The sequence below is a fragment of the Lactuca serriola genome, chromosome 4 (assembly GCF_051521515.1).
Source record: "Lactuca serriola cultivar US96UC23 chromosome 4, Lser_US96UC23_V15, whole genome shotgun sequence".
NCBI classification, from domain to species: Eukaryota; Viridiplantae; Streptophyta; class Magnoliopsida; order Asterales; family Asteraceae; genus Lactuca; species Lactuca serriola.
In genome coordinates, this window is record NC_136411.1 from 99,188,929 (window position 1) to 99,261,017 (window position 72,089).

The window sequence follows — 72,089 nt, forward strand, 5'->3', positions numbered from 1 at the left end:
TAGATCGGAGTTGTATAGTGTTAGAAATGGGTTGGTTAGACCCCTAGTTATGGTAAGCTTGAGTTCCTCAGCAGATCGATTATGGAATGGTAGCAAGGATTTCTTTTGAGTATTGAGCAACAAGGGGTAAGCAGGATCGAAGTGGGGGAGAATCCTTCGAGTGTGAAAAGGTAGGAGCACGCAGACCCAGAATGAGTGCGCGACCTCCGAGAAGGAAAAGAAGTGGTTCAACGTTTGTTGGATTGAGGATTTCAGGGCTGGGAGTTTGAGAAACTCCCCATCAGCTAGTGCGTGTGATGGTAATGGTTGGTACGTGGTTGGGAATTCAGGTTGTGGATCGCCCGTAGGACTCGAGGGAGTCAGAATGAGGATCTTGAGAGCTAATGGCACATGGGTGCCTTCGTATTAGCAGTCAATGGTAGGAAGTGATGTAAGACTACGGGGCAGCCGTAGCATTCACTAGTAGTCAGTGGTAGAAAGTGATGTAAGACTACAGGGCAGCCGTAGCATTCACTAGTAGTTAGTGGTGGAAGTGTTGTAAGACTACGGGGCAGCCGTAGCATTCACTAGCAGTCAACAATGGATGGCGATGTAAGACTATGGGTAAGCCGTAGCATTCCTTAGTAGCTTCGTTGGCGGAGTTGGGGCGAGGCCCTTACCTCCTAGTGATCAGATATGGATCAGGAATGGGTAGTGGATGAGAATGATAGGGAGTTTGCCTATATAGCCCTTGAGAGGTGATACCTTGGGAGAGGCCGCTCCAGGATATAGTTGGGAGAGACCTGTGGGTGAGGCCCGTGAGTTTAGCAGCACAGGTGGGACCTGGTAGGGACCTTAGTGTCAAGTTAGGGGATCGGGGATCCCAGGTTTGTGGTGCCTGAATGGCGGAATAGATTGAGCAGTTATAGGTGGTCGAAGTTTCTTCGGAAGTCGCTGGGAGCGACTAGTGGTGGTGTTGGGACTAGCTACCGGTGGGAGCCGGTAATCCAGACATTGATAGGTTGGTAGAGACCAGGGTGGTCTCAGTTCATCCGGAAGGCAGACAAGGAATAGCATAATTTTCAGTCAGTAGTACTGCGGGTAAGCAGTGTATGGTGGGATTCAGTTAGTTGAATCGAGGGGTGCTCGGCACCAAGTTTTGGCAGAGAGGAGTGTCAGTGGTTACTGACGGTGATGACCCGTACTGGGATTAGCGGGGGTGATGGAGTTGGTGAAGGATAGGGCCTTCACAGTGACAAAAGAAATAGTTGGTTATGGAGCTTTGCCTTGGGAAGGCAAGGAATTGTGCAAGGAAAGAAGGGGTGAACCCCTATAGGTTCAATGCAGTACTCGGTGAGCACCAGAAGGATTGTCGGTAAGTAAGTTGTGTTTCCAGGATGTTCAGGGTCAGGGTGACCCGGGTCTATTATTTGCAAGGATTTGTGTTAGCCGGAATGACCGAGCGGGAGGCCAGCGAAGGTAGGCAGCTGGTGTTGGATTAATTGGTGAGTTATTGGAGGCAGATCGCAGGCGGTGAGCCATAGCAAACTTCGAAGACGAAGTTTAGTTTAAGTGGGGGAGAGTTGTAACACCCAAAGTTTTGAAGGCCAAGAAAGGAAAGAAAACCCTAATTTTTAGGGGCGACTTGGCGAGTCCGAGCGGGATCCGGGTCGAGGTGTAAGTGACCAACTCAGCGAGTCGGCCAAGTGGACTCGGCGAGTCTGGTCTGTGCGAGGAAAGCCCTAAATTCGGTACTTGGAGCCTATTTAAGCATCTCATTCTCTCCCCTAGGGTTCCTTTGCTGCCTCTCTCACCCATAATACAGACTCTAAGCCTCCATTGTTGTGCATTCAAGTTTCCAAGCCATTTTGGGGGTGGTTTGAAGGAAGAATAAGAAGGGGAAACATTGAAGCTTCAAGGATTGGCCTTGGACCTGAAGTTTGGGGAAACTTTCTGAGTCATTGAAGGTAATAAGTCGTTTCTTTCCTTTAGATCTTCTTTGGTTGTGAGATTTGGGGCTTTTAAGCCATGGATAGTTATCCATTGGAGTTAGAAGCTGGATCTGGAGTTGCTACTTCAGATCTAAGTGTATTTTCGTCTTGGAAAGCATAAAGTTTCAGTCCTTGAGTTGATTATGGAGCCTCTTTGCTTTAAACCCTAGTTTGTGGTGTATTTTGCCTAGATCTCCTTCTCTACACGTAAAGTTTGCAACTTTACGTGAGGAATAGGCTTGGGAAGGGTAGATCTACAGTTTGGAGTCCATGCATGACTCAAAAGTCCTCTGCATGTATAGAGATATGAATGGACTCGGCGAGTCCTTTGAGTGGACACAGCGAGTAGCATGAAGACGAGGAGGAACTCGACGAATGGGATGAACAGCTCGTCGAGTCAGATGAAGTTGGGCAGGAACTTGGCGAGTTGGACGAACAACTCGGTGAGTCTGTTGAAGGTTGTCTTGGACTCGACGAGTCTGTTCTTGGACTCGGCGAGTCAGGTCGCGAAACCACAAACCCTTCGAGTTTAGACTCGAATCAGTGAGTCGATTAGAGACTCAGTGAGTTGGACAGGTCAGGACTCGGAAATCGGTAGACTCGGCGAGTCATGGACTGACTCGGCGAGTAGACTCTGAACTTATGAACTCGGCGAGTCAGTAAGGTGACTCGGCGAGTAGGGTTGACCTGGAAGGTTGGCTTTGACCATGACTTTGACTTTGACCATAGTTGACTTGGTAGTCTTTCGGGGGTCAGTTAGACTCAGTGTTGCATTGTTATTGGTAGCTCGGGGAGCGGGTGGAGCAGGAGTTCAGAGAGTTGCCGGGCAGCGGCTAGTGGGATCATCAGCAGTTCAGCAGTATCATGTGAGTTTCCCTTTGTATGAATGGTTCTACGGCCACAATGCCGGCCCATGTAGTTATGAGTAGAAGACCCGGGGGTTAGCCCTAGGCACCGTATGCTAGTATGATATTCGGGACGAGGTCCAATGATAGAGGGCGGGTGCCCAAGGAATGGTTTATGTGATAGTTTATACTTGTTGTCTGCGTGATACTTGTATGTGCCTGGTAGGGTGGTGAGTGTGGGCGAGGTCCCGTACCTCACCAATAGCAGAGTGTGGATGGTGTTCCACATCTCATTAGCAGTAGATCAGGGGCGAGGTCCAAGTTAGGGAAAGAGTTAGTGCGGGTTGGGCCCGTATCTCACTATCAGTAGGAGAATGGACGGGGCTCCCTGGCTCATCAGTAGAGCTCGGTTGTTAGGACCGGAGGGTAGTCAGACACCCCAGAAATGTCTGACAGTATGTGATGATATGTTTGCATGCTGGCCTGTTATGTTATATGCGATAGAGGTAGTAGGAGGGGACCAGTCCCCAAGTTCGGTTGTTAGGACCAAAGGGTAGTTCAGACACCCCAGATATGTCTGATAATCTATTACGTTATGATATGTGTATGTGACAGTAGTAGAGTTCGGTTGTTAGGACCGAAGGGTGGTCAGAACCCCAGAATGGCTTGACACGGGTAGTCAGCACCCCAGAATGGCTTGACACGGGTAGTCAGCACCCCAGAATGGCCGCACGGGTAGTCGGCACCCCAGAATGGCCGTACATGGTAGTCAGGCACCCCAGAATAGCCTGGCAGTATGTATGTTGTATGTTTGCATGGTATGTGGTAGGGTGGGGAACTCACTAAGCTTCGTGTTTACGGTTTTCAGTTTTGGTTTCAGGAACCTCCGGTAGCGGATGACGGAGCTCGGGATGATTGCATGGCACACACCATATTTTAGACAGCCTGGGATGTAGCACTCTGATAATGAACATGTGTTTTGAAAACTATTATTTGATTATGCTTTGAATCGACGATTTTACTTTAAGTAATATTTTATTAAAAGAAATTTTTGGACGTGAAAATTGGGTCGTTACAGGTGCGGACTAATTGTATGATGTGGGAGGTGGGCTAGTTGTGGACTGGAGGCTAAAGAGAGCAGACCAAGTGTACTATAGACCTTGTGATGCGGTCCAATCAGACTGAAGGCTCATGTATGTGCATGCATTGTATGTATATTGTGGTGTATGATATTTTAGTAAAACTCACTAATATTTGGCTTATAGTTGTGGATTAAATGTTTTCAGGTACCCTTGAAGATCGTGGGAAGGAAAAGGCGTGATTATACACATTCATCGGTAGCGAAGTCCAGCATATAACTTATATTGTTACGGTTTTCATATAATTTTATTTCGAACAAATGAGTTTTCTTAACCTGGTTTTTATGAACATAGTGTTTTAACTTAATTAAAAATGAAAATTTTGTTTGTGAAAATGGGATGTTACAATACATTACTTAATTTTTGTGAGAAAATTATACAACATATAATGTTCAATCGAGATATATAGTTTGAAATCAGTAATTTTCTAAATAAAGTTTGAAGTTAACACAATAAGGAACAATTTACCAATTTTAATCAGACTAAATGGAACTATAACAAAGAAGCTATAAGCTTCATCATATGGCGATTCATATAGCTTAGTCTATACAAGGTGTAGTGTTGTTAATATCTTAATCGAGAAAGGAAGGATAGTAGGTTCACATGTTGAAAGTTATTATGCATAGTCCTCACAAAAACATGTGTGATCCTCGCAAGAAAATGCAGTAAATACTTGTACACTCGAATTTTTAAACCAAAACACAGCCATTTGTTCCTAAAAACTACTAAAACATGTGTATTTGACCTCTTGGTGTAAAATGTATGTGGGGAAATCTGGTTTTTGGTGGATTCAAGTGCTTCTAAAAATAAACACAACAATATCAAACCCTACAATATGGATCAAAGATAAGTTCATGGATTTCTTGTAATTTAGTAGTCTTCTTGAGGAAGATGCAAGGACCCTAATGTTGGAAATAGATTTGTGAGTATAAATCAAGAATCTTTCTTGATAAACGAAGTTACAATAACAAGTTTTATGGTGATAGTTTATTAGAATGAATCTTGAAATGGTGGATTCATAAGAATAAGGATGAAAGGGTGTGCCAAGCTTCAAAATAAAGGTTGAGGACATTTATATTTTCTTTAATTATGGAAACTAACTGGTTTAGAGTTTTTTATGAACTTTAAAGTGAATTAAAGAATCTAAATTTATTGAATATAAATTCAATTTGTATTGAAGTAATATATCTTAATCATAATCCTTGAATGGGAAAGAACAAGCTTAAACCACTAATTATGTGTGAATTTAGGACAATAAATGTGGAAATTGGAACTATATGAACTATAAACTAAACTTTTATTGGAAGAACATCATGAGAATGGTTTATTTCATTATTTATCATGAGGAGGTTAGATATATGTGCCTATGAGCTCATGAATTATCAAAAAGATTGAAAGTGGACTTTAGGAAGTCAATGTTTGACAAATGAGCAACTTTATGAAATTACTTATGTCCTTATACACAATATTTAAGATAAGTTTTTATCAAATTTTGGTATAATAAAATATCAAGAAAAGTAGGACCACTAAGTTAATTGAATGAAAATGGATATTGACTCTAAAAAGTCAAAATAATGAAGTAATTAAGGTATGGAATGTCATTTATAACAGAAACAGTGCTTCTAATATAATTATTGTGGAAATATACACTAGGATTGATATGAATCGGTAATAGGTCAATCTATTTGACAATTATTAGATAGGCATCTTACTTTGAAAACAAATGTTGACTAGATTAGTACAAATTTGAATGTATCGACTTAGCTTGGATAATTACTTAGGAAAATGGTTTCATTATGTGTATCAATCCATATGGACGTCATATGAGGGAAATTAAATACATCGCTAGAAATATGGCATTAGTTACATCTTAGAGTGCCTAAAATATGGAAAAATCTTATTTGATGAAACAGTTGAACATAGGTTGTGTATGATAGTTCTTCTTGTGGTATGTTAATGATTCATGAGTATATTGTATTTATGATCAGATTTAGGACTCAAAAATATTGCAAGAGAAGCTTTGGAGGTTTTGGGTTATCTATCTTTATACCCATTAAGGTGAGTATATCGTGATGTTTTTCCCAACTAAGGGAACATGTCGCTTTTGTTGATATGTTGTTTACGCTTTTCATATATTGAATTCATAATGTCAAATGTCATGAGTGTTTTGTGAGGCTCACTATTGTTTATATGTTGTATATGTAGCTCAAGTTAAGTGTATTATGTGGCCATGGGTAACGGAACAATCTAGAAATTATGAGGCACTATTGGGATGGTACCTCCGTTTATGGAGTAGTAACCTATCCCAATGTGAGAAATGTTCTAGAACAAGGGGCATACTTTAGGAACAAGCTTTAGACAAGGTAGGTATCTTGGAAGTGAAGTACCTGATTGAGATGGTACCTCCCTTTATGGAGTGGTAACATATCCTAATGTGAAAAATGTTCTAGAAAAAGGGGCATACTTTAGGAACAAGCTTCAGATAAGGTAGGTACCTTGGAAGCGAAGTACCTGACTGAGGGATGAAACGTATTCTACCTCGAGGCGCATTATGGTCCTTCGAGTGGATCATAGAAAGATTTGTGGTTATCGGTTTTCTTGCATTTTAAGGGAATTCTGATTTTGGCTTGCCTTTGTTGTGTACTTGGCATTTGTTTATGTATTTGTTTTCTTGGTAAATTAATATTCACAATTTTGAAACACTAATTTTTATCTTAAAACTCATGTGCTCATGAGACAATGTTGTCTCACATATCACTTTTATTGACATGTGTTTGAGGTTCATGGTTGAAGCATTTGTTGACTTAGATCCTTAGAAGAGAATGTGACAAATGTAAAGACTTGGACATCATGAAACAAACACTAGAATCTTTTGTTTCTAATATGGTAGATTTTGTACTTAGTTCTTGATATAGAATTGGAATTTTGTAAACCTCGAATTGTGCTTTTTCATGCTTTAAAAGTTGAATTACGAGGACTTACCTCCATTAGACATGACATTAGTGCAAGTAACGTGTGTATTATATGTTAATGCCTAGTATTGAAAGTAAGGTGTTACATTCAACATAGTGAAAAGTATAATAAAATAATGGATGCATAAATAAACATATAATATGGATAAAGAGATAAGTCATATAACAATAAAAGTGGTCACATCAAGTAATTATTGAATCTAGATAGTTAATCACACAAGAAAGGTCATGTTAACGCACTCCAATAGGACTTGGAATGGGAAGCATATAAAATCAAGACCTAAAGAAAAAAAATAAAACGGGCAATAAAATAGATGAAAAATATTGTTTTTTGCATGGAATAATCAGTAACAAATGATGTGCATTATACTTAATGGTCTTTCTATCAATGACTCTTGGATTTCATTAGGATGAAATAAAAAGAGTTTATTTTTTGCAACTAAGATTAAAGAGAAGATTCTCATTCGTCCCTTGTTGATAAGGAATTATTTCAAAACTCCCTCCAACGAATATCAATCGTAGCTTGAGTGTACATTATCATATATATGAATAATGAAATGGAGTGTAGAAGTGAAAAAGTGTCCAAGAAACCGACCTAAATGGTTTCACGTTCACATATTTAAAAAATGAGATGTGATTGGGTAGATATGACTCACTTTATCAAAATAACAAAGTAAGCTTAAATAAGGTAGCAATTTATCATTTCTTTCACTTATTCCTAAAATAAGCGTAGCATCTCGATTTCCAAAATCACACTATACAAAAAAAAATATATCATTTTTACTGTCTTAACACATTTGATTAATCGTTTACTTCATTTATATTTATGAAAAAAGTACCTAAACACATGGCATACATGATACATGGCATAAAATACCCTTCCTAACACATTTCGTTTAGTATTATGGTCATAAAGGGACTTGCATAACAACCCCATAAAGGTTTAAAAAAATTCATGATCATGTGTTTGTACAAAATTGATCAAAAGAATTTCATTATAATCAACAATTGATAGAAGCTATGTAAGATCCTTACCTTTTGAACTTTGACTTTTACCTAAAATTTATCAATAATTTAACACAATATAAAGTTGGAAGCTTAATGAGTAATATTTTATGGTAAATTATAATTTTAATATAATTATTTTACACAATCATTTGATCTTTGAAAATCAACACTTATTGGTTAATCAACTTACTTTCCTAGTAGCAATTAACTCTCTCAGTTTGATTCTTTGTATATCCATTTATTTATTCTTTAAACATATAAATATTTGTAATGCTTTCAAATAGAACGCAAATTGCCACATAAGTCTGTACACTTAATTTTGTGCCATAATTATATAAAATCACTTTAGTAGTCATAACTGACATTTTTTCTCACATAATACCATATTTGGATTCTTCTTGAGTGTGTATATATGGGTTAATGTCATAAAACCCCAATAATATTTAACCTGTTATTTTAAAAGGTAAAAAAAACAGTTAAATAAGGCATAAAGCCATGTTTTAACACGTTGCTACTGGTTACTTTGAATTTCCACTGCATGTATAGATAATTAATGTCCATGTAGATACCAAAGTGTCAGGTTAGTCAATAGCTTCATAAATGAACTGATAATCGACCCCCAATTAAATATAACACATTGAACCTTATTCCCATTTTTAACATTTCATTGCTTGCACCGATCACATACATAACCCTTGACCTTTCATGGTATCTTCATCCAATTAACGAGGGTCTGGAGACCATACTCTTGTTCTATAGACTAATCTAGAGTTAGTGTGTGATTGTAAGTCCCCACCGATGAACTCTTAAAATTAATAGATATATTCTTGTACTCCTCATCACAGCTGCTATCATAATGACCACCTCTCTCTCACCCTCTAGTGATCCTCCCATCTCACCAACCCCACCTCATCCTCCTCTCAAAGATCAATCTAGTTTGTTCATTTACGGTTAGGATGTCTATTTTGTTTTGTAAAGTTAATGGTAAGTAACACTTTCTTCAACACGAGCTATTTATGTTCGATTAGATACACCTGATGTACCACTCCTAAGTGTTTCAAACAAATTTAAAGTTATGGTTTAATCTAAAAAAAGGTTTAATAAAAACCCCTTTAACCAAATATCAAAGTTTAAACAAATAGTTTCAAAACAATCTCTTTGGTGTTACTAACATTATATCTGATGGGTTTTATAGGTTATAAATCTATGCATGAGGCGGAAAAGTACTGAAGTCTTAAGTTCACATGCAGCCTATTTGGATCTATGTTTTCTCTATCGATAGCAATAAAATATGAACCTCAAGAACCTTAAAGGAACTTTATAATAGTCGAAAATAAGCATAGAGTTAGGGTTTACATACCTTTTGATTATGATAATAAATAACCAAACTAAATTTGTGACATCCCGATTCCTAGGTATGAGATTTATGGCTTAAAAGGTAAATTTTCCCTTTTGAACTCGTCGAGTTGAGTGCCTCAACTCGACGTGTTAGAAGCTTCCCAACTCGACGAGTTGTTGAGAAAAACTCGACGAGTTGGTGGCTAATTATGAAACCCTAACTTTTTGGGTGTTGCACCCTATTTAAAGGCCTTATGGCCTTTGCATGGCCTCCTCATCCGCCCCCTCTGTCAAGGAAACAATAGTCCATGCATTCTCTCTCATTTTTGTGTGTGTGTGTGTGAGCTTTAGGAGTGTTTCTTGGTGTTCTTTTGGAAGGAGTTTGGAGTTTGAAGAAGCTTGATTGAGAGGAAGGCTGTAAATCTAGGATCTTCTATGTGGTTGAAACCATTTTGAGGTATAAAATCGAAACCTTGACCATTTATTGCTTAGATCTCCTCCTTGGAAGTTTATTGTCATTTTGGGTTCATTTTGGAGTCATTCTTAGGTTTGATCATTTTTGGAAGTTGCCACTTCAGATCTGGGCATTTTGCGGCCTCTTTGGGCTTAAAGTTTCAATCTTTATATAGATTTAGGCTTCCTTCATGTACTAAGTCCTTTGTTAAGTCATTTTTGAGTAGTTTAGCCTCTTAGTGTCATGCATGGATGTAAAGTTAGCAACTTTACATGGTTTTCCAGCTTTTGGGTATCAAATCTACATTCTTGTGCGTTAGAAGGGATGAAAAAGGGTTGAATGAGTTAAACTGGTAAAACTCGACGAGTTGTTCTGACAACTCAGCGAGTTGGATCAGAGTTTTCCCGATTTTCTGGAAAACTGTAGGAACTTGACGATTCGTCCTGAGGACTCGGTGAGTTTGCTTAGACTTTTCCCGTTTCTCTGAGTATTGAGGAAACTCGACGAGTTGGGTCAATATGGACTGTTGAACTTGACTGTTGACTTAACTTTGGCCATGGTTGACCAAGTTTGACTTTGAGGGCATTTTGGGTATTTATAGGTTTTAATAGAATGGTTATATGGTGGTTGTAGGCTGTTGAGTCCAGAGCTGAGTCTTGGAGTTGGATTTTACTGGTTCGACACTACTTGAGAGGTGAGTCTTCCTCACTGTATTTACGGGTCGAAGTCACCAATGTCGGCCATGTTGGATTGTTATCCTGGATTCTCATATGCTTGTTGCGATAGTAATCTGTTAGATTTATATCCTGGTAGACAGGATGATGCTATGTTTATTGATCTGTATGATCTACGCTTTCCTGTTAATTGATTATGTGTGTATGAGTTATGTATATGTCGACATGTGTTGTGTGGTTGGGTTGATGCGGTCCTACTTTGTACTCAAGGCCAACAGGCCCAGGGTGGTCCGGATAGACTAAAGGCCCTATGAGGCGGTCCAATCAGGCCGAAGGCCCGACGAGCGGTCCGGATAGGCTGTAGGCCCTGCGAGGCGGTCCAGTCATGTCGAAGGCTCGGGAGCGGTCCAGATAGGTTGTAGGCCCTGCGAGGCGGAACAGTCAGGCTGAAGGCTCATTTATGCATGCTGTGTTTTTTTGTATTTTATAGTGGTATTTTAGGGGAACTCACTAAGCTTTAGGCTTACAGTTGTTGGATTATGTTTCAGGTACCTCCGAGGATCGCGGGAAGGCGAAGGCATGATCATGCACATCCTCATGTTTTTGTTTCACGATTTTGGGATTTCTCTGATATGGATCTTATTTTGGAAACAGTTGTAAACATGATGATTTTGGAATGTTTTAAAAATTTAAATTTTTCACGAATTTTATGTGTTACAAATTGGTATCAGAGCCTTGGTTTGAGTGAATTGGAGGAACACTCGTGTGAATCCAGTCTCAAACTAAGGAAGAGATTTTCAAAATAGTTTTCAAATGGTTTTCAAAATACTAAAGGAGGATGCGATGTGTACGACCAGCCGGAGCCAGTAAGTAGACCTCAAAATACCATGTTATTACTTGATACTATGATATGTTAGAGCAACATGTTAGTGATAGGCTAGGGATCTTCAGGGATTGCATGATAGATCTGCCTGATTATATGATGCATGATAGCCTAGGACCTTTTCTTTATGAAATTGACATCATTAAGCCTGAGAATGTTTGGTATGGACTTATTTCATGTTCTTGTTTGTTGAAGGGCTTAGGGAAAGATTAGATATTCAAATGTCTATAGGGTACAATGTTATGTATGGCTAGCATACACGAGTGTTGTAAGGTTGGTGGAAGTTTTTTGGTTGACTTGTGTGAGGTCATTCGGCCAGTCGTGAGATGTTTAGTTTCCTCTAGGAGTGAGGACTGCGCGTTCATTTATGCTTATGAGTATTGTTAGGATGTTGTGATGATCCTCGAGACAAACACGGGTAGGTGCGGAAGGTAGTATGGGCTCGTACTACTGAAAGCACAGGACCCGTATGCATAGCAAGGAAGTCACAGCCCCTATGGCTTTGTTGGGAATTGGTTCCCTGTTATGTATGTGGATTATCTGATGTCTTCTTGATATATTTTCAGTATGGTGGTTACGAGGCAATTCGAGACCGGATCCGGGTCGGGACCGGGGGCTGGCAGTCAAGATGGGCCAGCATTGACAGAGGACCGTGTCAGGGAGATCATCCGTGTGGAGGTGGTTGCTATTGTCTGGGGTTAGATTCTGGAGATATTCGGGTCTATCAAGACCGTGATGATGGAGTTCTTTGATGATCGCTACTCAACCATTTATGAGATGGTTGTTGTTGTAGCCTCCGCAACCGTGGCGGCTGCAGGTGTTGGGTCAGGTTGGGCTTTTCAGTATCAGGACTTCGATAATACGGAGCCCCCGACTTTCGATGGATTTCAAGATCCGATTGTGGCCATGAGGTGGTTGTCTGATGCGTAGGGGTGTTTATTCATGTGTTCATGTCCTGTTGACCAGAAGGTCAGGTGTGCTATGAACCTCCTAAGGTTTGGAGTGAAGTATTGGTGGAGACTTGTTACGGGATCGTATTCTGATGGGCAGAGGGTTGTGGTATCATGGGATCAGTTCAGGGAGATGTTTTGCACTCTCTATATTCCTCGGTTCGAGCGGAAAGGTTGGCTCAGGAGTTTTTAGACCTGAGGCAGGGATTGGTGGTGGTTGTCGAGGACAACAAAATTAATAATCCTAAATCTTTTACACTAAAATAGTGTATAGTGGTAAAGGGATTGTATCCACAGAGATTGGTTCAATTTATATCTCTATGAAAATCACTTGTCCAAATACTTGTAAAACAAAAATAAAAAGTAAAATGGGGGTGGGGGGGTTAAATCTTTTTGATTATTTAAGAAAATTAAAACTAAGCTAGAATGTAAATATGACAAGTAAACAAGTAAATGATTTGATTAAATTCAATAAAGTAAAGTTGGTTGATTTTGGGACACACCACAGGGATGACATAGTTGACTTATCATTAGACTAAATGGAACAACACTTGTGAATTAATTTAACTTGGCTATAGCAATTCATAAGCACAAATTACCTCAACTCTTCATTGTTATTAAAATGGTTAGAGGAGCTCTTAACACATTTGCTTAATTAAAGTCACAAAATCAATGAAGCATATAATCTTGTGAAAATCAATTAGCTTTAAGTTCTAAGAGTTACCAAGTCCAAAAGATAATCAAATGCTTACATTATCATTATGGAGGAAACATTTCTATGGTTTAAATGAAATGAAAACAAACATAGAAACCATTTGTTTCTTACTAATTTGATGGTCCATTACTTAACCAAGAAATTAGTCAACAAAAATAAGCATTCATTCATCAAAGCTCATGATCAAGGATAAATAAACACAAGAAGATGTTTGACTAGAAAACATTTCCATAAACTTCAAACACAAGATAACATAAGTCTTCAAAACAACCAATCATCCATGGGCTAAACCCTAATCAACCAAAATATGAGTCTAGCCAAGTATGGCCAAAATAAAAGAAATACAAGATAGTTTAGAGGTACCAAACATGATTCAACTTGCAAAGATGAAAGAAAATTACTCAACTCTTCAAAATCTTCAAATTCTTCCACATCCTCTTGAGAGAAAAAAGGAGTTGTTCTTGAGTGTGTTCTCCCCTCTTTTTCTTCAAAAACTCTAGTAAAAAGTGTGAAAAAAATCGGATCTAAAAGTCCCTCAAAAGTACTCCACCAACTTTCCCCAAATAGAGGTTTAATTGCGATCCATGCGGACCATATGTAAATCCACACTGACCACATGGATTCTGCTGAGTAATCAATTTTGCCCATTTGATTGGCCTTCTAGTTTTGCTCCTTTATTTCTTGGTCCAACCTACATGTAAAGGTTCTTGATAGCCCAACTTTGTCTTCTTGACTCTCCCAAGATGGGTCATTTCTTAATTGATCTTATAAAGCTCAAAATTCCCTTCACATCATCATCATTCTTCATCTAAAATTAATCCTAACTTGCTCCTTTCATTATGTTGACAACAGGTCCAATTGCACCAATTCAAGTCCACAAGCAAACCGCAAGCTTCCAAAGGTCCCGCATCCCTTCCATACCTCCAAGTCGAATAGTCTTCGGTAATTCCTGCAATTAAGCTCAAAAGACTAGAAAGTACCCGATAAAGGTGAAAAATAACAAAAAGGGAAATATGCATAGATATTGACTAAAATGATATGGAATGAACTAAAAATAAACTAGGAAAAAGAAGTAATAAAATGAAGCTATCAATTGGAGTCAGTCACGGAGATCACCTAGATGTTTACTGAGAGGGTGATGTTTTGCCATAAGTTTGCTTCAGAGCATGATCATATGACTCGTTATCTGAGCATACTCAAGACGGACATCAGACAGTTTGTTTCTACTTAGTAGTATGACACTTTGTTGGAGTTGCAGGAGGCCGCCAGGTGGTGTGAGTTGGAGATTGAGTTTCAGTTGAGGGAGCAGAGGCAGGCTCCGGCGCCGAAGCGGTTAAAGGTTGTCGATTCTAGGTCTGGAGGTCAGCATGGTCGCACTTGTGAGAAGTGCGGGAAGGTTCATGTGGGAGCATGTCGAGCTAGTAGTGGGCGCCACAAATGTGGCAAGGGGGGAATTAGGTGAGGGATTGTCGTCATTCCGCCCCAGTTCCAAGTATGAGGATTTGTTATCGTTGTGATCAGGTTGGCCATGTGAAGGTCAACTGTCCGTTGCTCGCCGCCAAGCCGACACAGGCCCCTCCACCAGCTACATTGAGGATCACTGACGGGAGTTAGGGCAATGCGGAGCCCCCGAGGGCTCGGGGTCATGCTTTCCAGCTCATTGCCGAGGAGGCCAGGACAGCACCAGACGTTGTGACTGGTATGTTTCTATCTCTTATCTTTTGATTATGATTGTTTTATGCTTATATTTTTGTAACTCTATTAGGTATGTTCTTAGTGAACTCCTTGTCTGCTTTAGTGTTGTTTGACTCGGGTGCGAGTCGATCTTTTGTTTCTCGGTCCTTTAGTAAGGAGTTTGCTTTTCCCATGGGGGAGTTGGAGTGTCTGTTGCGAGCTTCCATTGTTAACGAACACGGGGTTTCTGTTTCTTTGGTTTATCAAAGTTGCATTCTAGAGATCTTCGGGGTGCCCTATCCGATCGAGGGTCAGAGACAAACTGGCTTAACACATTTACGAAGTATGTAATATTAGGACGTGTAGCTTGCAAATACATCAATCGAACGACCAAGCATCTGTACTTACCAACGTCAACCTTCTGCTCTTATTCACTCTTGTCAAGTTTGAGGTTTTGTTCCATGGGGAAACCACATGGACGACATCCTTGTAAACCACTGTCTTCCAAGATGTCAAGAGTATATTTTTGTTGACTAAGTACTAAACCCTCCTTCGTGCGAGCCACTTCTATACCCAAAAAATACTTCAAAGTACCAAGGTCTTTCATGTTAAATCTATTATGAAGTTGAGACTTGGTGTACTGAATCATGTTCATGTTATTTCCAGCAACAATCACATCATCAACGTAGATCAAGGCTACCACAAAAACTTCATTTTGGTTGTACAGGAACAATGAGTAATCTACCTTGGACTGGGTAAAACCAAGCTCCAACAAAGCATTTGTGTTATGATACCAATTGTACGATGCTTGCTTAAGACCGTATATGGACTTTTTGAGACGGCAAACATGTGTATCGTTATCTTTTGAAAACCCTTGCGGAATCTTCATATACACCTCCTCGTTGATATCACCATGTAAGAACGCATTATTGACGTCCAATTGGTGTATAATCCAGCCCTTCTTCACAACCAAGGTGAAGAGAGTTCGCATTGTTACTAATTTTGCAACGGGGCAAAGGTGTCGTGGTAATCCACACCTTCCATCTGTGTAAAACCCTTTGCCACAAGCCTAGCTTTGTAACGCTCGATTTCACCATTCGGTATATATTTAATTTTTTACACCCATTTAGAATTTATCGCCTTCTTCCCATCAGGTAAAGGTTCTATAGACCACATTTTATTTTCTTCAAGGGCCTTGTGTGACATCCCCAAAATCACGGCCAGAAAAGACCGGTTTAATTTATGCTTTTAAAATAATTTCAGAGTAATCCTTTGATTAAAAGAGTTGCGGAATTTGTTCCCAAAACAAAATATGATAAAATAAGATTTACCAAAGCATTTCTTAAAGAAATGTATTTTTCATTATATTACAATACTCGGGATGTCATGTTCCGATAAACAGACCAAAAGCATAAACATTTCAATACAGACCTTACAACAGTTATTTATAACAACAGGTCTATAATCCAAAAATAACTTGACAAGTCATCCAACTTATGCTCTGGCGCCACTACCTGTAATACAAAGAAACTGAGTGGGTCAGGCTTGGGAGCCTGGTGAGCATATAGGGTTTTCAACCCACAATAAATAATTATATTTAATTCCACCAACCAACAATAACCCAATTACCCATTCCCGTTATTCTCACTTTACATCCCTAAGACAACTAACATAAGGGACCTAGTCTAAGAATATTTCATCGGGGAGACAACACATGCTCCGGGGGTTCCTCAGCAATATAAGTCAAATAAGGCAACCATGAGGGAGATGGAGTACAGCGAATGAACACCCAAGTTCATTAACACCTACAGGTGGCGAATCTGCTAGCGTTCCACAGGACTATCTAGAAAAGTCTGTGATCGTCATCTAAACTCCGCTAGATGACTAAATCAAAAACATCGAGGCCTCTCATCTTTTTATCATAAGACAACTATCTACCCATGTTCTACCCAACATTTTAGTAGATAAAATATACATTTTTATACATAGTTTAAAACATGTATAGTATGTTCATTCAAAACACATTCCAGGTAAAAGATGAGACACATACACATAACACGTATTTCATAAAGAATAAATCATATCCATGAGATAGAAGAAAGTGAATATACATTCACACATATAACAACAAAATATACACATAACACGTATTTTGTATAAAATAATTCATAATTATGCATTAGAAGAAAGTAACTACACACTCACTTGATCAGAAGATGATCGGACAACACTACGACTTGTAGAAGTAGTATTCTTCGGTAGATCTGGAAGATCTTCACAAAAACCGGACTCCTCGTGGGCAGAGCTTCGGCTCAGGAATTGCACTTCTCGGGATCTTCGGGGCTTCGGGACTTGCTTCGGGATATTTCTTGCATGTAAATTGAGGTAAAACGGGAGAGAGAGGAGAGAAAATAGCAACCCTAAATGGCTAGCCCTTCAAATCTATTTATAGGGCAAATTTGGCCATTGTCACGTCGTGGCACCCTTTTTCCACGTCGTGGGCTTGGTCGTCACTGCATATGTCATCGCAAGTTGCGTCTGGGGGACTCCCGGAGGTGTCAGAAGACTTGCCACATCGTGGCACTACTTGCCACGTCGTGGTCTCTAACACAGCTTTGGGGTTCGCGCCCCGAACTTCAAAAATTCATAACTTTCACATACGAACTCCGTTTCCAACGTTCTTTATATCGACGCGAAGGTGAGATTATGCTCTACAACTCTCGTTTAGACTCCATTGGCTAATTTTGAATTGATTTTTAATATATTATAAGTATATTACTTATATAGTATTTTTAGTGGGCCGGGACAGGAAAACTCTGTTCGAAATTCATAACTCCTTCATCTGAACTCCGTTTTCGTCTGTATTTTTATCTTTGGACTAATATCAATGAGATATTAAATTCTCATTTAGAAATTTTTGGCGAAATATCACTCGATCTCTGTTTCGAGTATTCGGGCTGCATACCGCTAAGTCGAAACTTCGAAAAATCATAACTTCCTCATACGAAGTCAGATTTGGGCGTTCTTTTCATGCACGCTCTCGGTTTAACGAACCCTACGAATTTTGTTTAGATCACTAAGGCTAGATATCGCTCTATCTTAAATTCATATTTTATGTCATTCGGCGTCGTGCCGGTTCTGTTGCGAAACTTCGACAAATCATAACTTCTTCGTTATAACTCGGATTTCGGCCTTCCTTATATCTCCGGAATCCTTGTTTCGACCACTAAAACTTTATGTAAAGATATCGGGCTTATCTCACACTTTAATTTTGATGCTTATTTTTTATCTTTTATTAATTATATCTTTATAATTAAGTAATAAGCACACAAATACACATAATTCATATAATACTCAAATATTTCATCATTAATACTTCAAAAAGAGTTACAAGGGTTAACCTAGACCGCTCTCCGAGCCATCAGCACATCTGGACCGACTCTTAGGGCCTTCAGCCTATCCGGACCGCTCGTTGGGCCTGCAGTCTATCCGGTCCGCCCTGGGTATGTTGGCCTTCAGCATAAAGCAGATCCGCCTCAACCCAACCCCCAAATCAAACAATCATGTGCACATAAATATCATATGCTAGCATATAACAGTCAAACCGATCTAACAAATCACTAATCATAGCATCATCCTATATACCAGGATACCGACCTAACCGGTCACTAACATAGCATTATCCTATATACTAGGATACCGACCTACCAGGTCACTAAGCATATCACCATCCTAACTACCAGGATGCAAATCAATAAGCATATCATGCAATAAACCTAGATACAAATCTGAAAAGGGCCAGCATTGGTGCCTTCGACCCTGTTAGTATAGTGAGGACAACTCACCTCACAAGTAGCTCGGGATGATAAATGTCAAACTCCCCAAATACAGCTCCAAACTCAATCACCTACATCCACCAATGATCCATTTTCATAAATTCCCAAATTACTAAAATACCCCCAGAAGTCAAACTGGTCAACCCTTGGTCAAAGTAAAAGTCAATGGTCAAGGTCAACAGCCCATGTTGACCCAACTCGTCGAGGTTCCTTCTTGGTGTGTATTCACATCGCGGTTTACCAACTCGTCCCAACGAACCAAGGTCCAACCAATTCGTTTCAAGGATTATGAAATGAATATCCTACCTTCTGTTATCCTTTTCCCGACATTACAACTGCAGCCATTGTATTCACATCACGGTGTTGGTAAGACGGAGTCTATCTCATCCCATATGCTTCTCAATTTGGTGTAATAGGTGAAATGGAGGTTCCTTCTTGGTGTGTCTGTGTGATATATTGTTTTAGTTCATATCCTCTTGGAGTACTCTCCTTGCCGAATCTATCATGTAAATCGTTCCAGATCTCGAGAGTCGTGTTAGCGTATTTCACGCTCTTCATATTTCCTTATCCATGGCAGGGGTGAGCCATCCTTTGATCATAGCATCACACCGCATCCATGGCATATACTTGCCGTCACTTTTGTTAGGTTTAAGAAGATAGCCATCGACAAAGCCAATTTCATCCGTTGCTAACAGGAAGTTGGTCATCTCTTGGCTCCAATCATTGAAATTGTTTTCAGTAAGATTTTCGTTTACCTGGAGTTGCTTAGGATAGTCGGAAGGATGCAGGTAATATGGAGAATTGGCGTCGATCGATTCGCCATCGGTTTTGGATTTGTTTGAGTCATCGACGGCCATGGTGTTTTTGCTGTTTATGATTTTAATCTTGTCGAAACCTTCTCTAATACCATGAAGAAATTGGTAAACAAAGAGAACAAACATTTTCATTTGTTATCTATTAAAACCAAAGATACGCTTTTTTAATACAAAAGAGGCTAACAAAACAACCCTTAAACAAAGGAAACATAAACAAGATAAAAGAAACAAAAAATAAAGATAATAATAATCAAAGAGATCATTTGCTAAAAATACGATCCAATAAACATACCTTGGATGGCTTTTCTTCAAAGGGAAAAACGTTTTCAGTTGATTTGTGATACATGATTATCATAGGCTTCATGAAATTGAAGCAAGTGTTGAAACGATTGAAGCAATTAGAATGAAATTGAACTCTTATATAGATGGGACGGTTGAGTGCAATGAAGAAGGAAGATCATGGGGGTGGATACGACGGTTTCTTGCATAAAACCGATTAGAGAAGTGGAGTCGATCTTGCTGGATGAGTCTATTTGACAACGAAGGTTTCGTATCATGATGATTGAAGAAGAACATGTATGAAAAGCGATTGAACGTGGGAGAAACAGTCGACTGTGAGGGAACATGGGGAGGAGCTGAAGCCAATTAACCGTAATTCTTGAGTTATTACGGCTGAGATTGAAAGATGGAGAGTTTAAAGGGCTGAGATTTGTTGGACGGTTTTCCACTCACCGTCAACAATAGTATAAATAATTATACATACTATTTCAGAATATGAAAGATAATTAGATAGATTTGTCATGTACATTGCTAATATAACAAATAAAAAAAATATACTATAAAACAAAGTAAAATCAATTTATTAAGCTTGTACATTTGTCCTTTCAACATCCTCTTTACAATATCATACCGCATAAACTCCCTCATTAAATGTTTTTTTCGGTTTCTCGCTTTCCTCTTCTTCACTCATCATTGATCGGTTTAAGCCCACGACTCCACTCTTCTGGCTTTCCTCCTTCAGCAGCCTCTTCCGTCTTCTACTCCTCCCTACGATTCCTCCTTCTTCTCCCCCGCGTTCCTCACAATCAGACACCACTCACAACAATTCCTCCTCCTTCAACCTCCCACTTCTGCATAACCCACGATCTCCTCCCGTTTTTCTTCCCCCATGTTTGTCACATTCGACGGTTGTCTCCTCCGACTATCCCAGCAGAAGAATGAGTCAATTTCACCAAACAATCCAACCCCTCACGATAAGGTAACTGCACAACCCATGATCTTCAATTCCGGCTTATATAATGTTCGGATTCGTCCATAGTTATCAGTAACTCCATCACAGAGAACCCTAAATATCGCCTCTCTCAAACCCCTTCATCACCGCCTCCACAGCGACGACCGTTCATTGAGCACCGGTCTGCACTCTACACCTGTGAGTCGGTGACCTTGACTCGGACACCACTCACAACGATCTCTATCTCCTTTTCTCAACCAACGTTCTCCTGTAAATCCATTTCCACTCTTACATCAATTTTACCTCCATTTTCACGGTCCTAAAATCTAGAATGGCAAGTCTCAAACTCTCGATATCTATTAACTTCACTTACACCTCACTCCCGAGTTCAACTTAGTGAGAGAAAAGAAAGGAAATTGGTTCAACTTAATGAGAGAAAAAAAAGGAAATGGTAGGAAGTTAGAGGAAAGTAAGAGAAATTGGTGTTTCGAGTTTCATTAAAGGAAGGAAGTGGAAGGATCACTTTGTCTCCTAACTTTCCTTTTGATTTGAAAGGATTTGAAAAGAAAGAACAAAATGTTTAACTTTCCTTCTATTTCTCTCCAACTTCGGAGCACAAAAGACAAATTTATTTTCCTTTCTTGTCTATTTTTTTTTCTCTCCTTTCTTTTCTCTTCTCTTATTTTCTTTGCTATAACTCTAGAGCTCGATGTTAGCAAAAGTCATAACCCTAATCCAGGTAATTAGTTTTTACTATTATTAACACAATCTTTCGTTTAATTTCATTAATTTTACTTAACTTTAGTCTTCAATCTTATTCGGTAAAGGTATAGCAGATTTTGATGTGAATTGTTGTTGCTTTGAGGTTTTAAGCAGGAGAAAGCTTTGAATTTCCAAATAAATCATGAGCACTTTCTTATCTAATATGTATATGTTCTTGAATCTCTAAATTGTATGCGCTTTCCATGGGTTTTTATTGTAATTCCACCTTACTTATCACTGATAACAAAGTAGACCAATTAATTAGAAGAGAGCTTTGAATTTCTTTGATATTGAATTCCAGCATGCTTATTCAAATTTGTGCTTACATTCATAACTGATTAGTGATGCGATGTTTCAGAGTCTTTCACTTTGAGTGATTAGTATTTGGTGTTTGTGACCAACGAGTATAAAAGTCAATGGAAGATCAGCTTTCTTTCTTTCTATTGCCATGTACATTACAGATACAAACTGATGATATCCATCCAAACTTCTAAAAGCAACAACAATGTCCATTTAAAAGTGCACATAGTTTATAATTGAAAAAACTGTTAGAATCAAATAATTCAAAATTTAAATTCCTCACACTCCAAAATGAACATAAAACCTCTATCGAGAAGCAACTTTGTTGGTTTCACGTTCCAAAATGACATTCAAAATCTTGCCAGGAACATAAACTCTTTTTTTGACGATTTTGCCCTTGAGATATTTTGATAATTTCTGATCAAGAGAAGCCAGTTTGAAAGCTTCCTCTTCTGTACAGATTACTTCAACTTGTACAGTGCCTCTTGTTTTCCCATTGATCTGAACCGGTAGAGTTATTGTGGTGTCTTTTAAGTAAGCCGGATTAGCCTGGAGAATAAATAAATTCAAAATTGTATCAAATATTAATCACCATAATAATAAAAATAATTAAAGTAGAAAAAAAAAATGAAAAAGAAGAACCTTCGGGAAAGACTCATATGCCAATGAAGTCGAATGCCCTAACCGAAACCATAGCTCCTCAGCTATGTGTGGTGCATATGGTGATAGCAACAATACAAATGGTTCCACTATTGATTTCGGAAGTTTATCCCACTACAAAAAAAAATATTTAAATATTTATTGAAAATTTAAAAATAATTTAAAATTACGAGACCTTATATGCAGTGTTAACGAACTCCATCATTGCAGAGATCCCGGTGTTAAATCGTGTGGCTTCAATTTCATCCGTCACCTACACCATTACAAAATTAAATAAACAACAATTTCTAATTAAAAAATAAATAAATAAATAAAGATTCGTACCTTTTCAATACATCTATGTAACGATTTAAGTTGATCTAGAGAGGGATTTTCATCAACCACCAATGTTTGATTTTTATATGTTCCATCGGATAAAGGTGACCCCACAATTAATCTCCAAGATCTTCCTAAAAATCGATGAACGCCTTCGATCCCACTAGTATTCCATGTTTTCGAGTCCCTGAATAATGGCGTTGACTTAAGTCAACGTGAAGCATAATTTATTTATAAGTATTTATTATGTTTATGATTTGCTACCTTAATGGGCCCATGAACATTTCGTATAGTCTAAGAGAGTCTGCACCATATTCAGACACAACATCATCGGGGTTCACCACGTTTCCCCTACTTTTACTCATCTTGTGGGCCCGAGCAATTAACTTGATGTTAGGGTTGTCTTTTAATACGAATGAAGCACCGGATTTAGTAACCTAGAAACAAAAGTACCGGGGGTAAATATGTAATTTACTTTTTTTTTTTTAAAAACATGGAATAAGATAAGAAGAGCCATACTTTCTCATCGGGTATCCTTTCTTGCTTATGATCTCCTGATGCATGAATGGAATCTGCTGACACAAAATTTCCATCTTTATCTTTGCAAGCCATGTATTGTACCTGAAATGAGGAGGGTATTTACGTCTTTTGGTGTTGGGAAAGTCAAGATGTTGACCAAGTAGGGTTGACTTACTTCTCCAAGGATGATCCCTTGGTTTATGACACATTTAAATGGTTCTTTTGTCGATACAATGCCAATATCATAAAGAACCTGAAAAGCAAATACAAGTCAACAAAGAAACAAATATAATTTGGGGATTAGGGTTTAGATTTTTTGAAATATTAAGAAAAAAGTGTAAAATCAAAATAAATGAAAGTAGATTGCTATTATTGCATGAAACCTTGTGCCAAAATCTGGAGTAAAGCAAGTGAAGAACAGCATGCTCAGCACCACCAACATAAACATCAACTGGACTCCAATACCTGAAAGTTTCCAAAAAACACAAATAAATAAGCAAGAAAAAAACATTTCTATTAATTTTATAATTTGAAGACATTGATCTTACATTTCTTTTTTCTTGTCAACCAACTGGGATGAATTTTTAGGATCCATAAATCTTAAATAGTACCTGTACATGAGTACAAAATCCTACAAAGGTTAATGATGTAATTTGAAGTATATTAGAAATGTAATTTTGCAATGACCAGGGATATTTTTGTCAATAACCATTGTTAAGTTTCAGGTTAATTACCAACAAGAACCAGCCCATTGTGGCATAGTGTTTGTTTCACGCTTAGCTGGCTTTCCAGAAGAAGACTCTATCGTATTAACCTGAAATATATGAAACAAAGCTTTTTCACATCAAAATTCGTTCTCTTCATTGAATTTCAATTATAGATATAATAAACAAATATATAAAAGTACCCAAGACACAGCTTTTGAAAGTGGTGGGTCCCCAGTGCCAGTTGGAGTAAAATCATCAAGCTCAGGAAGGGTAAGTGGAAGTTCAGTTTCCGGAATCGGAATCGGAATCGGAATTGGAAGAGTTTCACTTTCACTATTTTCATCCAAGAACACAACCGGAATCGGTTCTCCCCAATAACGTTGCCTAGCAAAAAGCCAATCTCTCAACTTGTAATTTATCTGAGAAAGAAACAAAATTTTCACATGTGAATTCTACTCAATTACAGCAATATCATCTAAACACAAAGCAATTTTGAAAAGTAAGAAGAAGAAAAAATAAATTGTTATGACCTTTCTATTTCCATTTCCAGTCTTCTCAACCCAATTAATGACTTCAACAGCAGCTTCTTTACTATGTAATCCATTAATGTCAAGCCCAGATGTTGAACTTGATGAATTTATGACATTTCCTTCACCAGAATAAGGTTTTTCAAAATCATCACAACATTTATCTGAAGTTATCACCCAATGAATTGGGAGATTATATTTTAATGCAAACTCATGATCACGTGAATCATGAGCAGGAACAGCCATTATTGCTCCTGTCCCATAGCTGCAAATGTTGAAACAAACAAATAGCTAAATTAGAAAAAGAAATGAAAGTAAGATGATATAATAAAGAAATAAAGAAATAAAGAAATAAAGAAATGGAAACCAACCTCCCTAAAACATAATCAGCAATATATATAGGGATAGCTTCAGCATTGACTGGATTTTTAGCATAACAACCACTAAAGACTCCAGATTTCTCCTTTTGAAGCTCAGTTCTTTCAAGATCACTCTTTCTAGAAGCAACTTCTTTGTACTCATCCACCTGTTAACAAGATAACTTTTCCTCTAAAGAATTTTATAAAAAAATAAAAGCCAAAAATTGTGTGTCATAAAGGGTATACGAGTGTTACAATATTTTGTTGGGACTCAGATACTATGGATGATAACAAGGGATGTTCTGGTGCTAACACCAAATAACTGCATGGAAAGATGAAGAAATGTAAAAAGTTTCATTTGTATTGAATATAATGAAATTGGATAAATGCAAGAAATAGGAAAATAATTTCAATTGCTATTTCTTGCATTTAACACTAATGAGGAAAGAAGGAGGACAAAGATAATACGTTACTCCAAATATGGTATCTGGTCTTGTGGTATAAACAGTAATTTTTGCATCTGTAACTTGACAATCTTTACTCAAAACATGAAAGTCCACTTCTGCCCCTTCTGATCTTCCAATCCAATTCCTCTGCATTTCCTTAATACTCTCGGGCCAATCAAGATCATCCAAATCTTCAAGAAGTCGGTCTGCATATGCAGTGATCTTGAGCATCCATTGCCTCATTGGCTGTTTATTGGTCATAAACAATCAACTGTAAAATTATAAAACATCCAATAAAAATGCATAAGAAAAGTTTCAAAACTTAAAAAAAAAAAACAAAAAAGTAAAAAATAAAAAAGCATACCTTTCTTATAACTGGATGACCACCTCGCTCACTAACACCATCCACCACTTCTTCATTTGCCAACACAGTGCCTAAAGCTGGGCACCAGTTGACTGCTACCTCAGCCTAAAGATTGAAAGAAAGAGGATGAGGTGGCGCTGATGTGGACATATGATTATTGAAACAATTTCTAAATAGTAACCAAGTTTTAGTTTTGTTCCAATGAACTCGCCACATCAGCAAAAAAATATGAAGTTACATAGCAATGGAAGAAAAGAATCCAAGATTTCAAAATAATGGAACAAAATGAAATTTCTTGGGAAAAAGTTTGGTGTGAAAGTTGATCACTATTTAATGACAATGTCCCTATTTTAGATATCTCAAGAAACAATAAAGAAAAAATGAAAAAAAAAAAAAAAAAAAAAAATTTGTGACCTGATATGCCAATCCTCTCTTGAGAAGCTGTAGAAAGATCCATTGTGTCCATTTATAGTAGTCAGGTTCTGTTGTGGAAATTTCTCTCTCCCAGTCAAATGAGAAGCCTAAAGATTTAAGCTGAAAAATAATTTGGAGATCAAATGCATTGACAAAAAATAAAATCTTGAATAAAGGGCAATTTTGTCATTTGCCACTATGTAGATTCCAAATCCTCTAAATAGATTTGTGAAGTAAACAGAACTATACAAAGGAATGGAATTGAATTCCATTACATTTCCAGCCAAACAAATGCATGAAAGATTCCAGTTCCTTCAAATCCCAATTCCTTTGACAAATTCCAATTTCTTCTAAAACAACATGTGAAACAAACACATCCTGACATCCTACAGGTTATGTGTTTGTATGTGTCTGTCTACATATATGAGGTCACAGGTTCAACTCATGGAAAAAGCCTATTCAACAGAGTGAATAATTACCTGTGTACGGAATCTGTCAATGTTCTTGATGGTTGTGACCTTTGGATGAGTACCTGTCTGGAAAACATCAAGCAATGATAAGAATGTGGAGCAGATTATAAATCTATTTGTTAAAAGGTATAACAAATACAATACCTCAATGGCATATTGCTCAGCAGGCAAACCAAATGCATCCCATCCCATTGGATGCAGAACATTGAAACCTTGCATCCGTTTAAATCTAGCAAGAATGTCGGTGGCTGTGTATCCAAGAGGATGGCCAACGTGTAAACCTGCTCCACTGCAACAAAGATAAGTAAGAAACTGAATAAATGTGTACATCAATTTACAAAAAGGGATACTATCATTCATTCATTCCAATAAGATATTGAACAATCAGGATAAAGGACGGATTAATGTGATTTCGAAGTCAGTCGATTTACATACCTTGGATAAGGAAACATATCCAGAACGTAAAATTTAGGTTTAGAGGTGTCAAGTTCATCGTCATCAGGTGTACGGAAAGTTCGATTTTCATCCCAAAATTTCTGCCACCGCTGCTCAATTTCGTGAAATGGATATGCCCTGACCTTAACAACTTCATTTGATTCTTCAGTAATTCTCTCACTGTTGACACAATTACACACTCGAAACCCGAAGTACTTTGTTGAAACATTGGAGAAGGTAAGAGTAGAGGAGGGCTTAGGAGGTAGAGACCGTCGGCGGGAGGAGAATAGAAGACTCCGGCGGTGGTGGTGTAGAGAAGAAGTGAGTGGTTGCGGAGGAAGAAGCCACTGAATTTGAATCATTCTGTTAACAAAGAACTGGAAGGAGTGTGTGTTTGGGGATGGGGATGAGTAGAAGTGGATAATATTGGCGCTAAAAAATGTTTGGGCCTTATCTGAGTTTCATTGGGCTATTATTAGTTTGGGCTTATTGAATAAAGAGTTAGAAAAGTAGAATCAGAATAACTTGATTATTTATGGTGCGTTTGGTTGTAGAAAATTGTTTTCTTTTTTTAAGAAAATGTTTTCAGAAAATAGAGTTGAATAATTTTCAATGAAAATTTTCAAAAATATGTTTGGCTGAAACCAGGAGAGTTTTTATTTTCCATCTTAGAAATTTGGAAAACTGTAAAAAAAATCACTTTTCTAATTTACATACAATTTGGAAAACTGAAAATTTTCATTTTCTTGGAAAATTTTGGAAAACTCAACGAACCAAACGCGTTTTCAAAATTTCCGTTTTTCTTGGAAAATTTTCCTAGAAAACGGGAAATTTTACACAACCAAACGCAGGGTGCGTTTGGTTGTGGAAAGTTGTTTTCATTTTCTAAGAAAATGTTTTCAGAAAAGAGAGTTGAGTTTTTATTTGGGTAAATTACACCAACCGTCCCTCGTGCATATGCCAGAAAGCATGTTTAGTCCCTATTTTCAAAAATTAACTCGGATGGTCCCTTGTATGTTTTAAATTTGCACATTTCATCCCTATTGACTTGAAATGACTATTTTGCCCTTAATAATTTCTTTTTCCATTTTCTTTTATTTGTTTATTAGTTTTAAATCAAAAGAAAAAAACAATTAATCCCCTCTCTTCTCCAAATCCCAGCTCCTTCTACCTAAATTCGTCTCCTTCTTTCTCACCTTCCCTTCACCAACGCCGGCAAAAACCCCAACACAAATAGACAAGATCATAAAGTCGTATGAAATCAAACTGATGCAAAAACCCATTAAAATCAAACCCAAATGAAATCAGCTTAATCTTCTGAAATCGGCTTAACCTAAGAACAGATTATTCGTCGGAAGTGGAAAGGAGATAACAGAGATCAAAAATGCTTTTTTGGATGCATAGATGAAAACGAAACCAACACACATGTTACAACACCTGACACATCAAAAGGCATTGCAGATGAAGAAAGGGAAAACGATTGGAAGTTTATAAATTTAGAAGTCAGAAAGTGTAAAGAACCGACCTTAGAAGCATGGGTGGAACCTATAATCAGGAAAACTTCATTTAAAAGACCTAAATACAAGAAAATGAAAATCGGAAATACAAAAGCTTTGGAAGCAGCATTGTGTGCATCAATGTCGAACCTAGAATTAGGAAAACGAAGGTCGCATTAGAGCTTGCTCACAGATATTATCAAAGATACAAGATGGTTTTACGGGTCGGAGGGGAAGCTTGTTATTTCTGATCGTCGTGAACCCACCACCGATATCCTTCTCCTGCTTTCTTTTCTAATTTTCATAACACACCACCTATCTCCTCCCAGAAAACTCATCCTAAACCACAACCATCGATCTACAACTAGTGTGTTTTTGGTTTTCTCGATCAGTAACACAATGAAAGGGGTGGGGAAGTTTCGTCAGAGGATGGTCATCGATGATTGGACAATGAGTTGAAGGTCTCCGTTTTCCCTCTGATCATCGATTTTGTATGTGTGTTTGTATCTCTCTGATTGTGGATGAGTTGGGGCGGATAAAGGGGTGGGTCCTTTTATTATTTAGTTTTTAATTGAAAATCATAATAAAAGCATTAAATTAATTTAAAATAAAAATACAAGGGTATTTTGGTCATTTCAAAATTGGTATGGATTAAGTTTACAACAAAATTGTCTTTCAGGGACGAAGTGTGCAAGTTCTAAGAAAACGAGGGACGGTCCGAGTTAAATTTTGAAAATAGGGACTAAACACGCTTTCTGGCATATGCACAAGTGACGATCGGTGTAATTTACCCTTTTCATTTTTAGTTTGCAATGAAAATCTTAGAAAACGCGTTTGGCTGGAAGCGGTGGAGTTTTCATTTTCCGCCTTAGAAATTTGGAAAACTATAGAACTCGCTTTTCTAACTTACATACAATTTAGAAAAGTGAAAATTTTCATTTTCTTAGAAAACTTTGGAAAAGTGAACGAACCAAACGCGTTTTCAAAATTTCAATTTTTCTTGGAAAATTTTCCTAGAAAACTGGAAAATTTTCCACAACCAAAAGCACCCTTAATGATTGTGTATCAAAATATTTTTTAAAATTTGTAATTTTAACCCTATTGTCTGGTAACACAATCTAGATTTCAGTCAAAATCCAAGATCAAAATACTAAGTACCTTTCTTTCGTTATATGTTCTCTGAAACAATATTTTTGTAAAGTAAGGTTATAAGAAAGAAGTAAATCTACAATAACCGAAAATCATAAATATATACAACAAATGGTAGTTATTTCTAGATATTTGGTGGGAAGAAATTGTGTTTACTAGGAACATACACAATGTTAGTGATTTAAATGTTATTCATATATTTTAGTATAGTTATTATTAATTTTGAAATAGGTCGACTTCTATTTATTCACCGAAGTTACAGGTGCGGGGTGCACACTCAGAGTTATAAATGTGAGCTCGAGAATACGGGGGGTCCGAATGCAGCGCCCCTAGATATAGAGTTCCAAGGGGCAGCGCCGCTTGCAGGGTTCAAGGTACAGAGCACCTGGCGGTGCTTCCGCTGACCAATTAGCGGACATGGTCAATGGGCAACACCCTTGTGGGGTTGTAACATCATTGTGATGTAAAACCTATAAGAACATAGTGAATGTTCTAATATGTTTTAAGAATTGAACTTTTTATATATCAAAAAAGAGTCTGGACATGCATTTTCCCGCCAAACACAGGTTGTGACATCATTGTGGTGTAAGAAACAGTTATTTCTTATAAACGCTACTTTTGGCGCCAAATAGATGTAATAACCTTTTAACCACTTTTTTTTCCCTATATAAGAACATAGTAAATGTTCTAGAAAATAGTTGGATTTTCCAGAAAATTTATCATTAGAATTTGTTTGGACTCTCAAAAACGCAAAATATAAAGGTATTTTCTATGTTTCACGTTTTGAAGCGGTCTGACTTCTAAATTGTCAGGTTTCGTGATATCCCAGACAAAACGGTTGAAATCACAGATTTTAGAAAGTGATTGCAATCACGATTCAAGAATTATCCAAGTTTATATTGATATTCTTAAACCCAAATCTGACACACAATGATTAGGTTTTGTCGAGAAAGTAACAAACAGATAAATTCATTGCAAATGAACAGATAAATCCATTGCATACGAATTTACCATCACCGGGGGCTATGAGGCTCGGACACATTATCCTTGAACTATGCCAATGGCACTGCTCTCCAAACCTGGTGTTCCTAAGTTCACTTTAGCTTTCCGAACATGTACTTCGCACCTTCAAACTTGTATTATAGGTAAAGATAAATCCGGCTTGTAATAATAGTAGATCTTGATTGTACTAAAAGGCTTCATGTCTTATGACACTAAAGTCGCAGATATAAAGATGGTCATTATCAAACCAAGTCAAAAACTTTTTGAAATGACAAATTTAAAGATTTCCATATAATAGTTTATTTTATTTTAAAGTTTGTTTAGTAATCATTTTTAGCTTTTACTTAGTTCATTAATCCCTTTGGATGCTCAAAGATGATGGGTACCTTCAACACTAATCTTGTGAAGCCATCAGCCAATGTTAGAAATTATATCATTTATTGTCTAGTGTCAATATTTAATGTTTTGCCTTGCTACACAGGACATATCACATTTATGAAAATATCACTTGCTACACAAGAAACGTAACGTACCATATTTGCTTTCAAGTAAATTCACAATATTACCCTTCAACTCATGACTTCTTTACGTAATTTTACTGTGTATTTTACGAACGAAAAAAAAATGTTTGGTAAAACGTTTTTTTCCTTAAATTAAAAACTTGAACAAAAGGTTATATTAGTCAATTTACAACCATTCTGTACCACCTCCTTACTCCAATGCAAAAGCTCTACCATCCATCCATCCATGGGTTGCATTTCTTGAAAAAAATCTCTCGTACTATACACAAGTAGCACATAAATAATATCTGCTCTCAAGTAAAATTTACAATATTACCCTTGAAAACAACCTACCCCTCTACTTATGGCTTATCCTTCTCCCGAATCTCAGGTAGGTTTGGTGATGAGCCTGCGCTCCTTTTGCTAGGCACGGGTGTGTTTTTCCTAGACTGTCTTTTGGTGGGTACCAACACATTGTCCTTCTGCCATTTCTGATCATTCGTTTCATCATCGGAATCGGAATTGGAATCGGAATCGGAATCGGAATCAGCTTCTTTGAAAATGGGAGGGACATATGCATTCTGAAGGTACCCTTTTAGGTTCAAGTTGGGTTCTCTTGCTCTTTCAAGAGTGTCTTTCATCATGGCTTCCTGAAAACACATACCCCAAAAAATACATGTTATATTGACAGACAAAGGGTAAAAGTGTCTTTTCAACTTCAAAAGACACTTCCAATGACTATTTACGTTGATGAGGATGAGGGGATTCACATCATTTGTTGCATAGATACAAGGATCAAGAGCAAATCCTTTTTTAGTAGGACAAAAAAGTGCAATTTGTTTCCTAAAAAGGGTAAAAGGGTCTTTTTACGAAAAGTATAAATTACCTGTAAGGGGTATCTGACAAACGCAGGTTCAAAGCGACCTTTACAATACATATGGAATCCAATTGTGAGAATCGGAAGTGCAAGAAGGAATGGAGTTGATGAAGCCGCTTCTTTTGTGCTCAACAATCCCATCAAAAGCAACTGTGCAATTACCAATGCCGAAACTACCCTTCCATGGACATCTGGCCAAAATGCTGCGCTGCTTTCGTATTCTTGGTTGTAGACATTTATAATCTGTATTACATTACTTGATTATTATCATTGGTAATCTTTCAATCACATTTAACATTGCAATTCAATCAAAATCACGAAGAAAAAAAAAATACCTGATGACGATAAACAACATACGCTAGGGCAAAGAAAACGAGGATGAAAGGAGTCAGAAGCGGAGTGACAACAGCATAAATAAGACCGATTAGAAAATATAATTGAATCTGAGGTTCCCCTGTGTTGAAACCAATGCTTCCAGGATCCATGGCTTCTTCTCGATCTTTTTCAGTTTTAACCAAGAAAAAGTTCTTCAAATGATAAATTATCAGCGGTTTTAACCTCAAAATCTCTCCTGCAGTTCCACTCCAACCATCGACCATTATATATGTTATAAAAAAAGTTGCTTTCATTGGGATCGCTACTCCAATTGTTTCAGGGATCCTATAAGATATAAACATATAACCAAAATCAGATACTAATCACTTGTAATAAAAACATGATTTTGTTAATTATAAGGTCTAAGACGTACTTATTCACAGACTGATCTAGAAACGTATTCAGTTGTTCTAATACAGTCCCTGCAATCACACTTCCAAGAAACACGTTCACAAAGTTGAAAAGATAATATCTTGATGCAGATCTTCTTTCTAGAAGTGATATACTCAAAAACCCTTCAAATTTTGACATTATCATCAAAATTGTAGGTAAAAGTATGAGGAAGATCTTCAAAGCAATCCCGGGTAGAAAACCTTGGATAAACGACTTGATTGTCTTCCTGTATGACATTCACAAGATATTTTGTCAAAAAGTAAGTCCAATAAATGCCACCTAGTTTTGTTGATTTGTTTATTAAAGAATTGTACTTTCACTTCTTCCTATTGCAATAAGGAAAGGAACTTACACTTCAATAAGTGGCTTTAAAAAAGGCGCAGCCTTCTCAATACCTTCAATGTTTGCAAGCGATTGCACAAAAGCAATAGGAATGATGAAAAAGAAGGTGAGGAAAAAGAAGGCGACTGCCATTAGAAGCTTCCGGATAGTCAATGAGACGTATGGAATCGCGAGGTTTTTCCAATACACGTCACGCGGTTCTGGGGCCCACTCAGTCAACCACAGGGTCGGGTTTCGGGCCTGTTGTGTTTGGGCACAAACCGCAGCCCCCCAACGGGTTTTGAACGACACAAAAGCTGCTGGCATGATTGCTTTAGGGTTATTTACAACATCTTCTTTCTCTTCAGCTATCTGTAAGTTTTACAAAACATTTATCAAATACGTTTCTGATGAAATTAAGAGTAAGTTACATTTTTTTTTGTAATGGATTACATCTGTTTTTTTCTTTCTCTTGTAATTATGGTCCTTATTTGTGGTTCTTGTAACTTTTTTGGTCCTTGTTTTGAGTAAAATCACTACTTTGGGACCAAAACTGCAAAAATCGGCTATGCTTAGGGACCAAAAACGTTAAAATTGAAAGAGAAAACTTTTCGGGAAATGCAAAAACCAGCTCAATTATACTTTGAGACCAAAAACATTAAAAGAACCTCAAATAAGGGCCAAAACTGTAAGAGAAAATTTTTGGGACGAAAATTGCAGAAATCTGGAATTCTCAGGGACCAAAAATGTAATCATAGTTTCTAGGAAAAAAAAGATCATTACTTCATTTGAGAGCCTTTCAATTTCAGATATGTGATGTTGTATAGCATCCACTTTCTCTCCCCAAAGTCCAAGAAAACCAGTCTGTTAATCAACAAAACAAAGTTAAATATTGTATACATACACACATACATACATACATACATACATACTTATACATACATACATACATAACATATATCATACCTTCATTATGGGTCGTTTTGCTTGATTTCTTTCAAACTTATTCTGATAATAGTCAAGCCAGTTTTGCTTACTTTTCTTCTCTTCCACCAATTTTGCAAGCTTGTTTGCATTTAACACAACCTGCAAATTATTTTTTAGCAAATAAGTTGTATTTTAAATTAGTTTTTATATAAAAACTGATTTATAAACTACCCCAAAAGAACATCTTTCTTTTGCATCACAAAATAAATGCAACATTTTCTTTGGAAAAGTGTCATTCCAAAAATTATTTCAATGTGCTAATACAATAACAAACCATCAACAGATATTGTTAGCATCGATTATTGTCCACAATATTCCTCTATTTTCTCATTATTACAAATATATTAAATTAATATTTTTAAGATGAGAAGAAAGTGGAACCTGATGCGTAAGATAGTTATCAGGATGATTGACTAGAAAGAAATGCTCCACAGCCTCACTCACGGATTCATCAGCATCTGGTGGCACGTTTTTCACAAGAACCTGAGAAAAAAAAATTATAAATTATAGATAACAAAAAAATATATATATATTTTTGTGCATTTTTCCCATTTTGCCCTTTTCAACTTACTGTAAATTGATCAGGACGACGTTTTTCTGATTGAAGAAAATGCAACCGCATATTTGCAACTGTCTCATACTCTTTCTTTAACGCAAAGCATGTCCAAAATGTAACAGCATATGCCATTATCACATGAGTCCAAAATCTGCAATCATCAAATGAAATTGAAATTGGGATACTATAAACCCTAATTTGAAAAAAAAAAAGAAGGAAATAGGGGGATCATTTTCTTGCCTGTGAGAGCCTTGTGGAATGTTTGATATAGAAAGCTTATCGATCTCACTATAAGTTGCTTCCCCTTTTAGCTTATCGAGTGTGTCATTTGTCCAATTAACAGGCACCAAAATTGCCCATGTAAGTACAAGTATGGGAATAAATATCTTTAACCTGTATACATTACATATTACATACAAGTCATATATCAAAAAAAGCAAAAAAAATCGATCCAATTATCTAAAAACGGGTGGGTTTGAGTTGTTTTTTTTACTCCAATGGGTCGAAAAAGAAGCAATCAATCAACTCAAATAACCAAATTGTAAAGTTTTAATGGGGGACAGAATTTAGGACAAACTTTTTACAAATTTGTCCACTTTTATATAGTACGCTGTCATCTTTTCCGATATATTTTAAAAATCGTTTATCCTGACAACAAAAAATAGTTAAAAAATGCTTAATCAAGACTAATATGTAGTGAAATTATTTATACCCGAGCAAGTAAATCCTCAAATAGACAGCAGAATCCAAACCAGCATGATCAATTAGCTCAGGCTCAGGCATTTTTAGGGCATCCGGCATCCAATTAAGGAATTTCATATACGATCGATAATCCAAATTGATAAACTTGCTTACAAAAGCACCAGAAGTTGCAGGGCTTGATCTTAAACCCTTGAGATACCATTTTGGAAAGTATACTCGATCGTTGAAAGGTTGAAGACGAAGGATAGCAAAAGCTATCAGGAAAATAAAAGCGGTAATGATATTAATGGCTGCCGAAAGTCCGATATCTGCTAGCGTAGCCATTTACCTGTTTAAAATTAGCATAGATCAAGAAGTTCTTGGTTAAAATTGTTGATATATTGAAACAATTTCTGGGTATCTGAAGGAAATCTGTAGTTCTTGATGAGTTTGTTCACATGGGAATATGATAAAATTGCTGTTTAAACTATCTTGATACGTATTTACTCATAATCGAGATCTATGAAGAACATAAGTAGATAAAAATTAAAGGTTTCAAGAAAAAGGGTTCATATGAAAAGGGAAAACGTAAATCTTGAAGAAACTTTGTTCATCATTCCCTTTCTTTTCTAGTTCTTACAAGCTTGTATGATGTAAATCGATAAAGAAAATGTTTAAAAATCTGAGAAATAGCGCCGACAATAGCAACAATGATGATAAATATCAACAAAATCCCTAACTTTTTTTTTACTGGGTGACGATAAAGATTCAACAAAAAGTTTTAATTTCACTTGAAAATAATATATATTCAAGGGAAATCTATATAAGAAATTCAAGGGGTTTCTTAATATATGACTCTTAAAAGACATATTCAAACAAAATTCAACAAAGGATTGAATTTTTGATGAAAAATACAGAAGGGTTCAAGAAAAAGCTTACTCTTTGGGGTAAAATTGAAGTTAAAAACCCAACTTAAGAAAAACCCAGATCAGAGAGAGAGCTTAGCAGAAGATTGCTTCAGACTTGAATCATATCTTAAAAGAACATTCTGGAGATTTTAAGTGGAGAAACTGCATAAACGCATGCTTAATATGTAAACATAATAATTAATAATATATTAATATATATTATTATGTATCACAGTGTTGTTTTCAACTCGAAAGATTTTTTGGATGAATTGAAAGGGACGAAAACGGAAGGGGAAAGAGAAAATGGACAGCAGGTGAATGGAGTATGATGTTTACGTTTTGTTCGTCTATTTACGATGAAATAAAGAAAAGTGATGCGGGTTGTCCCTTGATAGTCGTATAGAGCGACAACTCAATTACTAAAAGACCATCATCGATAATCAATAATAATAAAAATAATAACACGATTATAAAAGCAAAAGTTTTGGTTTTATGCCCTTGTTGTTTTGAGATAGTTAATGAACCTCCTTGTAGTTTTTGAAGTTGTGTTTGTCGAGATACTCATGAGAATGAGAGGTGAGTTCACATTTTTGCAAAGATATATTCTTTGTTCCATCTGTATCTATTAATGTTGGTCTTATTAGTCTTGAGATTCATATATTATATAGGTTAATTTTTTAAAAAAATTAGATATAAAAGTCTAAATATTTGAAAACTTTAAATTTATAAGAAAATAATAAAAATAATAAATTATTACAATTGAAATTTTTTATTTATATTTTAAATTTAAATAAATAAATAAAAGAAATTAATAAGCTTGAATTTGGGAAATTTGAAATTAAAAGGTAAATCCATTAATGAAATTGGTATTTATTTATTACTATATTTATTGTAATTATTACATTAAAATATTATATGGAATTTAATAAAATAAAAAACACATAAAATAACATGTGAAAAAAATTAATTTAAAATAATCAAAAAATGATATTTGGTAAATTTAATAAGAATGTGACATGTGAAAAAAATTTGTTTATTAAAGTAGATTGATTGATTTCAATCTCAGACTCACTTTGATGTACGTAAATGTAGTACAAAATTTTCATATTTTATTATATATTATCTCGTTCTATGTAAAAAGCAGACATCGCAAAATGATGGATTAAACCTCATGTGCTTTGTTTTCATTTTCTCCAGGTTTATATTTACGAAAGGGAATTATCTTGAAAATTATGTATATCGTCATTTAGTAGTTCCTTTTATTTCATTTTCTTAATAGAAATGTGATATCTTATTAGAAAAACAACTAAAGGTGTTATATATTTAGAAAGAAAAAAAAACAAGTCATAAAGTAAATATGATATCTTGAATAAGGTAACAACAATACATAATTGATACGAGCATATTATGGAGCTAGGATGACTATTGTGTTACATCATATTAGACTCTTCAATGTAAAGAGGCTTGTTTTTTAGTTATATTGAAGTTTGAACTATTTTATGACCATTGGTTATATTTAGGGGTGTTCAAAAATATCCGTATCTGAAAATCCGATCCGAAAAATTTGAAATTATCCAAAGTTTCGGATATCCGGAATTTCAGATATCCGAAAATTCGGATATCCGCTTTTTCGGATTCGGATACAGATGTTAGTTTTATAAAATTTCGGATATTTCGGATATCCGATATCCGAAAATATACCCTTTTCTATATTTTTTTAATTATTTTATGCTATTATTTGAAAATATAAATTAGGAAGATTTTATGTTAGGATTAATTTTTTTATGCTATTATTCGGTGATGCCATGACAAATTGTTAAAATTGATAGATATTTCTTTTGTTTAAACCATGCGATGATATTCTAATGACTAACAACATGTTACTGTATTCTAATATACAACAATTTAATTTATGAGTCATTGAGCTTTTTAAGAATGGAGTTTCATCGTTAATGTTTTTCGTTAATACTTGATGATTCCATGTTTTATGTGTCTTAAATTAATAATCGATGGTTTTGAATTTGTTTGATTTAAGTTTAATCAAGTAGGCAATCAACTTATCATTGGTTGATAGTTTAATGTGTCTCAAACTAGTAATCGATTCTAATAAAACTTAATAGTGGTTGTTTAATTAATTGGATTGATATTTGATAGTGACCAAAAGTAAGAATTTCGGATATCCGATTGTAGTATCCGAATCCGTATCCGAGATTTCAGATATCCGAAATTTCGGATACAGAATCGGATACCAAATATACACTATCCGAATTTTCGGATATCCGGTTTTGAACACCCCTAGTTATATGGACAAGTTATATATGTAGATGTAATAGTTTAAGCTTTTTTTTTAAAATGTTTCGTTAACAAATAATAGTTTGCTACATTGGTTGTGTTATTGTAAGATGACTGACAAGAACAATTGATTAAGACCCAACATGAAAAGTTGGCTAATGTTTTTAGTTTGTTAATTAGTTGAATATTTTGAGAAGAATAACTCATATCTAAAAATCAGTTTCCTAAGACCATTATATAACAACAAACTTTATATAGTTATACAACTCATTCACAATCCATTTAAATATGAGGTAAAAGAATTTTTCCAACTCTTTACTTTATTCATGTGGATACCTATTATCTTTTACGTAAGTTATATATTTTAATGAAATGCTTGTGAATAATGTATAGACTAATGTATGTAATTGTTGTAATAAAACTTGAAATGGATTATATTTGTCTCAAGTTGGATTATGGACATAAAGAACATGTTGTGTTCATGGAGAGCAAGAAACATCTATGATAGGTAATATGAAGGCATACATAAGACTATATTAACATCATAACGCAAAGGTATCCATGAAATGGCTCGTTGAGAAAAAGTGTAATCTTCAGTACACCAACATGTCTTTGGATAATAAGGTATTAGATGCGTGTTTTGGGTTCATGACTCTCCACAAGACAAGTTTTGGGGTTTGCATAGAGTTTGCGGGTAACATTCACATGTTATGAAGGATTTTGTAGAAATATATGTCGATATTTTTGTAGGTGTAGGTAGAAAGACAAAGGTATATTTCTCATTTTATTTTTATTCAAAGTTTAATATTGATTATAGAAAAAACTTGTTTTACAGATAAATATCCTAAAATGAGGCTATAGTGTTTAGCTATAAACAAAAATTGTTTATATTTTAAATAGCTTCTTAAGTATATAATTTTATTTTGGCCAAATAAATGATAGAGATTTGAGTTAAGTTATTACGTAAACAAATTGAAATGAGTTTCTGTATTTTTTGAGAAATTAAATATACTTTTATTTTTTGTTTCTACTTTTCTTTCTACTTATTTAAGATGATGATAAGTGTATAAATTTAATATCTTAATTAAATTTAAATTAAATTGAAAAATATTTATCACCATTTAAAATAAATACGAGAATAGTAGAAAAAAAAAATATGAAGATATTTAATTCAAGATAGGTAGCGATTTGGCAATGCCTTCTTATCAAAGCATTGTCTTTGAAAGCTAAAATGCAAGTCTAAAGACTTAAGTCCATATTCTATAACTATAAGGATTAATGTAAAATATTCTTAAAAGTGTAAGGCCCAAAATGTAAATACATCATGAATGCATTTATACAAAGCTTAATAACGCTTTTATCTCACCAACCATGTGTCTCAACGGCTACTCGAAACAGTATCTCTAACATCAATCCCACGCTTCGAAGAGCGCGTGTACCTCAGTCAAATTTGATGTGCACACATGTCATTCCAAAACAAATAGTTGGCGTAATTTTATTGGTTTTCAGACCGCAAGATAATATTTTGTAATTTACCTAAATACGTAACAAAGTCAAAGTAACTTTATTGTATTTGATTCTTCTATTTGAAAACATGATTCTTAATGTTGCAATATTTTTGTCCATATCGTACAAGTTATGTGAATAATTAATTAATATATAAAACTATAAAAATGATTTTTTTTAACAAGCGAAATTTTATAAAGAATCACGCGTGTCCGGCACGGAGCGTTTAAGAGCTTCTAGCTTCTAGTGTTTGACAAAAAGCTCTGTTTTAAATAGAAAGTCTCGTTCGGCACTACAAGCTTCTAGCGTTTACGTTAAACAAAACGCTCCAAATCTAAATGTTACTTCATGTAGCGTTTAACAAAACACTACAAGCTACCTGTTACCCAACTAATTTTGTCGAACACGCCCAAAGTCCCGCCTAAGAGAGTAAGGCGGGGCAAAGGAAACAAACAAAACAAACATTAGTCTTACGAAACAACAAAAGGGCTACAAATCCAATTTGCCCATTTACAAATACCAAAATTGCCCCTAAATTTAACCAAATTAAACGCCATGGTTATGATATTATTTGCCACTTTAGGAGGTGTAGAATCGATCTTGTTGAAAAGTTTTTCGTTCCGAGCACGCCAACCACACCAAAGATAGCCATAGATGATGGCTAAAACGTCTTTTCTTTGGGCATTGACCTCATTTGGTTGCAAAATTGAGAATCTCTTTTACCGTTCCAAAGGTTTGAATCGGAATACCGCACCAATTAAAAATCCAAGATAAAACATTGCGAGCAAAAAAGTATCCTGGGCTAAGTGTGTAAAGCAAAAAACTTTCCTTTTTAATTGGGTTTTGGAAACATATGGATGCTCTTTTGCTCCAGACAACAATTACATACATTAATTTATATATTATTCACAAACATTTCATTAAAATATATAACTTACATCCAACAAGCAAAAGAGCATCCAACAAGTAAGTGATATGTGGAATCCAAACCTCCATGACAAAAATGGCACGAAGTGGAAGAGACATTTATACCTCAATGTTGTAAAGCAATACTTGAAGGGATGCGGTCTTAACAGACTCTCCAAACAAATCTGATAACTTTAAGAGGGGGTAATTTAAACCAAATTGTGGGGTTGTTGCTTGAGGTCGTGATCTTGGAGTCTATAAGTCTTCTTAAATCATGAACATAAAATTTGTTGTCTACTGCCTGCAGGTTGCACTTCCAAGCATCCTCTATTTCTGAAGGAGAAAAATCATCTAGGCAAGAATAAAGTTGATTCAATTCATGTATCTCATAATGACTTCGGAGAATGTCGTGCCAACTCCAAGTATACCCTTGTTGCAAAATCCTTTCAGACACAAGACGAGATTTTCGTTTGTCAAGATCGAAAAGGGTAGGAAATCTAGAGCAAGGGAACCGTCTCTTATCCAATTGTTAGACCAAAACAAAGTATTTATCCCAGAACCAACAACACAACTAATAATTTTTGAGGAATCAATCTCGAGTTCATCAAGATCATGTAAAATATTATTAATATTTAATCAAATACTAGGTAGAGTCTTTTTCGCCATGTGAGAACTAGGCTTTCTATAAAGGTTATGTATCCTACTGATAACGTGATTCCAAAGAGTATTATTGTTTGACTTATAGCGCCCAATCTATTTGTAAAGGAGCGAGAGATTGTTGCTTCTAAGCGACCCAACTCCGAGCCCACCGGAGTCTTTACTGGTGAGGACAACCTTCCAAGAAACCTAGCAGATTTTTTCTTGTCCTCGTTACCTCCCTCATAAAAATCTTCTACGGGTTTTCTCAAGAGTTTCAAGGATTGAGGACGAGGCTTTGAAAAGGGAGAAGTGATAGAGCGGCATACTACCAAGGACAGATTTTATCAACGTGAGGCTCCCACCAAAAGAGTGCAACTTTACCTTCCACAAGGAGAGCTTGCTCTAAATGCGCTCAATTATCAGACTCCATTTGCACTTTAGAACCATATTAGTGCCAACGGGAACCCCTAAATATATAAAAGGAAGAATAGCAGCGTCACACCCTAGGACACGGGCGCACCTAGAAACGTCTATGTCTTGAACTCCAATACCAAACACCATTGACTTGTGAAAGTTAACTTTAAGACCCGATGTGGAGTGGAAAGACCGAAGAATCCGAGAAAGATTTACAAAGTTCGATCTTCTCCATTCTCCCACAAAAAGTACGTCATCGGCATAAAAGAGATGGGAGATAGTTGGCCCGTTATTAGGGATTTTGACACCGTGAAAGAGGTTACTTTGATTAACCGATTTCATGGCAGCGTGCAGACCTTCCATTGCAATGATAAAAAGGAAGGGGGAAAGGGGATCACCCTGTCTCACCCCTTTAGAAATCTGGAATTCTTTAGTTGGAGATCCATTTATCAAGATAGAAGCTCGTGAAGAGGCAAGGCAACCCCTAATCCAAAACCTCCATTTGTTTCCAAAACCCAATTGAGACATCATAGAATCCATATAATGTCAATTAACATAATCGAACGCCTTGTCGAAATCTACTTTAAAATGAAAGTTTTTTGCTTTACACATTTAGCTCGGGAGCAAATTTCGTTGATGATCATCGGCCTATCGAGGATGTTTCGGTTCTCAATGAAGCCAGCCTGGGTTTCATCAATTACCATCCCAATAATTTTCTTGATGCGGTTGGTGAGAATTTTTGCAATGATCTTGTAAAGACAACCGATAAGGAAGATGGGTCGAAAATCATTAAGGGTTAGATGATCTTTAATTTTTGGAATCAATGTGATAAATAATGAGCTGCAGCCACGAGCTAACTGACCTCCAGCTTCAAAGTATTTCACGAATCTCCTTATCTCGTCTTGCATTAGGCTCCAGTATCGTTTGAGGGATTTGAAAGTAAAGTCGTTAGGGACGCAGGCTTTGTCACTTCCACAATTCCATATGGCTTCTTTGACTTCTTCGACCGCAAAATCCTGTTCGAGAAAGAGATTATCAATATCTGAAATTTGTTTGAAATTTGGATTTAGCAGCAGGGGCGAACAGTCTGTGTCTGCTTCAATTTGTCCCCAAAAAATCGGATGGCCTTGTTCTTTATTATGTTCACCTTGGTCGTCCAATTCTCGTTGATCATAAGACTGTGAATGTTCGTCTTGTTGTTTTTGATTTTTAAGGATTTGTGAAAAAAAACCCCGGTGTTTTCGTCTCTATCCGTAAGACACGTGATTTTCGACTTTTGTTAAAGATCAAGATTTTCCAGATTCTCCAGTTCCAAAATCTTTTGTTTGCCAATTTGCCTCTCATTCTGCTTAGTCTCAGTGAGGTTTCGGCAGCCAACTCAAGTGCATCAACCTTGAGTCTGGTATCATGAAGCTCCTTATTTTCTTTTTAATGATCCAATCGTCTCCAATCCTTAATTGCTAGTTTGGTGGCTTTTAGTTTTTGTAAAAGGTATTTGTTTGGGGGTCCTTTTCCTTTGAAGTTTGACCATGCAGTTTTGACAATCCGGTCAATATCTTCACGAAGGATCCAAGATTTGAAGAATCGAAAAGGTTGGGGGAATCTTTTAAAAGGGTATGGAGAAAAACCGGAGAGTGGTCGGAATACTCGCGAGGCAAGGCGGTCGTGGAAGAAGAAGGAAAGGCAAACATGAAGTTTGAAAAAAATAAAAACCGGTCCAGTTTGCTTTGCTTAAAATCAACTTCACTCAAGAAAGCAAAACGGTGTCTCCCTATTTTGAGTTCAATGAGCCCGACATCCTGAATAAGAGTATTAATGGCAGAGGCAGTGTATGGGCAAAAAGACGAATTGAATATCTCTTCTAGACTCCGAAAAGAATTAAAGTCCCCAAGCACAATCCAATTCTCAGGTCTGGAAATCTCTTCTCCACGAGGACTTGTGGGGCATAGATATTGACAAGAATGGTCTCGCCCATAATCCCATTCCAATACCCGACAATAGCAAGAAAATGCCTAGACTTGATAGAAACTATTTTTCGTGGGTTTCTATGGTGTATGTGTGTGTGTGTGTGTATATATATATATATATATATATATATATATTGGTCCAAACTCCGATTTTTTTAGATTGATGGTCCTTTTGAATTAGTTTTGTTGCATATTTGGTCCCTTTAAATATTGAAATTACTGTAATGCCCTCCTGATATTTTTTTTTTATGTTTTTTCTATTTAATTTAGTGTTTTGTTAATTAAAAATATGAGGTCCACCCTCTCTCTCTCTCCCTCTCTCTCCCTCTCTTTCAAGAGTATCGATGTTAGTTACTTCCCTTTCAAATTTTCCCTTAAAAATCCAGACCACCATACACCTTTCTCCCTTGTTGCCTTCTCGCATTTGATCACCTCCCACCTCCAATACAACCACATCCGACAACCAAATTATGTCATTGACAAAAGATGGGGTGAATCAGGTTTTTGGGTTTCAATCATCATATCAAATTGTGCCATGGACAAAACGAAGAAAAAATCTACAAATGAGAGCAGACGCGAGCTACACACACCTTTTGTGTGTTTTCTTCTCATGTATACCTTCGAGATTCACAAACCATGAAGGTCCGTCTTTGTAAACATTGGTTGATCTCTCTACAATTCCCACTGCAAATCATCTGAGTGTGTTAGGGTTGCAACTCGAGAAGATGGGGTTAACAGTGACAATTGACATGGACATTTTGGCTAACATATCAAGCATTCTAACGCTAAAATTGCGAACAAAAATTTTAGAGGATCATTGTATGATGTGAGGAAAATTGGGTTGTTGAGGATTATTTATTTATCAAATAACAACTTTTCAGGGGTGATTGGGAACGATTTGTTTGTTAGAATGAGTTTTGATATGGAAACTTGAAGTTCAGAGTAACAAATTCAGTGGCCGAATTCCTGAATCGCTTAAAAAGATGAACATTCTTGTTGATTTGTAGATGTATGATAATGAATTTGAAGGTAGGGAGACTTTAAACCCAAATGGAATCTTTTGATTTTGGTTGTGTTTTTCTTATTATATTTGATCAATTTTGTATGGATCGAATTTAAACATAGTATTGTATCGATCGAATGTTCACATTTTGTTGGTAGATATCGATTTCATTGAGTTAGTTGTGCTTAGTTCATCTCATCTGACGAGATCTGGATTTGGGAAGAAATTAAGACAGTTGAATATGTATTTTTATTTGAGCTTATGACAACTGGAACTTTTAAATGTGATTTATGAGTATATGCCGATTACGACAAAAAAGAAGTGTAGGTAAGGTGAGGAAGAAAACAACGGAGGTGGGTGATGTTAAATTTGTTGTTGCATTTACTGCACACACACACACATACAAGCATACAAAGTAGGGGTGGATCTGTAACACTCTAAATTTTCAAACAAAATTTTCATTTTTAAAACCACATAAAACACAATCTCACATTTCTCAAATCACAAATGTATAAGTTGTTCAAAACACAAGTCAAAAAATGTTTGATAATATCCCAGAATCCTCATAAACATAATCTCTAGATGGTGTGTACAATGAAGCTGACGCCTTCCCACTATCCTAAGAGGTACCTGAAACAAATTTCACACAACACTGTAAGCACGAAGCTTAGTGAGTTCCCTAAAGTACCACACACAATAATTAGCCTCTCATGGCTATATCTCAATAAGGACCCTCCGGTCATGTGTCTCAGTGAATACCATCCAGTCTCACAGCTCGGGTCGGACCCTCTAGTCCGGTATCTCAGTGAAGACCCTCCGGTCTCACAAATCAGTTTGGACCCTCCAGTCCTAACTCAAGTGTGAAATCTGGATTCAGAAATTACAATACTTGGTTCACTTGATTATCCACAAAGGTATAATGGTCGACCCAACAAATCGAAGTTGTTATGAAATGGGAGATGCTGAAACATCCCACCAGAGTTCTTAGTTTTTGGGATTAGCTGGTTACTACCAAAGGTTAATCAAAGATGTCTCTTCTATTGCTGCTCCACTAACAGTCTTGACTCGAAAAGGGATTGCGTACATATGGAACAAGAAGCAAGAAGTAGCTTTTGGTGAAACAAAAAGCGATTGTTTTAAGCACCAATCCTCATCTTACTAGAAGGAATTGATGACTTTGCAGTATTTAGTGATGCTTCTGGAGTTGTCTTAGGATGTGTTCTTACCCAAAGAGACAAATTTGTGGTTTATGCCTCAAGAAAATTGAAGGTTCACGAACAAAATGATCCAACACATGATCTAGAGCTTGTGGATGTGGTTTTTGCTTTGAAGATATGGAGACACTATCTTTGTGGAACTAAATGTAAACTGTTTACATATCATAAAAGCCTAAAATATATCTTTAATCATAAGGAATTGAACGTGAGCTAGAAAGATGGTTGGAAATACTCAAAGACTATTATTGTGAAATACTTTACCGTCCCGGTAAAGCAAACATTATAGTTGATGCTTTGAGTAGAAAGGTGAATCCAGAATGGAAAAGAGTTAGATCATTGAAGATTTAAGTAGACTCAATGAATTTATAGAAGGTTAAAGAAGACCATACAAGATATTTAACATAGGATAAGAATAAATAAGAACGTCTGAGCAAGACGTTTCGAGGAAGACAATCAAGGGGTGAAAGTATTCATTTGGGTGTCGTAGATGGGAGGTATACGATATCTTATCATGGAAGACTCTCATAACACCATGTATTCTATACACCCGGATATCACCAAGATGTATTTGGACCTTAACCCTTATTACTGGTGGCCAACAATGAAGATCGATGTGGCAACATACGTGGTTGAATGTTTGACTTGTTCAAGAGTGAAAGCACAACATCAGAAGTAGGCTTGGCAATGGAGCGGGTTTTGAACCTGATCCGATCCAAACCCTTAACAATTATATGGGTTTGGAGCATAGTTTTTGATCTGTTTACCCGTTAACGACCCGTACCCGCTAACCCTTATATTAAAAGGGTCGGGTATGGATCATCACCGATCCGCTCCATTTATAACCCACCCCATATAAATTTTAGAATTATACATTTATATTTTATACTGCCTAAATTTTACTTTAAATTCCAATCGAAAGTCCAAAGAGAAAAGGCCAAAGACTAAACTATTTATACATAGGACTCGGGGACTCAACTTCTAGACTTCCATTCTTCTCCCAAGAATCATGATGTCATTTCATTTATGTTTCATCATGTAGTCACCAATTTCATTTATAAATCAATAAATTCATTTATCAACTGTAAGAAAGTTTGTAATTGTTGTTCTTTATCAATGCAATCGAGGGTCAAAAACCAATTGGAAGTAACTACAATAATGATTTTAATTCCAAACGAAAGTCTTCGAGTACATAATGTGTTTTCTAAATCAACATTTGTTTTATTTAACAAATGTGATTTTATGATTTAAGTAAAATGTGTTTGATTATTCAAAAAACCTACGGGTTACGGGGCGGGTTTGGATATCTGCTGATTCGGTGGATAAGGGTATGAGTTTGATTATTCAAAACCCTGCAGGTTATGGAGCGGGTTTGGATCAGGTTTTGGAATTTGTTAAAAGGGTTTGGATCAAGGTCGATTCGCTCCAAAACCGCCCCATTGCCAGGTCTAATCAGAAGTCATATGGGAACTTGGAGCCTTTATTGGTGCCCATAGGTAAGTGGGATGACATTACCATTAATTTTATAACAAAGTTGCCAAAGGCAAGAAAAGGCTAAATCATGATCTGGGTTATAGTAGACCGGTTGACGAAGATGAACACTTCTTAGCCGCATGGGAGACGTGGTCTATGGAAAAGTTGACAGAAACCTACGTAAAAGAGATTTTCAAGATTTATGGTGTACCTTTATTGATTGTACCAGACAAAGATAGTCGAATCACTTCTAGATTCTGGAAAAGTATGCATTAAAAAATGGGTACACAATTGTGTTTAAGTACTGCCAAACACCCACAAACGAATGGACATAGTGAAAGAACTATCGAAACATTGGAAGACATGTTGCGGGCATGTGCTTTAGAGTTTCTGGTAACTGGGATGATTACTTACCACTAGTAGAATTCACTTGCAACAATAGTTATCGCTCAAACATCAACATGCCTCCTTATGAATCATTGTACAAAAGAAAGTGTTGTAAACCATCTTGTTGGATTTGATATGTACAAAAAACACTTTGCAGGGCCTGAGATTGTTCAAAAAACTGTTGATAAAGTGAAAATCATCCGAGAAATAATGTTAGCTGCTTAGAGTTTTCAGAAGAGCTATGTAGATCTGAAGCGTTGACTTGTGACTTTTGAGGTCGGTGATCAGGTGTTACTTAAAGTCTCTCCATGGAATGGAGTCATTAGATTTGGTAAATGTGGGAAGTTAAGTCCTCATTTTATCAGACCATTCAAAGTACTTCGGAAGTTAGGGAAGCAAGCATACAATCTTAAGTTGCTAATTGAACTGGACGATATTCATAACACCTTTCATGTTTGTTATTTGAGGAAGTGATTGTGAGTGGAAACCGACATGATTCCACTTTCAAAATTAAGAGTTGATGAAAACAAGAGGTTGATTGAGGAGCCTTAAGTGATTTTCAATCGTAAAATGAAAAAGTTGTGACACAAGATGATCGATTTAGTACTTGTGCGATGGAAGCATACTGTTTGGCCAAACCTTACTTGGGAAACAGAAAGTGACTTGAAAAGTCGCTATCCCCAACTATTTTTTTGATATATGATTCTGAGATGGAATCATTAATTGGGTGATAATTGTAATGCCCACGTTTTTGTTAGGCATGTCTTCAAAATATCCTTAATTACGTTAGTAAATTAATGTAAATTTGATTATAAATAAATAAGAATTTTCTTACATGTTAAGTGTTTACAAAATGTTATTTGTATATAATTACTATGTACATGTTATACGGATAACTATTATGGTGACATAATATTTGTATAAAAAAGTTATAAACTTAACAAATAGCGATTAATACCATTTATAATTAAAAGGTTATTTTTGGTAAATAATCGATATGAAAGTTATAGTAGTCGTGATTACGAACCCGTGAGTATAAAGAACGTCAAAATCTGACGTCGTATGAAGAAGTTGTGATTTTTCGAAGTTTCACGTTCAATAAAGTACATCAGTATTTGTCATAAAATACGAAATGATGATAGATTAATTTTTAGCCAAAGTAGTGTAAAGAAGAATCAATGTCCTCGTAAATACGGATTCGTGGAAATAAAGGACTTCAAGAACAAAGCTCGTATGAAAAGTTATGAATTTCACAAAGTCTTTCACAGTGTAATCTTTATAGATTGTAAAGTGAAAATAGATTGTGAATTAGTCGATGAGATCTAAATGAAAGTTGTAGTAAACGTAAATATGAATCTGTGGATATAAAGGACGTCTAAATGGAACATATGTGAGAGATACGATTTTTCAAAAAAAAAAAAAACGAGAAAATACCCGGCAAATGAAGAGACCTCTAAACCCTACCTAACTAGGGATGATATGGCAGCACCAGAGGCCACCATTTGGCAGCTGGAAACACCAAACCCCCCACCAAAATTTTGATGACATGGCACCATGAACATGATGATGGGTTTTATAGGTTACATTAAACACATTTACACGGTGGAATTCAACACATAATCTAATTTTCGGTACATGCAACCTATGGATCTATGTATTTGCACATAATAGCAACACACTATTGAAACCCTAGGTATAATCGAAACTCTCAAGTAGAATAACATAACTTTAGTAATAAAATTCTATGTATCACTCTTGATCCTTAATTGGTCTTCAGAAAGCTAGCACCAAAACTATGGTTGCCTTTAATGGCTCACACTCAAACCTTAGAAACTATGGAATCGATTTAGAGAGAGAGGGAGGGAAAATAATTTTTGGCCTAAAATTCTCAAGGGACAAATGGCCGAAAATTACAGCCCTTTGGGTCTTTATATAGTTGCCATGTGTCAAAGGATAAACCCTAACTAGAATATTAAATATTTCATTTTAAACCTTATTCAAATTAGTTTCCTTTTATGCATTTGGAGGCTTCCTAAACTCCTTGGAGGAACCTTCAAAACCGTCCCATGCAAGGAGGTTCTAGAACCTCTAATTTGCTCAACGTTTAAACAATTGCAATTTAACCTTTGTACCTCTAATTAATTCCAGTTAACCCAATATTAATTACTAACTAATTCTTATTAATTCTAAATTAATTTTAAACAATTTCTAATTAATTTATGGATATGAGGGAAACCCAAAAAGGACTTTACTTTTATTCATAAAAATATACCAATTTAGTTAAGACCGTAGACATTTTAATCCAACAATCACCCACTTGGATAAGTCACTAACTACAATTGCTAATATAGACTTTGAATAACCACTGCCGTACTAGAAATTATATCCAACGATGGCCCTAAGATAAGTGATCAACTATACCTTCCTTTTACATGATATCATATGGACACGGGACATTGATATAAATCAATCTCATAGCCCAACCATTTGTTTATCTATTTCTGATTTATGATGACCATAACATCAAATAAACAATAGGCCCAAATATATCACTTTTTCCTTTAAGGAAAAAAGAATAAATGAACTTTGACTACATAATTAGAACCTTTACTCATCATGTCACACATAGAACTACGTTTTATAACATCAAGTTATGGATGCATTTACTTAATACGAATATACAATAGATTTGTAAATCATTACTTACGTATCTCCATTTGAAGAATAGAAGATATTATCTTCTTAGAATTACTTGTGATTGAATCCATGAAGTAATCTCTCAGCATGGATTTAAGCAATACTTAAAATCACCATTTTAAGCACTCGTGGGTAATAACAACAATCTTCATGCCATGTCCTATCTCTATGGAAAATCTACTACTACCCATGACAGTCTTAAATCATCGCCCACTCCCTAAAATCACGACTGACTGTGGTACTTTGAATAAAATAATACTCATGAAGTAAACATGCAAAAGGGAAATAAGAACAAATAATTGAAGATGGTAGTACACATACTCTTAAACAAATATTTATTATTTAATCACCAAAACAATTACATTTTATATTGTTTTGTTGTTTCAAAACCATCAACTAACTACTAAAACTAATATTATCACTCAATCTTATGATCTTAACATGATGTGCTTTGCCTTGCTCAACACCTTGGTAAAAGGATCAGCTGGATTATCCTATGATGTCGGGCATAATGGTACTGTTAGGTGCTTAAGTTTCACCTTTTCATAGGTTAAGTTCATGTTTATTTGTAGCATTGCATTGCATATTTAGTGTAATTTTCATACATTTTGCATTTAAGAACATTATCGAGGATCTTTCGGTATTTAACCATTTTTTGTGGATGTTTCAGGGTGATTTGAAGATTGGAGCATGCTTAGGATGGTCAAGGGAAGCTCTCGGTGAAATTTCGGAACTTTCAGAGCTAAATTAAAGAAATGTAGAAAATAGGGAATTGGCTATTTTACAGTTCATTACACGGCCCGCGCTTTGGCAAGACATACGTTACGCGGCCACGCTTTGGAAACTTGTGACATCCCTAAAATCACGGCCAGAAAATACTGATTTAATTTATGCTTTTAAAATAATTTTTAGAGTAATCCTTTGATTTAAAAGAGTTGCGGAATTTGTTCTGTAACGACCCAAAAATTCTGACTAAAAATTTCTTTTTAAAACATTACTAAAACCAGATTTATAAAAACGTATCATAAGTCATAACATAACTTTTGAGTATTAAATTCAAAACATAATCTCATTATCAGAGTCAAACATTCCCAGGCTAATTGACTATGGTGTGTGCACTGCAATCTTCCCGAGCTCCTCTTTTGAAAACTGAGTACCTGAAACCAAAACTGAAAACCGTAAGCATGAAGCTTAGTGAGCTCCCCCAATCTACCACATACCATACAATAACATATAAAGCACATACTGGGCCTTGCCCACTGCATCGGACCGAAGTCCGGACTAACTGGGGCCTTGCCCCCTGCATCGGACCGAAGTCCGGAAACTGACTGGGACCTTGTCCCCTGCATCGGACCGAAGTCCGGACTAACTGACTGGGACCTTGTCCCCTGCATCGGACCGAAGTCCGGACTAACTGGGGCCTTGCCCCCTGCATCGGACTGAAGTCCGGAAACTGACTGGGACCTTGTCCCCTGCATCGGACCGAAGTCCGGACTAACTGACTGGGACCTTGTCCCCTGCATCGGACCGAAGTCCGGACTAACTGGGGCCTTGCCCCCTGCATCGGACCAAAGTCTGGAACTAACTGAACATCACATAACATAAACATATCAACTAGCATGAACACACATATACTGCATACTGCATCGTGCCGTAGCCCGAAACACATAACACATAAATCCTGTCTGAGCCACGAAGGCATCAAACATACTAACTACTGCATCAGATCAAAATCTGGAAACTACTGCTAGCTAAACGGGCCGGCATTGTGGCCTTAGACCCGTTCCTACTGGAAGGAAACTCACCTCGTGAACTGGCTGCTGAGTGTATGGCTCTGGAAGCTATCTGCTGCTGCTCCGGTATCTCCCCGGCTATAATTCCATAAACACACTCAATCAAATACTAATAACTGAATTGGGGTAAAATGACTCTTTTACCCCTGGTCAAAGTCAACTCTCCCGATCAAAGTCAACCTACAGTTGACCTGACTCGCCGAGTTGGGCCGCCAACTCGCCGAGTCTCTATTCTCACTTCTCAACCCTACTCGCGGCTACTCGTCGAGTATGGCATCAACTCGACGAGTTCCCTTTCGATTCTAGAACTCAGGCTATCTGCATCCGACTCGCCGAGTCGTATGAACAACTCGACGTGTTGTTCTTGAGCTAAGAAGATTGCCTTGGACTCGCCGAGTTGTATGAACAACTCGTCGAGTCCCTCCATTACTGAGTCTGACCTCCAACTCACTGAGTCCACTCTACTACTCACTGGTCCCCACTCGATATCACTCAAAAGGGGAAAAATCGGGGACTCACGAATCGACTCGCCGAGTCGTTCTTCCGACTCACCGAGTCGCATGCATGCAGCTACTCTAAACTCGATTTTGCTTGAATCCAGCGCATAAAACTTATAGATCTGGGCTCCCTTAGCTCGATTAACACGTAAAGATTCTATCTTTACGTGCCCATATGCACCCATGAAGATTAAAAGGCTCAAAAAGCACAATAAAAGGCTAGATTTAGGGTTCTCAAGCAAGGAAACTTCGAAAAGGCACTAGATCAGGGCTCTAGCACTCCTAAATGAATAGATCTATGGATATCTCGACCCAACAAGGCATCCATACAACTATAAAGCTTGGAAAATACATTAAACTAGCCTTAGAGGTGTTCTAATGGAGGTTTTAAGCACAAAACAGGATAATTCCGAGACATACCTCAATGAACTCTGACTTTGGCCTTGGATCTTTGCTCTACACTTCCTCTTTTTGGTCCTTTCTTCTTTTTCTTCTTCAATCCTTCAAGAATCCACACAAAAACACTTAGATCATACAAGGGATGGTTTAGGGTTTCTCACAAGCTCTCTGAGGGTGAAGGAGACGAGTTTGGGGGCACATAACATTGCTTAAATAGTGAGCAAACCCAGGGATTTAGGGTTTCTTCCTGGCAGGCAGACTCGCCGAGTCCCGAATATGGACTCGTCGAGTCGCCGACTTACACATGCTCGAAATCCCGTCTCTACTCGACGAGTCGGGCTATAGACTCGTCGAGTCAACCCTCTTTAACTTAGGGTTTCTCCTTTCCTTTCTTGATCTTTCTGATTTCGGGTGTTACATGTTCCCAAAACAAAATATGATAAATAAAATTTATCAAAGAATTCCTTAAAGAAATGTATTTTTATATATAACAAAACTCGGGATGTCATGTTCCGATACAGACACAAAAGCATAAACAACATATTATAAACCTTACAACAGTTATATACAACTACTGGCCTATAAACAAAATATATTTACAGGTTGTCCAACTTATGCTCTCGCGCCACTACCTATAATACAAATAAAACTGAGTGGGTCAGGTCTGGGAGCCTGGTGAGCATATAGGTTTTCCAACCCACAATAAATAATTATATTTAATTTCACCAACCAACAATAACCCGATTACACATTCCCGTTATCCTCACTTTACGTCCCTATAAGAACAACTATTACAAGGGACCTAATCTAGGATTTTCATCGGGACGAACATTATTGCAAAGGGGTTTCCTCAAAAATAGATGTCCTAAAGGCAACCATGAGGGGGATAGATTACACCGGTGAACACATCGTTTACAACACCTACAGGTTATGAACATGCCAACGTTCCACTAGACTGTCTAGAAAGAGTCTGTGGTCGTCATCCATACTCCGCTAGATGAATAGATCAACAACAACATCGAGGCCTCTCATTATTTTATTTCATCACACATCCATTATCTACCCATGTTCTACCCAACATCTTTGTAAATAAAATATAAATATATATACAACATAAAAACATGTATAAAACATTCAACCGATACTCATTTCAAATAACACATAACATATAAACACATAACACGTATTTTATGGAAATACTTCGTATTTATGTGTTAGAGGAAAGTAACTACACATTCACTTGATAAGATGATTATCGGATAGCACTACGGCTCAAAAAGCAGTATTCTTTGGTGAAACCGGAAGATCTTCGCACACCGGACTTCTCGCAAGCAGAGCTTCGGCTTGGAAACTCTTTTTCTCGGGATCTTCGAGGCTTCGGGACTTGCATCGGGTGTCGAGATGATATCAGGGCTTCGAGGGTATTTCTTTCACATAAAACGAGGTAATACGGGAGAGAGAGAGAGAGAAGCAATTTGGCAGAAAAGATCGGCAACCCTCGCATGCCTTTTCTGGGGCTGAACCTCACACGTACGCTGGGCGTATGAAGCTCTACGCGGGGCGTAGTTCGGATCAGGCTTCCAGGTTGCGAACTTCAGGTGGTGTTACGCGGCCCTCTCTCGGACCACATGAGGCCGAAGTACACTGGGCGTACTTGGTTTCGGACGCGGAGCGTAATGCGAAGGGCGACGTGGCTCATCTAAGGCGAAGAACATGAGTACGCTGGGCGTACTCCGTATTTCCAAACTTTAAAAATTCGTAACTTTTGCATACGAGTTCCGTTTTTGACGATCTTTACACCCACACGTAGGTGAGACTATGATCTACAACTTTCATTTAGATTCTGTTGGCTAATTTTGACTTTATTTTAAATTTTGTATCTTTAAAAGGCCGGGACAAGATTGGTCCGTTAAAAATCCATAACTTCTTCATCCGACGTCCGATTTCATCTGTCTTTTTATCATTATGCTACTATTAACGAGACCTTTGATTCTCGTTTAGGTTGTGTCGACTAAATACCTCTCGTTCTAATATTCGAACTCCGGGATGTACACTACTAAGCCGGAACTTCGAAAAATCATAACTTCCTCATACGAAGTCAGATTTGGGCGTTCTTTTTATGGACGCTCTTGGTTTAACGTATTCTAAAACTTTCGTTTAGATCAATAAGGCTAGATATCACTTTATCTTAAATTCATATTTTACGTCATACAGTGACGTGCCGGTTCTGTCACGACCGGGACAACTTCTTCGTTATAACTCGGATTTCAGCATTCTTTATATATTCGAAATTTTGTCACGACCACCACAACTTCCTTCATAGATATTGGGCTTATCTAATATTTTATTATTACATTTATTTTTTATTCTTAATTCATTTAAGCCACATAATTAAGCAATAAACACATAATACTCAAATAATACATTTCTATTACTTCAAAATGAGTTACAAAGGTTAACCTAGACTAATACATCAACATTAATGCTTAGCCCAAAAACACGGGCGTTACAAAACTTTTCAACCCATCAGGATCATTACACGGGCATAGTTCGGATCAGGCTTCCAGGTGGCGAACTTTGGGTGGTATTACGCGGCCCTCTCTCGGACCACACGAGGCCGAAGTACGCTGGGCGTACTTGGTTTCGGACGTGGGGCGTAATGCGAAGGGCGACGTGGTTCATCTGTTGCCAAGAATATGAGTAAGCTGGGCGTACTCCGTATTTCCAAACTTCAAAAATTTGTAACTTTCGCATACGAGCTCCGTTTTTGACGATCTTTATACCCACACGTAGGTGAGACTATGGTCTTCAACTTTCATTTAGATTCTGTTGGCTAATTTTGACTTTATTTTAAATTTTGTATCTTTAAAAGGCCGGGACAAGATTGGTCCGTTAAAAATCAATAACTTCTTCATCCGACGTCTGATTTCGTCTGTCTTTTTATAGTTATGCTACTATTAACGAGACCTTTGATTCTCGTTTAAGTTGTGTCGGCTAAATACCGCTCGTTCTAATATTCGAACTCCGGGTTGTACACCGCTAAGTCGAAACTTCGAAAAATCATAACTTCCTCATACGAAGTCAGATTTGGGCGTTCTTTTTATGGACGCTCTTGGTTTAACGTATTCTAAAACTTTCGTTTAGATTACTAAGGCTAGATATCGCTCTATCTTAAATTCACAATTTATGTCATACAGTGTCGTACCGGTTCTGTCGCGAAACTTCGACATGTCATAACTTCTTCGTTATAACTCGGATTTTGGCATTATTTATATATTTAGAATCCTTGTCACGACCACCACAATTTCCTTCATAGATATTGGGATTATCTAATATTTTATTATTACACTTATTTTTTTATTCTTAATTCATTTAAGCCACACAATTAAGCAATAAACACATAATACTCAAATAATACATTTCTATTACTTCAAAATGAGTTACAAAGGTTAACCTAGACTATTACATCAACATTAATGCTTAGCCCAAAAACACGGGCGTTACAAAACTTTTCAACCCATCCGGATCATTACACGGCCGTGTAATGACAAGGCATATGTTACATGGGCCGTGTAACGTGATCTGATGGAATTTCAAAGTCTTAACTTCCGATTTATATATAGTTTTTAAGACATTCAGACACAACTTCGACTTGGAACTTCAAAGGGGCGATTTTGGGAGATTATATCATCATCTAACACTTTGGAAATACTTTAATTTGCTTTTTGTAAGTTAATTTGAAGATTATACTTGTTGGATTTATAGTTAACTTAGACATGTGTGGCTGATTTCTCTATCATTTCCAATTCCAAATTTCTAAGTGTTTGTTATTAGATTGTAATTTGCACTTGACTTTATGTTTATTATCTAGTAATCTTTGATTTGGACTTAATTATATGTTTGATTGGTTCTCTTTTTCACATGATCAATGAACTAGGGTTTTTTGTCAATCTAGTTAATCAAATTGTGAAATTCGTATATATTTTATGATTTGATGTAGTAACATGCACTTAATTGGTTGTAATTAGATCAAAATTAGTGTAATCAAAGATTTGATATTCATATTCCTGAACTTATGAGGAATGTTGGATATTGTTGGTAATTGTTGCAAGATTTTAATGTCATTTAATGATTTGATGTAAGAGCTCGTTTGAATTGAATCAATTAAATGAAGTTTTATTTAAAGAACATGTTTTGAATAGAACACTTTTGTCAACTTGGATATTAGAGTTTATTAATATCTAAATTACCAACCTAGATTGAACATGGATCATAGTCATATTACATCTTCTAACATACATATGTATAGGAATCCGAATTAGAAATGTATTTCTTTTACTAAATTTTGTTATGAATCTTGTTTATTTATGAAGTTTACTTTGAGTTCAAACATAATCCCCCATTTTAACAATGATTGTGTTGTGTGAGAATGTGGCTAAATAAGAAGTCCCGTATTCCTGTGGACCGACTCTACTTACTCTAAACTATCTTTAGTGTATGAAGTAGCAGTGACTTGAGTTTTATTAATATTATTTTATCCCATTATTTTTTGGTTTGACACGCAAACAGGTACTCTCTCAAAATGTACCTAGATCTCTCATGATCATGTGGTTCTTTAGTTAAAGAAACCACACCTTCATTATTGCAGAAAATTTATATGGGTTCTTGGATTGATGGAACAACTCCGAGATCACCGATGAAATTCTTCAACCAAGTCGTTTCCTTTGTTGCCTCGTTTGATGCGATGTACTTTGAATCACAAGTAGAATCAACCATCGTTTTGTACTTGGAACTCTTTCAAGTTACTGCTCCACCATTCAAAAAGGAACACCCAACCAGATTGTGGATAATAATTGTCTCTATCTGTTTGAAAGTTGACATCACTATAACTACTCACTTTTAAATCATCTTTACCACTTAGAACTAAAATCATTTCTTTGGTTCTCTGTAAATACTTTAGAATTCTGTTAACTGGTGTCCAATAGGTTCTGCCTCCTGAAAGAAACTTAACATGCTTAATTCATAATACACATTAGGATGAGTAAAAGTCATAACCTACATGATTGATCCTATAGCCGAAGCGTATGGAACTCGACTCATGTCCTCTATCTCTTTATCACTACCAGGGCATTGCATTTTACTCAATTTAATAGTATGATTAATAGGCAAATCCCCTTTCTTGGAATTCCCCATTCCGAAACATTTTAGTATCTTATCCAAGTATGTATTATGGCTAAGTCCAATTAGAAGTTTCTTTCTATCCCTATAAATTGCTATTCTAAGAATGTAAGTCGCCTCTCCTAGATCGTTCATAGTGAACCATTTTCCAAGCCAAGACTTCACTTCTTGCAAAGTTGGAATATCATTTCCTATTAGGAGTATGTTATCAACATATGTAACTAGGAAGGTTACATCACTCCCGCTAGCTTTGATAAATACACAAGACTCATATTCACTTTTAGAGAACCCAAACTCATTGAATTTATCATGGAAGCAAATATCCCAACTACAAGATGTTTTTTTCACTCCATAGATGGAATTCTCAAGCTTGCACACTTTGTTTGGATATTTTGCATGTTTAAAACCTTATGGCTGACTAATGTAGACATCCTTAGTAAGCTTCTCATTTAGGAAAGCTGTTTTAATATCCATCTGCCATACCTCATGGTCATAAAAGGCAGTAATGACAAGCATTATCTTAATAGACTTGATTTTAGCTACTGGTGAGAAGGTCTCATCATAGTCAAACCCTTGGGTTTGAGTAAAGCCCTTTGCAACTAGCCTAGGTTTGAACGTGTGTACATTATGTAACATCCCAACTTCCAGGTATATGATTTATTTCTTAAGAGGCAAAATCCCCTTGGAGCTCGTCGAGTTGATGGCCTCAACTCGATCTGTTGAAAGATTTTGGGCCGCCGACCTTTTGGACCAACTTGACGAGTTGGTAAGGAAGAACTCGACGAGTTGGCGGCTGGATGAGAAACCTTAAATTTTAGGGTTTGCACCCTATATAACCTCCTTAAGTCTTTGAGGATGATCTCTTATCATCCTCCAAACCCTAATATCAACCTTGTGAGCCCTAATCTTCATTTCCTCTCATATTGTGACTTAGTGTGGCACTTTGGAGAAAAGAAGGAGAAGATTGTGTGAAGGAAGCAAGGATCTAGCAAGAAAAGCATTTAGCCTCTAGCTTGGCACTCTTAGGGATTGTTGTGAATATTCAAGATCCGATTTTTATCTATATATGTAGCTAGATCTTGATTATTTTCCCTTTTTCCTCCTTATTCTTGGTTGTTGCATGCATGGACTTTAGTGGTGTTGATTATGATGGCATGTGCAGAATTAGAAAAGATCTAGTGAATCATCATGTAAACTATGAACACATTGAGTAAATAAATCTGGATAAGCTCATATTAGATCTAGAAAGGATATACAAATGCACTTGTATAAATTTCTCTCTCTAGTGTAACACTAAAAAATGATCCTGTTTACATATGGGAGTCACTCACTTCCTATTTATAGGAAAGACTCAACCCATTTACATATACAAGAGGGTAAGCCTAAAACAATACATTCAAGAGTGACTTTGCACCATAACATTCTCCCCTCAAAGTTAGGATTGGATGTCCCTACTTCAGTCTCCAACGAGCTAGCGCGATCAAGACCAAACTCCCCCTCGAAGTAACACCGGTCTTCAAATACGCAAATGAATATCCGACAAACCCGCTTCAAATACCCATCATTCTCCTCCTTTTTATAATAAAAAAATGATTATAAAACCCATTAAGGGTGGGATGCTCCCGAGGAATAAACTTCACAATACTCCCCCTTGATGTGTACCAAAAATGAATCACCAAAAATCTTGCACGGAAAAACAATCACGAAAAACCCTAAAAAAATATCCAATTTGTGAAATTTTTTGACTTTTGGGGTGAAAGTTGCAAGATTTTCCAAAACCTGGTAAAAAGTGTCACTTTCTGAATTTTGCAGGGACCCGTTACGCCAAAAACAACCTAATATGCGAAATTCTCCCCCATTTGCGAAACTGGGTAGAACATATTAATTCGCACAAACTGTAGGGACCAGAACTGTAAAATCTTCATTTTCTCAGAAAATTAGCCCATTTTCGAATTTGGGTATGGTTAGCCAAATTTTCGAAATTTCAGGGACCCAATGTGAAAATTCAGGTTATATCATCACTTTTACTCCCATTTCGAATATGGACCTTTTCTGCCATGTTGTTGAAAGTTCAGGGGTGCAAACTGAAACTCTTTGTGTTCTTCCCCAAGTCACCGTGTTCCAGTCCAATAAGACTTTAAAGACAAGTAGCGACTATCGATCATTGATGTTTAGTAATACCCATCGACCAAAATCGACATCTCGATTCCAAGTACAGACTTCGTTTCTTCAAGCAATAACCCAAATGAGCAATCGATTTTGACCTTTTCAATTTGACTTTTTGTTCACCAGTCGAACTTGCTTTTGACATCCAATAATCACAATCGAAATCAATAAGCCTTCCTATTTCGAAATCAATCAACCATTAACAGACCTTTCGTTATCAACAAATAGCCGTCGACTTCCAAAAACGATAGCAACTGGGAACCAACGACATCGAACATCACATCCTTCAACTAAGACTCCAAAATCGAATCTAGATTCCAATCAAGTCATCCTTCGCTTTTTCTTTCACAAATTCGTCAACAAACTCAAAATCAACAATGGAATTCCAAATTGTGAATGAAAAGTATAACCAGTCGACAACGATTTTAACCTTTCAGCAACAAATTCGACTATCTACAACTACCACAAAGACTTCTAATTTCGAAATTCTATTTCAAGTGACGAACAACAACTTACGTCACAGCCTTTCACACAAGAACAAGAACACAACCAATTTTCAAAATTAAATCCCAAAGTAGACTTGATTTCGACATCCAAAGCCTCAAATCAACATGTATCTATCGATTTTAGCATACAATTCACCATTTCATCTCTTGAATTCCAACTTTGACTTTTTCACAGTTTGAGTTTTCGAAGTCAAACACCAAATTGATGAATCAAACAACAAATTTTGGATAAAAAAACTTGATAAACCATCTGTTCTTCACATGTTCTTCACGAAAATTTCAAAGTTCTTGATCAGTTTCATCAAAATAAAAGACTCAGTTTATGAAGTCTGTGCGATGTCTTAAAAAAATGATTTCGTCACATATGAAATTGAAACTAATTTTCAGATAAAGATTCATCGACGATTGGAAAGAAACAATGAGAAACTGAGATTAACAAATCAAGATCAATTGATTATGAAAATGATGATATGAAGGTACAAGTATGATATGCGATTGTCGACTGATGATGAACAACGTGACTTTAATCCATTATATCTGATCAAAGTGATCGAATTAATTGGGCTTAGTTTGAATCGATGAACAATAAAAAAAATTGATTGGGCTCAATATTTGATCAAAACAAAATTAATGTTTGTTTTGGGCTTGATCTAAAAAAAATTATATTGGATCATCAATGTGGTTAAAACGGATTTGATCCAACGAGGCAAATCGATCAAAAATGAAAAACGCAAAGTATGAATCAAATGGACGTTTTGGAATCCATTTGAGAATTTGAGATACCTTTTTCATGAATCGAGTTCCGTTTGTAACGAACAAATCATATCTAGAAGATCTTGGTTCTTTTGTTGGAACAAGAAAATCTCCAATTTGAATATTGTACCACCCATTATGCGAGATGTACAACTTGTTCTTCGTGTTCTTCGTGTTCTTCAACGATCCAACATCTTTAAAAGAACCACCAACACTTTTGGGTTTTGACTTCACATTCAATGCAACATTTGGAGATTGTTGCTTTGGAACCCAAATTTGTTTCATGGATTTCGACTTCACAACATTTGACGATTTTTGTGAGTAAACACGCTTGTTTTTGCGATTGATCGTCTTCTTCTTTTTCTTTCTCATCTTTTTGCATCTTGAAGACTTGACTTCATGAACAAACCCACTTACCAAAACTTCAACATTGTGAATTTGAATCAAATCTTTTGGAGTTTGATACTTGTAATTTCCTTGGATCACCGACTTCCGATAAGGAATCAATCCTTCAAACGAATCACAAGAACACAAAATATCATCGGTTTGAAATCCAATCGAGAAAAAAACTTTTTCATCATGATAATCAACTTGAACTCCTTTTTCTTGAACATCAATAACATCACATTGGATTCCTTTTTCTTGAACATCAAGAACATGATGATCATCATCAAGAACATCTTCAACAAACTTAAGAGCATGAAGATCACTTGGGTTTTCAACATGAGAAATGTATCTTTTATTAAAAAAAATCTCTTTATTCTCCTTCTTTTTGGTTATCACTACAAACTAACATGATAATGAAAAAATCATACAAGCATTCAATCTATGAAAGTGGTTGAAATACCAATTTTCCATGAACATCCTTCAAACCTCCATAAGAAACCATAGAATCCAATGAAATCAACCCACTTAACAATAACCCATAAAATTCAAATTCGTTGACCTTGTATTTCACACCTTCAATGATTACAACCCAAGAATCATACTCCAAATGCACCATGATCACAAAAACTTGAAGATTTCTAGAGAGAGAAAGAGATTTTGAATCGGTTTCTAGAGAGAGAGAAAGTAAAAATCACTTGAATTCTAGTGAAGAAAATCGAATTATGAATAGAATCAATGAGGAATTCGATTTCTAGAATCCAAACTCTCAATAAAACGAAGATCAAAGATCAAAAAGAAGAATCACCAAATCTAGAAAGCCATCATGGATCAATTCTTGATCAAATCAAGAACACTCGCTCTGATACCAATTGTAGTGGTGTTGATTATGATGGCATGTGCAGAATACGAAAAGATCTGGTGAATCATCATGTAAACTAAGAACACATGGAGTAAATAAATCTGGATAAGCTCATATTAGATCTAGAAAGGATATACAAATGGGTTTGTACAAATTTCTCTCTAGTCTAACACTCCAAAATGATCCTCTTTACATATGGGAGTCACTCACTTCCTATTTATAGGAAAGATTCAACCCATTTACACATACAAGAGGGTAAGCCTAAAACACTACATCCAAGAGTGACTTTTCACCCTAACATGGACTTCATAAAGTTTGCAACATTATGAATCTCCAGGGCAAGGTGGCCTCATAGTAGGTTAGATCTGACTTTTTGTCAAGCTTTGATGCCATGCATGGATTTTAAGACATATTTTCCCCTTTTGGGCCCATTTTGGCTTCAAGACATGCATTGGACATGCATGTATATAAAGCATCAATCTTTGGGACGTTTTTGAGGATAGAAACTCTTCTGGAAAAGGATGGGTTCCAGATCTCTAGGCTTTTGGGCTTAATGGTTAAGCATGTGAGTTTTAAGCCTTGGATAAGGGCTTTTTAGCATTTGGGATAGTCCCAAAGGATAAAGTTGGAAACTCTATCCTTTAAGACACATTTGAAGTACAGATCTGAGCCTTAGAGTCCCTGGAATCAAATAATCATCTGAATGTACTAAACAGGGGGAAAACTCGTCGAGTTGTCCAGCCAACTCGGTGAGTTGGCTAGGGTTTTCCCGACTTTCCGAGTACTGAAGGAACTTGACGAGTGGCTAGGTGCACTCGACGAGCTGGGTCAACATGGACTGTTGACCTTGACCGTTGACTTTAACTTTGACCATGGTTGACCAAGTTTGGATTTGAGGGCATTTTGGGTATTTTGGGATTTTGATAGAATTGGTCACATGTTGGTTGTAGGCATTCGACTCAGGAGCTGAGATTGAGAGTTGGATCTTATCAGTCAATGCTACTTGTGAGGTGAGTTTCCTCACTGTACTTTTTAGTCGAAGTCACCAATGCCGACCCTTTTGGATTGTTATTCTGGTTATCTTTGGATGTTATTATGATGTTACGATATGTTAGATTGGTATCCCGGTAGATAGGATGATGCTATGCTTATTGATATGTATAATCCATGATTTTGTGTTGATTTATTATGTTTTTATGAATTATGTATATGCCGACATGTGTGTGTGTGGGTGGGTTGAGGTGGTCCTGCATTGTGATGAAGGCCAACAGACCCAGGGCTGCCCGAATAGACTGCAGGCTTACGAGGCGGTCTAGTCAGGTCAAAGGCCCAACGAGCGGTCCAGATAGGTTGTAGGCCCTACAAGGCGGTCCAGTCATACCGAAGGCTTGGGAACCATCTAGATAGGCTGAAGGCCTGCGAGGCGGTCTAATCAGGCTGAATGCTTAGATGTGCATGTTGTTGTCGTTGGTTATGTTTATGTGGTGGTATTTTGGGGAAGACTCACTAAGCTCTGGACTTACAGTTTTAAATTATGTTTTAGGTACTTCAGATGATCGCAGGAAGGCGAAGGATTGATCGTACACCTCCTCGTATTTCATGTAATGAATGATGGGTTTTGGATTTATGTAAAAGTTTTAAAATTTTAAAATTTTATGGATGTTACAAGTTGGTATAAGAGCCTTGGTTTGAGTGAATTAGAGGAACGCTCGTGTGAATCCAGTCTCGAACTAAGGAAAAAATTTTGAAAATGATTTTTAAATGGTTTTCAAAATACTAAAGGAGGATGTGATGTGTACGATTAGCCAGAGCCAGTAAGTAGACCCCAAAATACCATGCTATTATTTGATATTGTGATATGTCAGAACAACATGCTAGTGATAGCTATGACATCCCCAAAATCACGACAAAAAAAGACCGGTTCAATTTATGCTTTTAAAATAATTTCAGATTAATCCTTTGATCAAAAGAGTTGCGGAATTTGTTCCCAAAGAAAATATGAGAAAATAATATTTACCAAAGCATTTCGTACAGAAATGTATTTTTCATTATATACCAAATCTCGGGATGTCATGTTCCGATACAAACCAAATGCATAAACGGCACATTATAAGCCTTACAACATTTATATACAACTATAGGCCTATAAACAAAATAACTTGATGATTCATCCATCTTATGCCCTCGCGCCACTACCTGTAATACAAATGAAACTGAGTGGGTCAAGGTTGGGAGCCTGGTGAGCATATAGGGTTTTCAACCCACAATAAATAATTATATTTAATTTCACCAACCAACAATAACCCGATTACCCATTCCCGTTATCCTCAGTTTACATCCCTATGATAATAACTATTACAAGGGACCTAATCTAGGATTTTCATCGGGACGGACACTACTGCAAAGGGGTTTCCTCAGCAATGAATATCCTAAGGCAACCATGAGGGGGATAGAATACAAAAAATGAACACCCAAGTTCACTAAACCTATAGGTTATGAGCCTGCCGTTGTTCCACTGAGCTGTCTAGAAAAGTTCGTGGTCGTCATCCATATTCTGCTGGACGACTAGATCACAATCATATCGAGGCCTCTCATCATTTTTATTTCATCACACATCACTATCTACCCATGTTCTATCCAACATATTTGTAGATAAAATATACTTGTTTATATATAGCTTAAAACATGTATAACATATTCATTCAATACTCATACCACATAACAAATAGTATATAATCACTCAGCATGTATTTCATAGAGTATCATTCATATATGTGTATTATCAGAAAGCAACTACACACTTACTCATATCATTTATCTAATATATTCATCAATACTTGTATTAAAATCGTGTATATGAAAGGGAGTATGCACTCAATTGATAAGATGATTATCGGACAACACTACGACTCTAAAAGTAGTAACTCTTCGATGAATCTGGGATATCTTCACACACCGGGCTTCTCGCGGGCAGACCTTCGGCTCGGAAACTCTTTTCTTCTCAGGATCTTCAGATCTTTGGGACTTGTTTCGGGATTCGAGATGATACCGGGGCTTCGGGGGTATATCTTGCACGTAGATCGAGGTAATATGGGTGAGAGAAAAGAAATTTGGCAACCAAACTTGACTGCACTTGTGATCTATTTCTAGGGTGAATCTGGTCTCGAACGCAGTGCGTTCCCTGAATAAACGCAGCGTGTTCCTCTGTGCGTCATGGCTTACGAACTTCAGACTTGACATGCGACGGGACAGGCTCTGGGCTCCGAACGCGGGGCGTTCCCTATTTGAACGTGGGGCATTCCCCTTTTGGTAATCGTGCCTCGAACTTCAGAAATTCATATCTTTCGCATACGAGCTCCGTTTTTGACGTTCTTTATATCCATGCGAAGGTGAGATTATGCTCTATAACTCTCGTTTAGACTCCATCGGCTAATCTTGAATTTATTTTTATTATATTATTTTTAGTAGGCCGGGACAGGAAAATTCCGTTAGAAATTCATAACTCCTTCATCTGAACTTCGTTTTCGTCTGTCTTTTTACCGTTGGGCTACTATTGACGAGATCTTTGATTCTCGTTTAGATTGTTTCAGCTAGAAATCACTCGATCTCAAAATCGGACTTCGGGCGGCATACTGCTAAGCTGAAACTTAGAAAAATCATAACTTCCTCATACGAAGTCAGATTTGGACGTTCTTTTTATGCACACTCTCAGTTTATCAAACACTATGACTTTCTTTTAGATCACTAAGCTAGATATTGCTCCTTCTTAAATTCATATTTTACGTCATACAGTGTCGTGCCGGTTCTGTCGCGAAACTTCGACAGACCATAACTTCTTCGTTATAACTCAGATTTCAGCATTCTTTATATATTTGGAAACCTCGTCACTACCACTAAAACTTTATTCATAGATATCGAGTTTATCTAACATTTTATTATTACGCTTATTTTTTATTCTTAATTCAATTAAGCATAAAACACATAATACTCAAATAATACATTCTTATTATTTTCAAAATGAGTTACAAAGGTTAACCTGGACTATTACATCGATATTAATGTCTAGCCTAGAAACATGGGCGTTAAAATAGTCTAGGGCCTTTTCTTTTATGAAATTGACATTATTATTGTAGTTGCTTAGTGTATGCATCATGGTTATATATAACTAAGATCTTATAGCCTGAGAATGTTTGGTTTGGCCTAATATCCTGTTCTTGTTAATGAAGGGATTAGGGTAGGATTAGATATTCGAATGTCTATAGGGTCTAGAGTTATGTTTGGCTAGCATACACGAGTGCTGAAGGGTTGGTGGTAGTTTTATGGATGATTCGTGAGGGATCAGTCGACCACTAGTGAGATGTTTATCTTTTCCTCTAGGAGTGAGGACTGCGCACTTTTTTATGCTTATGGGTATTGTTAGGGTGTTGTGATGATCCTTGAGACAAACACGGGTAGGTGTGGAAGGTAGTATGGGCCCGTACTACTGAAAGCACATGACCCGTATGCATAGCAAGGAAGTCACAACTCCTAGGGCTTCATTGGGAGTTGGTTCCCTGTTATTTATATGGATTATTTGATATCTTCCTGGTGTATTTTCAGTATGGTGGTTACGAGACGATTCGAGACTGGATCCGAGTCGGGATCGGGAGGTGGCAGTCAGGGTGAGCCAACATTGACAGAGGACCGTGTCAGGGAGATCATCCGTGAGGAGGTCGTTGCTATTGTTCGGGGTCAAATTCCAGAGATGTTCGGGTCTATCAAGACTGTAATGATAGAGTTCTTTGATGATCACTACGCATCCATTGCTGAGACGGTTGCTGCTGCAGCCTCCTGAGCCTTGGCGGCTGCAGGTGTTGGGACAGGATGGGCCTTTCAGTATCGGGACTTCGATAATATGAAGCCCCTGAATTTCAATGGAGTCCAGCACCTGATTTTTTCCATGAGGTGGCTATCTGATGTAGAGGGGTGTTTCTTCATGTGTTCATGCCCTGCTGACCAGAAGGTCAGGTACGCTCTGAACCTCCTGAGGTCTGGAGCAATGGATTGGTGGAGACTTGTTACGAGATCGTACTCAGATGAGCAAAGGGCTACGGTATTATGGGATCAGTTTAGGGAGATGTTTCGCACTCGCTACATTCCTGGGGTCAAGTGGGAGAGGTTGGATCATGGATTTTTAGACTTGAGGCAGGGATCGGTGTCGGTGATGAAGATCACCCGAATGTTTATTGAAAATGTGATGTTTTGCCCTGAGTTTGCTCTAGAGCAGGTTCAGATGACTCGTTATCTGATCATACTCAAGACGGACATCAGACTGTTTATTTCTACTCAACGGTGTGATACCTTGTTGGAGTTACAGGAGGTCGCCAGGCGGCGTGAGCTTGAGATTGAGTTGCAGTTGAGAGAGCAGAGGCAGGCCCCGATGCAGTCACAGCCGGGGCCGAAGTGGTTCAAGGCCGCCGATTCTAGGTCTGGAGGTCAACGCGGCCGCACTTGTGGGAAGTGTGGGAAGGTTCATGTTGGAGCATGTCGATCCAATAGTAGGTGCCATAAATGTGGCAAGGAGGGGAACTATGCGAGGCACTGACGCTAGTCTGCCCCGGTTCTGAGTATGAGGATCTGCTATCATTGTGATCAGGTTGGCCACGTGAAGGTCAACTCTCTGTTTCTCGCCGCCAATCCGAAACAGGCTCCCGTGACGACTACATTGAGGATCAATGACGGGAGTCAGGGCAAGGCGGAGCCCCCAAGGGCTCGAGGTCACGCTTTCTAGCTCACTACCTAGGAGGCCAAGACAGCACCAGATGTTGTGACTGGTATGTTTCTATCCCTTATCTTATTGATTATGTTTATTTTATGCTCATATGTTTGTGCCTATATTTGGTACGTTCTTAGTGAACTCCTTACCTGCTTCAATGATGTTTGACTCAGGCGTGCGTCGGTCTTTTGTTTCTCGAGCTTTTAGTAGAGAGTTCACCATGCACATTGGGGAGTTGGAGTGTCCGTTGCGAGTTTCCATCACCAACGAACACGGGATTTATGCTTCTTCGATTTATCAGGGTTGCATTTTGGAGATTTTCGGGGTACCATTTCCGATTTATTTGATTCGTATTACCATGGGGGATGTTTGTGTGGTCTCATGTATGGATTGGTTGATCCGTTTTGATGCCATGATCGATTGCGAGGGCCAGCGAGTGGTAGTTCGAACCCCTAGTAGGGGAGAACTGGTTATTTATGGAGAGGGCACCAAGTTGGGCTCGGGGTTTTGTTTGGCAGCTAGGGATCAACAGGATATTCAGCACGGGTGTGCATGTTATTTAGCGTATGTGGTGGATACGCGGGTTGGGGATCAGGTGTCAGTTGCGAATGTTCCGGTTGTCAGGGAATTCACTGATGTATTCCCGGAGGAGTTACCCGGTGTGCCTCTTGAGAGGGAGGTCAAGTTCAGGATCGACCTTGTGTCAGGTGTAGCCCCTATTGCCAAGGCACCATACCGATTGGCACCGCCTGAGATGCAGGATTTGTCATCTCAGCTACAGGAGCAGATCATCCGTTCGAGCAGTTCTCCATGGGGAGCGCCGATTCTTTTCGTTAATAAGAAGGATGGTTCACACCGGATGTGCATTGATTACAGGGAGCTGAAAAATTTGGCGGTGAATAACTGTTATCCCTTTTCGTGGATTGATGATCTCTTTGATCAGTTGCAGGTAGCATCTTGGTTTTCTAAGATAGATCTGAGGTCTGGGTACCATTAGGTCAGGGTGAGGGAGGAGGAAGTGGAGTAGACCGAGGTTCCGGACTCGTTACGGGCATTACGAGTTCATGGTGATGCCGTTTGGGCTCACCAATGCACCGACAATATTCATGGATTTGATGAATTGGGTATGCAGGCCGATGCTCGATCGCTCAGTTATTGTGTTCATTGATGATATTCTGGTGTATTCCAAGACCAGGGAGCAGCATGAGGAGCATCTTTGCAAGCTTCTAGGAGTTTTGAGGTGAGAACAGGTTTATGCTAAGTTCTCGAAGTGCGAGAGGTTCAGTTCCTTGGACACCTCGTTAACTAAGATGGAATTTTGGTCGATCCGGAAAAAATCGAGGCGGTGATGCAGTAGGATATTCTGAAATCTCCCTTGGACATCAGGAGTTTTTTGAGTTTGGCAAGGTACTACCGGAGATTCATTTAGTGTTTCTCCAAGATTGATGGTTCACACCGGATGTGCATTGATTACAGGGAGCTGAAAAATTTGGCGGTGAATAACTGTTATCCCTTTTCGTGGATTGATGATCTCTTTGATCAGTTGCAGGTAGCATCTTGGTTTTCTAAGATAGATCTGAGGTCTGGGTACCATTAGGTCAGGGTGAGGGAGGAGGAAGTGGAGTAGACCGAGGTTCCGGACTCGTTACGGGCATTACGAGTTCATGGTGATGCCGTTTGGGCTCACCAATGCACCGACAATATTCATGGATTTGATGAATTGGGTATGCAGGCCGATGCTCGATCGCTCAGTTATTGTGTTCATTGATGATATTCTGGTGTATTCCAAGACCAGGGAGCAGCATGAGGAGCATCTTTGCAAGCTTCTAGGAGTTTTGAGGTGAGAACAGGTTTATGCTAAGTTCTCGAAGTGCGAGAGGTTCAGTTCCTTGGACACCTCGTTAACTAAGATGGAATTTTGGTCGATCCGGAAAAAATCGAGGCGGTGATGCAGTAGGATATTCTGAAATCTCCCTTGGACATCAGGAGTTTTTTGAGTTTGGCAAGGTACTACCGGAGATTCATTTAGTGTTTCTCTAAGATTGTAGTAACCCTCACTCATATGACGAGGAAGGGGTGGATTTCCGGTGGGGTCCTGAACAATAGTCAACGTTTGAGACCCTTCGTCAGAGACTTTGTGAGGCCCCAGTCTTGACCCTCCCAGAGGGGATTGAAGATTTTGTGGTCTTCTGTGATGCATCCATCACCAGTTTGGGAGCAGTCCTCATGCAGGGGGGACGAGTGATAGTGTATGCTTCACGGCAGTTGAAGCTGCATGAGACGAGATACCCACACATGATCTTGAGTTGGGAGCAGTGGTTTTCGCTCTCAATATTTGGAGGCATTAACTTTATGTGGTCCATTGTAGTATCTACACGGATCACAAGAGTTTAAGGCATATTATGCATCAGCCGAACCTGAACATGAGGCAAAGCAGGTGGTTGGACGTAGTCAAGGATTACGACTGCAAGATCCTTTACCATCCGGGTAAAGCGAATGTGGTAGCGGATGCCCTGAGCCGTAAGTTGGTTGGATCTTCTGTTCCGATGATGTGCATGAGGATATATGTGGATTCTCCACTTGTGTGTTTAATTAGGGAGGCTCAGATTGAGGGTGTTCGAGAGGAGAATTGGAAGATTGAGAGGATCATGGGTGAGATTACCAGATTTGTGCCAGAAAGTCGTGGTTTGTTGACCCGCGGTCGGGTATGGGTTCCTGTGTCTGGTGGGGTCAGACAGATTGTATTGGAAGAGGCTCATAAGTCTTGTTTTTCCATCCACCCGGGGGCCACCAAGATGTATCAGGATCTGAGATTGAGTTACCGGTGGCAGTGCATGAAGATAGAGACCACTCGGTATGTTGAGAGGTGCCTGACCTGCAGGATGGTCAAGGCCAAGAATCAGAGGCCGCATGGAAAACTGCAACCTCTGGAGGTTTCCATGTGGAAATAAGAGTAAATTTCGATGGATTTTGTCCCCAAGTTGCCAAAGACGACAAGGGGTTTTGATGCTATTTGGCTCATCATGGATCGATTGACCAAGAGTGCCCGTTTTTTTGGCAATTCAGGAGAGCTCGTCGACCGAGAAGTTGGTTGATGTATATATTTGCGAGATCGTTGCTCGCTATAGGGTTCCGATCTCTATTGTTTCTGACCGTGATGTTCGGTTTACCTCCCGTTTCTGGCAGAAGCTCCATGAGGAACTGGGCACGAGGTTGCATTTCAGCATAGCTTATCATCCGCAGACCAACGGCCAGATCGAGTAGACCATTC

The 72,089-nt window shown here is 37.4% G+C and overlaps 2 protein-coding genes across 2 annotated transcripts; both read right to left on the bottom strand.

The window, feature by feature from the left end:
* Positions 1 to 21,673: 21,673 nt before the first annotated feature.
* EMB2369 (tRNA synthetase class I (I, L, M and V) family protein) lies at positions 21,674 to 27,188 on the bottom strand. Its single transcript, XM_079039552.1, has 20 exons — positions 26,783 to 27,188; positions 26,492 to 26,636; positions 26,357 to 26,413; positions 25,878 to 25,997; positions 25,464 to 25,568; positions 25,122 to 25,345; positions 24,909 to 24,975; positions 24,666 to 24,820; positions 24,298 to 24,559; positions 23,968 to 24,186; positions 23,795 to 23,874; positions 23,609 to 23,671; positions 23,444 to 23,525; positions 23,236 to 23,313; positions 23,061 to 23,162; positions 22,806 to 22,978; positions 22,551 to 22,728; positions 22,402 to 22,479; positions 22,209 to 22,340; positions 21,674 to 22,115 (listed from the first exon to the last, which is right to left on the bottom strand). Exons 1-20 carry the CDS (start codon positions 27,142 to 27,144, stop codon positions 21,873 to 21,875), a joined length of 2,925 nt encoding a protein of 974 aa, XP_078895678.1. The 5' UTR covers positions 27,145 to 27,188; the 3' UTR covers positions 21,674 to 21,872.
* Positions 27,189 to 31,056: 3,868 nt separating this feature from the next.
* Positions 31,057 to 36,195, bottom strand: LOC145102177 (hyperosmolality-gated Ca2+ permeable channel 1.2-like). Its single transcript, XM_079039553.1, has 12 exons — positions 36,059 to 36,195; positions 35,151 to 35,468; positions 34,679 to 34,831; positions 34,454 to 34,589; positions 34,264 to 34,365; positions 33,862 to 33,981; positions 33,679 to 33,759; positions 32,927 to 33,267; positions 32,555 to 32,800; positions 32,142 to 32,466; positions 31,816 to 32,049; positions 31,057 to 31,579 (listed from the first exon to the last, which is right to left on the bottom strand). The coding sequence occupies exons 2-12, from the start codon at positions 35,462 to 35,464 to the stop codon at positions 31,292 to 31,294; spliced, it is 2,340 nt and encodes a 779-aa protein (XP_078895679.1). The 5' UTR covers positions 35,465 to 35,468; positions 36,059 to 36,195; the 3' UTR covers positions 31,057 to 31,291.
* Positions 36,196 to 72,089: the final 35,894 nt, after the last annotated feature.

Bases quoted from the DNA above. Each gene is read 5' to 3' on its own strand.
- EMB2369 (XM_079039552.1), bottom strand. From the start codon at position 27,144: ATGATTCAAATTCAGTGGCTTCTTCCTCCGCAACCACTCACTTCTTCT. The intron at 25,569-25,877 runs GTCACAAATTTT...TTCAATCTTTAG, and splicing joins AGAGAGGATTGGCATATCAG to GCTGAGGTAGCAGTCAACTG. The intron at 22,729-22,805 runs GTAGCAAATCAT...GCCATTATTCAG, and splicing joins ATGTTCATGGGCCCATTAAG to GGACTCGAAAACATGGAATA.
- LOC145102177 (XM_079039553.1), bottom strand. From the start codon at position 35,464: ATGGCTACGCTAGCAGATATCGGACTTTCGGCAGCCATTAATATCATT. The intron at 34,366-34,453 runs GTAAGTTGAAAA...TTTTTTTCTCAG, and splicing joins GTCGTCCTGATCAATTTACA to GTTCTTGTGAAAAACGTGCC. The intron at 33,760-33,861 runs GTATGATATATG...GTTGATTAACAG, and splicing joins CAAAACGACCCATAATGAAG to ACTGGTTTTCTTGGACTTTG.